We start from the raw sequence: 61,313 nt of genomic DNA, 5'->3' as shown, positions 1-61,313 counted from the left end.
GAAGAATCCTCTCTAATAATTTCCCTACCACTGACGTAAGGCTCACCGGCCTATAATTTCCTGGATCAATTCAGAATCCAAATCAAAAACAAATGTGTGTTTATTCTCAGACTGATTGATGTCTTCTACTTTATGCATTGTAATTTTTTTTTACAGATGTTAAAGGTTGTAAGGTGCAAAGTAGATTCAACATTCATATGGTTGAACTAATGTAATACTTACTGTAAGAAACAGTATTCTGGACTGATGAGAAAAATGAGAGAACAGTATTTACTTTCTGATAGATTGAGCCAACAGCAAATGTGAAGAAAAGCAAAGATGAAAAGTGCAAACACTGAAATTACAAATACTAGAAATATACAGCATTTATAAGGAAAAAACGACAGGTTAACAATTTGAATAAAGACCCTTCATCAGAACTTTCAGATGAATGGTCTCTACACAAAACATTAACATCCCTTTTTCCCTGCTGAGGTACTAATGGACCTGCTGTGTGATTCTAGCATTTTCTTTTTTCCATGAAGAAATATATTTATTTAAGTATTAGGAATTTTCTTTCACAACAGTGTCGCTGTGTCAGTCCAATGAAATAATTGCACCACTCAGTCAGAAAATTGCTGGCATTATTATTGTTTCCCCAAATAAAAATGATCCAGAATTGTTTTACATTTCAGACTACTACATTGATGCCAAGTGAGAGGAAAATATACATTATGGCTAATGCTACTGTCCCAGTTGGCCAGGCTTTCAATTACTGGGATGCTGTAACAAATAAAACTGAAAGCAGTGCTTGTTTTCTAAAATGTAATACATGTTTAAATTCTAAATAACTCTAAGGTCACTGGTTGTGAAATACAGTACACACCCTGGCCTACTACATATTCTCTGTGGAATTTCTGAACACATTTTCAAAAATGAAGTAAACTACAATACACAACATATTTAATTCTAGATAAATTTGTGAATTATCCCTGTTTTAAAAACTAACACTGTCACTAGAAATTGTTATGCACCACAATATATTGTGTAACAACACCATTGAGCTTTACAAGCACATATCTCCCTCCTTACACCCTTCAGCAAAACCTTTCTGACTGTTAAGCAGTAATATTAGTTCAACTCATCTCGTCTCCACAACTTGGGAGTGGTACACACAAATAAAAAGATATATTTATTTAGCACATTTCATAACCTCAGAACATCGCCAAGTACTTTACAGCCAACAAGGTACTTTTGAAGTGTAGTCACTCTTGTAATGTAGGAAATGTAGCAGGCAAATTGTGCACAGCAGGGTCCCACAAACAACAAAGTGATAATGGCCAGATAATTTGTTTCAATGATGTTGGTTGAGGGATCAATATTGGTCAGGACTAAACTCTGAATTGTAACAGATCTTTATTTTTAAAATCATAATTAAAATTTTTGTTCCAACCCACCCCCATAAATTGAAAAATGATGAATGAACTCCCTCCATTCACAGGCATCATGGACCAAATGGCTTCCTTCTGCACTGATTCTATGATGGCGGCCGTAGTACAGTATTAGTCCGAAGAAGAGGAGGCTGTACCCAAAATACTGATCTACTCATGCTTTGTATAGACCTTTCTTTGTAAATATGTGTCAGGTGTAATACTGGGTGAGAGGTACAGTATTACTACAGCTCTTCAAATTTCACTCACCTTCACTCTACAAACTGACAGCATGGTTACCTTCACAGTATCCAGCATTTATTTGTTTGCTCCTTGGTCAGCTAAAAACGAACAGTACTTATCATGAGTGATCTCAGTAACCTGGTGTGATGCTAATTTCAAATGTAATTTTGAAATGCCTTGCATCTTTTGTTTTGTATCCATTTGAATGTGTTCTATTGCAGCATCTCACAACATCATGTTAAGTAGGTGCTTTCATTTTTGTTTAACTTCTTTTGCTTTTTAGTTTCACTGTATATCTTTGTTGATGCATACTGAAGATGAGGAAGAACGTTTTCTCTTAACATTTCTGGTTGGAATCTGATTTGTACAGGATGAGACTATTTCTATTTAGCTCCTTACTGTTGGTGCAAGTTTTTCTCCCTTTAATACACAATAAATATGCTAAAACAAACAAAAACACCTCTAATTATGGATATGCACACTTTCCATGATAAGCATCAGCTACACAAACTTTCTTGCAAAAATGCTGACTATAGTATGGCTTCCAAAACTACTGTTTGTTCTTTAAGTCAGCAGAGTGTTCAGTGAGTAGTCTTTAAATATTTCCAAAATACAACTGAAAATTGACATTTTTCCCAATAGCTGTAGCAAAGTATTTTCTGAAGCTTTTCTTTCAGTAATTACGAAAACAATACTCAAATTGGTATCAAATGTGATTTTTAGATTGCTTTTAAAACTTAGTCCTTGGGGTTTGCAGCATTTAATCAGAAAGGCCATAGTTTATTATTTTTAGTAATGGTATCCACCATAGTGACCCTGTTGATGATATCCATCTTGGTAACCATGGTAACTGTATCCATATTCATCCTCTGGACAACGCATACCCAAGGATTGTTGAATGGCCATTTCTTGTCGTCGAAGCTGCATAGAGTCAACAAGGTCATAAACGATGGCCATATTCCACATGGGAGTAGGATACCATGACTTGACATTTCCATCCTTCCCAACCAGCAACATTGAAAAATACTCTGGGCTCACTTGGAAATAATTCCGTAAGTCTTCTACCAAGGACTGGGAGAGCTCTTCGCGATCAACAGTTGCGGTTCCTGTCAATGTAGCAAACAAAGCCAACAAACTTGTTTTACCAAACATACGTTTAAAAAAAAATTCTTCATTTTAAACACATTTTCCGTGAAACTGCCAGTTATAACTATATCCTTCCTTAAAATACCTAATTAATTATTAAACCACCATATTTTACTGAAGATTAAGTTGGTTAACTTAAGTTAGACTGGCAAATCCAAAGATTATTTGACTAAAAGAGAAATTTAGTACCTCACGTAAGTAACTACTATAAAATGCTCATTTATACTGCACTAGGAATAGACTGCTTCGGCCTTTAAGTGATTTTCATATAATTTATTTTGTATAGCAATAGAAATACTGTATTGTCATGCAGGCCCCCACCTGCCAAGAATGAGGCACATTGGTTTTGTCATATGAACATAGATTTTGAACTTTTGCTGGAGGGAGGAAATGACTTGTTTAATAGATCAGCCGTGGCTGGAAAAAACATTTGCATAATAACAGACGGTGCTTGTGTAGACAAAGGACCATTCCCTGACACATTCAACCTATAATGGATGTTGATCACTGGACAGTCAAGGGGTGGGGAAGCACATTCCGGGGCCTGCTTGGGTGATGCAATCCACAGGGGCCAGGACTGGTTGGACCAGCTGGTCACATGACTAACTAGCTGTTCCAGGGTTTTTTGAACTAGCCACAGAGAGTTTGAACTCAGAAAGACTTTTTACTCCTAGACTGAGAAGATCTCTCCTGTCTGCTCCTAACTTTTTGTCATAAGCCTCTGAATCCACTGAAGACACATGAACCCCAAGAAAAAAAACTGGGCCGCAACGAAAAGCAAGATCTACCTACAATCAAGGACTCTACAGTGAACTCGAAGAACCACAACAAAAACTCTTCAGATATTGCCTCAAACTTTTCCACTTTATTTTTCTTCTGGTCTTTTCTGTCTCTATTTGCATGTGTGTATTGCATATACATGCTAGCGTGGGCACGTCATGTATCCGTAGGCATCAACCGAATTAGAGTTTAAGTTCAAATTTAATAAATTTCAACTTTTCTTCTTTAAACCTAAGAAAATCCATTTGTGCTGGTTTCTTTGCCTTATAATTGGAAAGCAGTGAACAAGGTTTCACCAAGGGGGAGCTAAAAGCACGGTGTGTTTAAAATTAAACCCTGTTACGGTAAGACCAGGTGAAGGCTGAGAGGGACCCCTAGACACCTTTCTCACTGGGTTGTAACAAATATTTGGGGGCTACCATCCTGGATTTTACCCACAGACAAATGAGAGAAATTGGAAGTGGGAAGCCAAATTGTTCCCAATCAAAAAAGAGCAAGATTTCAATACAGGTTTTCTTGTGGTTGTGTGTGATTGAATACTAACATGTCTACGACTGAAGCTAGCAGCTCTCCAAGCCAGGGTGAAGTAACTTGGGATAAGTTAAAAGTGCTGTCTATAGAGAAGTTGAGAAAAATGGCTGAGCAGTGTGGGATCACTGTACGTGGCAAGGCTAGGAAGTCTGAACTCCTAAGACTAGTGACCAACCATTTTTCCCTTGAATCTGAAGAAGTAGAAACAGGGTTAGAAGTAGATCCCGACAGGGTATTGCTAGCAAATCTACAATTGGAACAGAGGAACATGAATTACAGGAGAGGGAGGAAGAGAGAGCCTTCCAGAAGGAATGTGAAGGGAAAGAAAGAGAGGAGAGAGAGAGAAAGACAGGAGAAGGAACAAGAGAGAGAGGAAGAATATTCCAGAAAGAATGCGAAGAAAGAGAGCTGAAGCGGCTTGAGTTATCTGGGGTGGGGGGTGAGGTACAGAGCTACCCCAGTGAAAGCATGGCCAATATTTTTATTTTTAACTTTTTTATTTAGAGATACAGCACTGAAACAGGCCCTTCGGCCCACCGAGTCTGTGCTGACCATCAACCACCCATTTATACTAATCCTACACTAATTACATATTCCTACCACACCCCCAACTGTCCCTATATTTCCCTACCACCTACCTATACTAGGGGCAATTTATAATGGCCAATTTACCTATCAACCTGCAAGTCTTTGGCATGTGGGAGGAAACCAGAGCACCTGGAGGAAACCCACGCAGACACAGGGAGAACTTGCAAACTCCACACAGGCAGTACCCAGAATTGAACCCGGGTCGCTGGAGTTGTGAGGCTGCGGTGCTACCCACTGCGCTACTGTGTTCACCCAATATGCAGGAGTGTAATTCAGGGCTGGGTACAGAATTGTTAAAACTAGCTCAACTAATTCCAAAATTCCACGGGAAAGATGTAAGAACATTTTTTGTGTACTTTGAGAAATTGGCAAGGCTGCTAAAATGGCCAGCTGAGACCTGGCCTCTTTTATTAAAAGCAAGCTAACCAGAAAAGACCATGAGGTTTACTCCCTGTTGCCAGATGAGAGTTCATCAAATTACGAACTGACACAAAATGCTATCCTCGGGGCATATGAATTAGTACCCGAAGCCTATCACCAAAAGCTTAGAACCCTCAAGAAGCAAGCTAATCAAACCTATCTGGAGTTTGAAAGAAGTAAGCAGCTGGATTTTGACCAGTGGCCGAGGGCTTTAAAATACAGCTCAGCTATGAGAATCTCAGAGAAGTAATCCTGTTAGAGGAATTTACTACACTTTGCCACTCTCCATAAAGACCCATGTAGAGGAGCAGCGGGTTCAGAGAGGCTGGCAAGTGGCCATTCTGGCCGATGAGTTTGCTTTAATTTATAAGTCGGTCTCCCAGGGGAGAACCTTTCCTAGTCACCCCCACAAATCCAAAAAGGACAAAGGGTGGGAAGGTAATAGGAACCCAAGCAGTCCTGGGGGAGAAAGGAAAGCAGGAGACACAGCGGGCCCTCCTCCAGCCAAAATGGAAGCTGCTGTGAGCAAGAGTGAGACCCAGACACCTGTGTGCTTCCATTGTAATAAAAGCTGACTGCTGCAACCTAAAGGGAAAGCCGGTAGGGTTAATCAGGGCATATCCGTTCAGTGAAGAGGAAGCCTGATGGAAAGCATAACAGAACAAGCTGTAGCTTTAACTGCAGTAAGAGATCCTGGTCTACCGCTGCAAGTCCAGGAAAATTTAATAGGATTCCTGAGGATTATCAGGGTTTTGTGTCTGAAGGGAAAGTAACCCCATACCCCTCGAGTGGGGCAAGCAAGCCCATAGTAATTCTCAGGGACACAGCGGCTACTGGATCCCTTTTACTGGGAAAAGACCTGAACTTCCCCCAGAAAATGCAGTAAATACCAGAATGGTGCTGAATGGTACTGGAGGGCAGTGTATACCTGTACCTGTACACCGGGTGCACCTGGAGTGCAACCTAGTTTCGGGACCAGTGACCATTGTGATTGTCCCTAGTTTGCCTGTGGATGGGATTGACCTGCTCCTAGGTAATGATCTGGCAGGGGTGAAGGTGGTAGCCCTCGCAGTAGTGAAAGAAAGACTGCAGGAGGCCAGACAGACAGGGCAGTGGCAGGAGACGGACCCCTGCAGTTTCCCTGAATTTCTAGTGGATCAGACCATGATCAAACCAGCTCTCCCAGAGCAAACTACATTGGCACTGCAGGCAGAAGACCAGGTCTGTCTGAGACTTTCGTTGGAAAGTTAGGAGACCCAGGGAATGAATTAAATGGATATTCCCTAGCTGAGGCTCAGTGAGCCGACCCAATATTGTGAGAGTTAGCATGGACTGCACCCTTTTAAGTGAAGCAGAGGGAGTTCCTGATTGCTACTATTTAAAGAATGAGGTACTGATGAGGAAATGGAGTTCTCCTCACAGACCTGAGGGCAAGGATTGGACAGTAGCTCACCAGTTAGTCGTGCCACAGAGGTACCGGGGAGAAAAATTAAGAAGGACCCACGAGGCTACAGTGGCTGTACATGCCAGTATATGAAAGACCAAAGCCCGCATACGATAGCAGTTTGACTGGCCAAAACTCCACAAAGAGTAACAGGGTAAACCCTGTTACGGTAAGACCAGATGAAGGCTGAGAGGGACCCCTAGACACCTTTCTCACCTGGCCGTAACAATATCAAAGATTCAAACGTTTAAAGATTCAATCTCTGCAGCCAAAACATATTATTGTATTTGAAGAGTAAAAATATTTACTTTTTTATTCACTCCATATGATGTGTCATAAAATAAAGTACATGCAGATGTCTAAGTTTGCTCTGCCAGTTTTGCCAAGACTGACGCTACGATTGAGAAGCCTGCCAAGCTTTGGCTTACACTTTTTTCCTTTTATTATGATACTTGGATGACATCTCTGCTACTATATTGTCATACTGGCAATACAGAGTATTGTTGAGAATATGAAGCCTTGTATCCTTTCCTAAGAAATCCTCTGTAAGCTTACCTGGTTATGCATACCCTCCAAGTTAGAAGTGACTGGCTGAACCATGGATTGCAGTATTATGAACCATAATGTTTCCTCCTTCCAGTATTTCATTACATGGGAAACAGAAGAAACCACATCTCTCATAGGACTTTTTGAGTTAAAATGTGCTACATTCTTGAGTTTTGTTTAATGCACAGAGCTGACAGTACTATAAGTACCAAAACAGAAGCCCAAACTTTGAAAGCTGCCACATCAGAAAAAAAATTCCTCATGGAGTTTCAAGAAAGTTTTTTTTTAAAAACAGATTTTTGTGGAGACAATAGATGCATTTATGTGAAATGTACATCTCCAAAGGGACTGGACACTTTTTAATTGACAAAACATGGAACTGTGGATGATGCTTTCGCAACAGTACTAAATGCATTTGGGCAAATCTCTGGGGGGAGTTTTATGCTCTGCCCTCTGTTGGGTTTTGGGGCAGAGAGAACATATTATCGGGTGGGATGGAACCTCACCACCTTCCTGCCTTCACCCAAATAAAGTCCGGAGCGGGAAGGCCCCACCATCAATTGAGGCCCTTATGTGGGCAATTAATGCCCAATTAAGGGCCTCATCCCGCTGCCACCAGAATTAGCCCAGCGACAGGTGGGCCTGTCGTTGCACGGGGAGCATGCCAAGCAAACCTGTGTGAGTTGCTTGCCGACTCCGGGAAGTGGCGGTGGGGGGTGGGGGGGGCGCCCGTTAAAAGGCAAAGTGCCTGAATGAGGGACCTGGCATTGGGAAGGGGGGGAACCCGCGGAGAGCCACCCCCTTGCTCTTTCTGCCCCTCCCTTGCAACCCCCACACCACAAGATTCTCCCACCATGACCTACCTGTGTCCTGGTTCCAGGGCCTTGGGTGAGTGCTCTCCCAGCAGCAGCCCATGCCTCCGCGGTGGCACTGTTACGTTAATGAGCTGCTGGCTTCTGATTGGTTGACAGCTCTCAGCAGCCAGGACTTCCGCCACTGGGGTCCTTGATCCTGGGGAAGGCCCGCCACTGTCCAATTACATGCCTAATTAGCACTTGATATGGTGCGCCTTCCCCAGAGGAAGCAAAGCGGTGCTCTCGCCAGCGCATTTGCCAGTGGTCGAGACCCCCATCACCAAGACAAAATCCCGGCCCCATTACTATTCCACCAAACATTTTCGATTTAGAAAACTTCAAAACTTGCAAACCACATAAAATCTTGATGGGGTTGGACAGTTAAAATAAAGCAGTAATATTTATCGAAAAGGGAAACCGATATGCAATACTCTTTCAGCAGAAAGATGACATTTCCAGATCAGTACTGTTTACTTAATTTCTTTGTGTGTAAGGTTTCTTATTTTTCACATGAATCAATTTTAACTTTGGTCCTTAAACATAGAACCTATATATTCCCACACATTTTACAATTTTTCCCTTGGATTTTCTGCATTGTGTACCATTTCTTACAGGTGCATAGGAAGGTGACCCAGTCCTGGGCATCAGTCAATATTACACTTCCACCACCTACTAGGAAAAGAGTGAGAGCAGTGAGAGTTGACAGTCTGACACTAAATAGCCTACCTGTGAAACATGGCTGATTTCTGTACACCATGACCCCCAGGTAGCTTGGCAAAGACTTGGATTCATGACCATAAATCTCCATATGGTAATTTCCATGTCCTACCATTCCACTGGTACAGCTTGTCACTAGGATAACTAGCTCATCATGCTGTTGATGTACACAATTGTTACAAGTTTCAGTTCTATCTTAACTGTTCTCGTGGGTGCAGTGATGCTAGCCACTCAAATAAGTGGTCCACGTTTCTTATGTTCAGGAATGTGCCCACACTGCCAATATCTGAATGCGAAACAACATAACCCAGGAAGACCCCCTTGTGATCTGAACTGGGTATTGTCTTTAACATATGCTCTAATATATGCTTCTCCAAACTTTTTGAAGATGAACTGAAAAACTTTGAGAGAGCAGATCTGGTACAAATTGTCAAGTTGCTTAATTTTACACACACAAAGTGAATACACAGCATTCATCAAATCTCACCTTGATTCAACCAACTACAGAATCATTCCTAAGAAGAATAGTCCTATTAACAGACTCACTTAACTTTTGCCAGGTCTGATTCTGACTGATTTATATCCCAGTTGCACATCAGTTGCCCGCCCACATCCACTAACCACTCCCCCCCATTCCTCCCTTGCCCAACCAAGCTATGCTAGTGCAGTTATCATATTGGCATCTATACATTATCTAGGTATGTCCTATTCACAAAAAGACAAATTTTGCAATGAGAAAATACTTATTATACAGTTCTTGGCCTTGTATACTATTTTTATACTGTTTTTGGCTTGTATATTTATTTTGAAATGTGGATTTTAAATAATGTATATTCAGCATGGTCTTAAGTTTACATTGGTAATCACAATGCATAAATTAATTCCCATAAGAATTACAATAATCCCATATTTGACATGAAGAAAACAAATATGAAGTTATTCAAGATGCAATGAATTCACTAAGGGCAAATAAAGCGAGGGAATACATGATAAACAGGAGGATATTGAAAGGGGTAGAAGAAGTGTATGGCCACAGGTCCCTAAAGGTGGCAGGAAACATAGAAAATAGGAGCAGGAGTAGGCCAATCGGCCCTTCGAGCCTGCTCTGCCATTCATTATGATCATGGCTGATCATTCAACTCAGTAACCTGTTCCCGCTTTCCCCCCATATCCTTTGATCCCTTTCGCCCCAAGAGCTATATCTAACTCCTTCTTGAAAACATACAATATTTTGGCCTCAACTGCTTTCTGTGGTAGAAAATTCCACAGGCTCACCACTCTCTGGGTGAAGAAATTTCTCCTCATCTCAGTCCTGAAATGTTTACCCCATATCCTTAGACTATGACCCCTGGTTCTGGACTCCCTCACCATCAGGAACATCCTTCCTGAATCTACCCTGTCAAGTCCTGTTAGAATTTTATAAGTTTCTATGAGATCCCCCCTCACTCTTCTGAACTCCAGCAAATATAATCCTAACCGACTCAATCTCTCCTCATACGTTAGTCCCGCCATCCCAGGAATCAGTCTGGTAAACCTTTGCTGCACTCTCTCTATAGCAAGTTTTGTGTCTAATCCCACCCACTCACTTAACATTTCCAGCAGTATGTGGAGGAACCAGCTACTGAAACAGAACTTATAGTCACTTTCTTGTCAAGTAATTTATGAGATAAAAACAAAATGAAAAGTTTTACCTGCATAAGTATTGGATACACTACTTAAAACTGCTTATGATTCAACTGGATTTATTATAGTTTTTTTTAAAAAAAGGAAACCTAAAAGAATCATCTGTCTGGTAGACTTTTGCGAAAGGAAGGTTAAAGGTCACTGCTATAAAGCTTATTAAAAACTAGCAATGAGAATAAAAGAGATCATGTAATATTGCAAAGCTTCTCACTTCTTAAGCTGCCCCTCTGGGCACAGCCATTATTTACTTATAAAATAGTGCATGTTTATACTGGAACATGTTGGCTGTCATCACCAGATACAGTTTCAGCTCTCACAGCAGCATAAGTATTTTTAAATATATCTGATGATATGAAAGTACTCTTACCGTTAATTGGATAGAGTTCCAAAACTCCTCCAACATCAATACCCAAGCCCATCAACTTCAGAACAGCCAAATGACGTAAACCTTAAAAGAGAGATTTATTCTCATGTTAATCTTATGGAATAATATGTAGACCACAACTAATTGGGTAAATTCTAGAAAGAAACATGAAGCTATGGTATTATGTTTCTACAATATTTCTCTTTCCATTTTAAGTTCATAAGTTCCAAATAAGCCATGAGCTCAGTAAACTCAGGTCAGTTTGGGAGCAGAAGTGCAGGAAAATAAATCACTAACAAAATAAGAAAGGTAAATGAAATATATGCAGAAATTCAAACACTTGTAAATATAAAAGGCCAGAAATAAGGATGCTACATCACATATTTCCCAACTTAAACAGGTTGAGTTACAGCAGAAACCATGAGATCAACACTATTACTTTTCAATTGGACACAAAGTGAATATTCACTTCTCAGCTGGATACAGAGGCCTAGGAATTGGTTCAGGCAGTCTACCAATGCAAACTGGGCACAGGAATCTCCCCGATATTGGGCCTTGGGCCTTATTTACATCAGAACAGTGAGCTGCAGACAATTGTTGTGCTACTCTAGGTATCTCGCTAGCAAAGAACATATGGATTTCTGGTCACTGTGTTGCTGGCAGCTTCCCTGAGCTAGGTTTTGCAAAAGCCAAGGTCAATCAGGAGGGAGGGAGTGCCCTGGGTGGAGGCGAGGTGGTGGCGACTGGGAGAGAGTGAAGGCAACAATCAGTAGGGGTACCAATCAGTGGCTGGCAGCATCCGGTGTTTTTCAAATGGAGGCGGGGCGAGGACTCCTGCACCTCATGGCTCCATGTTCAGGTATATATTTTTTGGAAACTTACCTTTGTGGTGGTGGCCTGAAGTGGTCTGTTTTAGGACTGTTGGTTAGGCTGCAAGTAGTTCTGCATCCAAAGTATAGCAATTTGCTAAAGGGGCCATAAAACAGGCATTAACACACTTATTTGCAAAAAGCCTAACATGCATTTCAGGTGCAGGCCCTGGACACTGCTTTTGATGCCTTTACAAATATGGTGGGCAGCACACTTCCAGTTCAGAATGTGCGTGCACACCATTCACCATACACTGGCGCCCACTGTATGGTGGGTAGGGCGAGCAGAGCACATTGGATGTCTAGACCAGAGTTTTCCAACACAGGGCAGCTTGTGGCAGAATTTCAAAGTCACTGTACTCAGTTTTATAGCTTGTGATTGTATCTTTAAAAGTGTACAGTTTAAATACAATTTCTCGCCATAAATCACAGCCTGGAATCAATCAGTGACAGAAGGAAAATGAATTTCTGACTGCAAGTCTGACCTTAAGCTCCCAGTCACTTGTCACTTTAATTTTCCATCCAACTCGTACTCTAACCTCTCTCGGTCCTTGGCCTTCTACCTTGTTCCAATGAAGCTCAAGCAAGTTCAAGGAACAGCAGGTCAACTTTCTACCAGGCACTTTGCAGTCCTTTGATCAGATCTTCAGGGGAGGAAGCAGGTTGGTGCTTGGAGTGGGGATCCCCTATCAGTGTACTGCCAGCGGGGTGGTATGCATACTTGGTATTGACCTAGCTTTTTCTTCCACCAAATCTCCTGGGCACTGGAACATGCTCTGCTTTGCCAGGTTTCCGTGCTTCCCTCTTCACTTGGCTACACTAACTACTCACACATTCGCTGGGTCTCGCATGTTTCTCTTATTTTGCTCCTTTTGTTTTATGCTGTTATCACTTCTGCCATTCAACCATTTCCTGTTCTTCACCTAATCATTTTACAGGGCATTCTGTTTTCCCGTGTATGTGAACCTCCCATTTCCCCTTTTACTTTGCTCTGTTCCTTCATAAAAACTGTAATACCTTGAAGTTCTGATGAAGGGTTATACCTGAATTTTTCCTTTCTCCATAGGTGCTGCCTGACCTATTGTGTGCTTGCAGCATTTCACTCATTATTAACAATTATTATTTAAATGGAGCACCAAGAATTTTTCCTATCCTATATTGTATTTTTTTTATTCCCTCCTGTCCTGAAGGCACAGGCTCATATTGAGATATGATTCCACACGCACCAACTGCCCTCCTATACATTGCCGAAGTGACCATTACTCATGTGCAAACTTAGACAATGACATTGGGTTTTGCCTGATTGGCCACCTTAACACTGGTGGAAGATTGGCGAAAATCCTGTTTTCTGGTGTATCTGAGGTTTCCACCGATCTTCCCCTGAGGTTACGGCAGCCAATTGGGAGAACCCCAAAGGAAATTCATAGCCTGAGTGCCAGCGACCTATTGGATCATGCAGGAAGCTATGAGGGGCAGCCCTATTAATCAACAAACTCATGGCTTCCTGATCACCTTGGCCATGGGTAGAGGCAGCACTGGAGAAAGTGTTGGAGTGGAACTCAACAGCAGTGACTGCAACTTGCAGTAACTGATGGAATGACTCATAGGAGCACATGTGATTTCCAACTGGCTGATTTATATTATCTACATCAAGATATGAATAGTCCCACTCTACATTTTTCTTCAGTGCTACCTTGTTTATCCCCAAGCACAAGTGCAGGGAGGTTTACCAGTAAATATGACCAAAGGAAACAGTTCAGCCATTAGAAAACCATCTGTGAGTTTGCTTTTTAGATGCAAAATACAGGAAGACATTAATAAATTTGCAGAATGGATATGTAATTGGTGAATGGATTTTAACATAAATAAGTGCAAGGTAGTATATTTTTGTAGGAAGAATAAGGTGGCCATATATTCCTTGGAAAATAAGAGTCTAAATAGGGGTAGAGAAACAGAAGGATCTGGGGGTTCAGATACACAAATCACCAAAAGTAGCGATGTAGGTTAATAAGGCTGTGAAAAAGCAAACCAAGTACTGGGGTTCATTTCTAAAGGAATAGAATTGAAAAGTAGAGAAGCTATTTTAAACTTGTATAGAACCTTGGTTCGATTACACTTGGAGTACTGTGCACAATCCTGGTCTCCACATTGTAAAAAGGATATGGAAGCATTGAAGAAAATGCAAAAAAGATTTACTGGAATGATACCAGAATTTGAGAGGTCATACCTATCAGGAAAGATTGAACAGGCTGGGCCTCTTTTCTAATTGATCTAATAGAAGTCTTTAAGGTTATGAAAGAAGTTGATAGGGTAGACATAGAGAAGATGTTTCCACTTGTGGGGGAGACCAGAACTAGGGTACCAGTATGGGGATTAAACATCGACTTAAATTGCTCTTATTCAGTTCATTTTCGGATGATCCCAGTTAATTACAATAGGATTAACTGTATTTGCTTTCTCTCATTCTGAATAAAACAAATCATGGTTAAGTAGGAAAATCCTTAGAAAGTTAACAGCAATGCCTTCCTAATGGCTCTCCTCTGAGATGTGCGGGTAGGTATTTTGGTCGGTAAAGGTGCTGCATCTCACCCAGGTTGCAAGCTTGTGAATTTAAGGCGTAAAGCTGATGTTGATAGGCCCACTCTTCATCAGTGGGGGTAGAAATAATAAATAAACGTCTCCGCCAACGGAATCTGAAGGAAAGAAACAAAGCAAATGAAAACAATTCCAGCCAGATGTCCTGAGGTTGCTCAGTATCTCCTGTCATCACCAGGGAGGGATAGAAATGCTGTGCTTGCTACACAAGTATTTTAAGGAAGTAACCTAGAGAACAGCAGAAAGGAAAACAAGTCATATATAAATGGAACTGGTGCCTTTTGCCAGCTATTCAAATAAGGGAAAATCCTGGAGAGAGATTTAAGTCAACCGAATTCCTTTTTGCTCGACTGGGCTGTGGAGGGATTAAAGGGATGTTTTCTGATTGAAGATTTCTATCACATAGAACTTTGCTTTTAATCATGATCTAACCACTTGTGCATTTTTTAAACCAACCAATGCTTGGCACAGAAATATGTATCTTAACCTAGTCTTTGATTATTCTTAATGAAAAAACAAACTGGGTTTGCACACTGGCTTTCACATCAGCAACCTAGGTTTATATCCAACCCAGACTGACGGGATGAAAATTTCCTCAGACTGCTGGGGGAAAGAGATTGTCAACAATCTTAATTTAGCTATTATTGGTAAGGATCTACCACACAAAACTGCAATATCAAATAACAATTTCACTCAGAGACCATAGGCTGGCTGGTGTGGAAAATGGAAAGTTGTTATATTGGTCCTCTAGGGATTAAGCTGTGTTGTTGGGATAGAAGAGGTTACTTTATTTCTTTCCGAATACTAATAAACTACATAGGGTTAGGGTTAGGTTAGATGTCCCAATTCCGCCACCTCCAGCATGATGCCACCACCAAACACATCTTCCCCTCCCCTCCCTGTCAGCATTCCGAAGGGATCGTTCCCTTCGCGACACCCTGGACCACTCCACCATCACCCTAATACCTAGTCCCCTTCCCACGGCACCTTCCCATGCAATCACAGGAGTTGTAAAACCTGCCCTTTTACCTCCTCTCTCCTCACTATCCAAGACCCCAAACACTCCTTTCAGGTGAAGCAGCGATTTACTTGTACTTCTTTCAATTTAGTATACTGTATTTGCTGCTCACAATGCGGTCTCCTCTACATTGGGAAGACCAAATGCAGACTGGGTGACCGCTTGGCAGAACACCTTCGCTCAGTCCGAAAATATGACCCGAGCTTCCTGTCACTTGCCATTTCAACACATCCCTCTGCTCTCATGCCCACATCTCTGTCCAGGGCTTGCTGCAGTGTACCAGTGAACATCAACGCAAGCTCGAGGAACAGCATCTCATTTACCGATTAGGCACACTACAACCTACCAGACTGAACATTGGGTTCAATAATTTCAGAGCATGACTGGCCCCACTTTTATATTTTTTTCTTTATTTTCTTTTTATTTTATTTTAGTTTGTTTCATCATTCATTTTTTACCATGTGCCTGTCCACTAATTTTTTCATGTTTGTGCTTTTGGCCAGGGCTGTTCATTATTCTGTCATTTAACACCCTCTCTGCACTAAGGCTTTGTCTTTCACCACACCATTAACTCACCCTTTTCCTTTGCTGCATGACCTTCTGGTCAGTTATTCGCTGTGACCCCCTGTTGTTATCTTTTGTTATCTTTTGCCCCACCCCCACTTTACTTGCTTAAAACCTATTACATTTCTAACCTTTGCCAGTTCTGATGAAAGGTCATTGACCTGAAATGTTAACTATGCTTCTCTCTCCACAGATCCTGCCAGACCTGCTGAGTATTTCCAGCATTTTTGTTTTTATTTCAGATTTCTAGCATCTGCAGTATTTTGCTTTTATTTTATGCATACGACAGATGTCAGATTGACCATTCATGTGAGAACGTGACTGAATATAGAAGTTCCGAGAAGAAGTGAAGAAGGAAATAGGAGGGGCAAAGAGAGAATATGAGAGGAGACTGCTGGCTAACATAAAAGGGAATTCAAAAGTCTTCTATAGGCATATAAATAGTAAAAGAGTAGTAATAGGAAGGGTGGGGCCGATTGGGGACCAAAAAAAGGGGATCTACACATGAAGGCAGAGAGCATGGCTGAGGTACTAAATCAGTACTTTACATTTGTCTTTACTAAGGAAGAAGATACTGCAAAGTCATGGTGAAAGAGGAGGTAGTTGAGATCTGGATGGCTAAAAATTGCTAAAGATGAGGTATTGGAAAGGCTGACTATAAAGTTGATGGGTCACCAGGACCAGATGGTGATGCATCCAAAAACATTGAGGGAACTAAGTGAAACTTGCAGAGGTTCTGGCCATAATCTTCCAATCCTCCTTAGATACAGGAGTGGTGCCAGAGGACTGGAGAACTGCAAATATTACACCTTTGTTTAAAAAAGGGTCTAAGGATAAACCCAGCAACTATAGGCCAGTCAGTTTAACTCCGGTGATGGGATAGCTTTTAGAAACAATAATCCGGGACAAAATTAACAGACACTTGGACAAATATGAATTAATAAGGAAAGCCAGCATGGATTTGTTAAAGACAAATCATGTTTAACTCACTTGATTGAGTTTTTTGATGAGGTAATAGAGAGGGTTGATGAGGATAATGCAGTTGATGTGGTGTCTATGGACTTCCAAAATGCGTTTGATAAAGTGCCACATAATAGGCTGGCCAGAAAAGTTGAAGACCATGGAGTAAAAGGGATAGTGGCAGCATGGATACGAAGTAGCCTGAGTGACAGGGAACTGGGAGTAGTGGGTGTATGTTTTTTCCGGACTGGAGGAAAGATACCGTGGGATTCCTAGGGGCAGGTACTAGGACCTCTGCTTTTCTTGATATATATCAATGACCTAGACTTGGTTGTACAGAGCATAATTTCAAAATTTGAAGATGACACAAAACTTGGAAGTATTGTGAGGAGGTTGATGATAGACTTCAAGTGGACATAGAATGGCTGGTGAAATGGGTAGATAGGAGGCAGATGCAATTTAATGCAGAGAAGTGTGAAGTGATACATTTTGTTATGAAGTACAAGGAGGGGCAATATAAAATAAAGGGAACAGAGGGACCTGGGGGTATATAAGCACTAATCATCGAAAGTGGCAGGGCAGATTGAGAAAGTAGTTAAAAAGGCATAGGGGATCCTCGACTTTATAAATAGAGGCATAGAGTACAAAAGCAAGGTAGTTATGAGAACATTTATAAAACACTGTTTTGGCCTCAGCTGGAGTATTGTGTCCAATTCTGGGCACCAAACTTTAGGAAGGATGTGAAGGTTTAAGAGATGGTGCGGAAAAGATTTATGAGAATGGTTCCAGGGATGAGGGACTTCAGTTATGTGGCTAGATTGGAGAAGTTGGGATAAAAACAAGAAATGCTGGAATCACTCAGCAGGTCTGGCAGCATCTGTGGAAAGAGAAGCAGAGTTAACGTTTCGGGTCAGTGACCCTTCTTCGGTCACTGACCTGAAACGTTAACTCTGCTTCTCTTTCCACAGATGCTGCCAGACCTGCTGAGTGATTCCAGCATTTCTTGTTTTTATTTCAGATTTCCAGCATCTGCAGTATTTTGCTTTTATTGGAGAAGTTGGGGTTGTTCTCCTTAGAGAAGGTTGAGAGGAGATTTGATAGAGGTGTTCAAAATTATGATGGGTCCGGACAGAGTAGATAGAGAGAACTTTTTCCCCATTGGCAGAGGGTTGAGAACCAGAGGACACTAATTTAAGGTGATTGACAAAAGAACCAATAGCGATATAAGGAAAAACTTTTTTACACAGCGAGTGGTTAGGATCTGAAATGCACTACCTGAAAGGGTGGTGGAAGCAGATTCATATGTGGCTTTCAAAAGGAATTGGATAAGCACCTGAAGAGAAAAAAAAATGCAGGGCTACGGGGAAAGGATGAGGTAGTAGAATTAGCTGAGTTGCTTTTGCAGAGAGCCAGCACATATATGTCGGGCTGAATGGCTTGCTTCTGTGCTGTAACCATTCTGTGCTTTTATGGTGCTTATCAACCCAGCTGACTAACGCTGTGGAAAACTCTAAAGATCAGTCATATGGCTCAGCTACATGTCAATATTCTTTGCTCTTTGAGTTGGAATTGAATCATTACATATCTAGTGAGTTAGCCAAGCTTAGTTATATGAATCCAGTATGAGAGGGTAAGCAACAAGAGAGAGATCACAGTTCATCAAAAGTAACTATACTGTTAGCAACAGAGGAGTGTAATAACATCATTCATAATCAGGCTCTGGTTGGATATTGACAGAAATATGTTTGAGTTTAGTCAGCGCTCTTTATGTTTTGTTACTATTTATATCACAATCCTTTGGTTCCTGTTCCTCTCACTTTTCATCCCAATCTTTTTGCCATGTTAAGAATATGCAAGTTTAAGATCATTATTGGAAATAGGTTCCTTCCATCCTATTACATCAACATTCTGCTGCCAGGAAAAGCTGAGACCAGAGTGACTGAGTAAAAACTTAAGAGTAAAAAGTTCTCAAACTTCCAAAGCGCCTTTCACAACCACTGGATGTTCCAAAGTGCTTTTCAGCCAATAAAGTACTTTTTGAAGTGTAGACACTGTTATAATGTAGGAAGCGAAGAAGCCAGTATGCACACAGCAAGCTCCCACAAACAGCAAGCTGATAATTACGAGATAATCTGACTTTGTATTGTTGGTTGAGGGATAAATATTGGCCACGGCAGCAGGGATAACACCCCTGCTCTTCTTCAAAATAGTGCCACAGGATCTTCCCTGTCCAGCCAAGAGGGGAGATAGCACCTCATTTTAACATCTCATCTGAAAGGCAGCACCTCCAATAGTGCAGCACTCCCTTAGTACTGAACTAGAGCACCAGCCTAGATTGTTGTGCTCAAGTCCTGGAGTGGGACTTGAACCCACAATCCTTTGACTCAGAGGTGATAGTGCCAGCAAGTGCGCCACAACTGACAGTCAAAGGACTGTATTTATGTCATTGTGATCAAATTATCTGGAACAAAATGCTGAATTCATTTCAACTTTAATCAGGGATTTAACTAATTAACTATACATCTTGGATAATTGTAAGCAAACATTTGTGAATATGACACATCATCATATATTCACTTAACTGATGTTGCCTGCAGAAAACTGAACACAGAATCACAGAACAAGAAGAAGAGTGGCACAGTGTGGAGAAAACACAATCAAATCAGCTTTCAATTCCTTTGTGGAGGATAAGGTCTCCAAAATATAATTTCCTACAGATTACAGAAAGGTACAACATACACGGGTTTATATTTCCATGGATGGAAGCTGATGTACTTAATCTAGAAAATCAGCAATCCACTGTACATACTGGATTCTTCCTCCCACTCATTGTCAAACAAGGCAAATTTCAGCCAAAAAGGAGCATGTTTCACGTAAGTAAATGCAGGTAGTCAATCTCTCTCACCTTGATTGATACGGAAATTGGGTGTCCGCATTTTACAGTAGTATGACTGGCACCCAACTTAAAAGTAAAAGAGGGACAACACTGTATAGAGATCAGGAGACAAATAATAGGGCAATATATAAAAGCATTTTAAAATGTGAATATAAGTAAATGTTTCAATTTTATTACTCTTTCGTTCTAAAACCATACATACCTGGACAAGAAATTTTCCAGTGATCTGGGTGTGTCTTCTTTCTTGCATGGTGTACCATCTCTCTTCTGTTTCTCCATCTCTTTGATTCTTGTTGTGAAGGTGTCAATCAAATTAAACACGGCTTGCATTGCGATTGGTACTTCATAGTATTGCTGTCAATACAGATATCCATGGTTACCTCTTCTGTCCTTTCTGTTTGCAGGATTCGATTATATATGAAAATAAAAAATAGTGGGATATTGCAACACAACATCCCGTACTATATTTTTCCAGGTTAAAGTTGTATTAAGTGAAGTCCTCATTCCACCTGCTTTACAACAACAACTTGCATTTATATAGCATATTTAGTATAATAAAACATTCCAAGGACCTTCAGAGGAGCATACCAGATAAAGACTGACTCTGAGCCAACAAGGAAGACAGTAAGAAATGTGACAAAAGGTTGGTCAAAGAGATAGGTTTTAAGAAGTATCTGAAACGAGGAAAGAGAGGTGGAGAGGCAGAAAGGTTTTAGGAGGTAATTCCAGAGCTTAGGGCCTAGATGGCTGAAGGCACAGCCACCAATGATGTGGTGAAAGGAGGGACAAGAGCTGAAAGAACGCAGAGCTCTTGGAAAGATGCCGAGCTGGAAGAGGTTACTGTGATAGGGAGGGACGAGACCATGGAGGGATTTGTTCTCGAGGTTGCCTCGATCACTGGGATGGTTGTACTAATGAAGCACAACTCAGATCTATAGAACTTTAAGGTGATCTGCCAGCATTGTGTTGTTAAACTTTAAAGAGAAAGCCTCCCAACTTGTACCCTTTCTAAAAAGCACCAGTTGCAATGCATTATGGACCTTAATATTCCTTTTTTCATTTTGTTATATATATTTTAAGGAACATTTTGTGTAAACAAGTATCAATGACATCATGAAGCTCCTAACGCCAGCTGCAGAACTCCGTGCCATGATGTACAGAATGACCTCACTGTTTAAGGCACTCAGTTAAGTACCTACAGGGTAGAAATTACTCATGGTGTGCAATCCAGACAGGAACAGCAGAATGTGTGTGCTACAACTAAGTGAACTTACACACTACAATCCTTGTAATATTTGGCATTTACATCAGTTATGTAGTTTAAGCAAGCTCCCATCTGCACAGCAGGTTCCAAGGGAGATCGCTCACACGTGAGCACAATGAGAGAACAAAAAGGCCTCTGCAGTCCTTTGAAGAGACTGCATTCTCAAGCACAAGACAAGGGAAAGGAATTACAGCTGCCAAATGCCTGGGAGATGGAAATTTCTTGCTCATGCATGCCCAGATTCACAGGAGCTATGCTTGAAGTCATACTAAATGGAGTAAAGAAAAGATCGCTACCTTCTTTAACATGGAAGGGTAAACGCCACAGAAATGGGTTCAAAAAGCCAGGCAGCACATATCAAATAGGGCAAATGTCAACAGCAACACCCAGAGAACCTGGCTGCAATGTAAGAGGTTGCCAGACCTGAGGAAAGCTCCCATGCCAAGGCTACTCAAAAATATCCTATTCCAAATAGCTGCCCTAAGTATGTGTGCCACAAAGTATTTCCTCACAACCTTCAAAGCATTAATATAGTCATAAAAACAGAAAATGTTGGAAATACTCAACAGATCAGGCAGCATCTGTGAAGAGAGAAGCATTTCAGGTCGATGACCTTTCATCAGAACACAGTCATAGTATAGTCATACAAGCATAAACCCCTTTGAATGCTTCCAGGAATTGCTACAGTGCAAGATACAATAAAAGCAAGAACTTCAATCTCAAACTGTATGAACATATCAAAAGAAAGGTAAAAAAAAATCAGGCCCTTAAATACTCGCCATGTCCATCACATAATGTAGCCTTGTGCACTACTCTCCCCAATTATTAACAGTGGTAACTCTTGGGGGAGGCAGAAAATGAGAATACAACTGGCTAATTTCATGAAGAACTAGGCAATCAAGCAAATCCCAAAAGACATTAATTACACATGACTAGAAATACTTCAACTTCCTCAGGACTATGCAGGGCCAAAATGACCATCTCTAACCATCAGGCTTGTCCTACAGTTTTATCTTTCTAACTTCTGAATAGTCCTGTTTGTCAAAATTTCACATTGGAAATCCTTCTGGCACAAGCCAACTGCACAATGGCCATTCTATCACAATCATACTTGACAAGCACTCGTTTATCATTGTATGTGTTCTTTAAACTTCCAACACCTCAAGACAACATTTTTGGACAAATTGGTGCATAACAAAAAGGGAATAAACCCAAACTGGAGGAAGATTCAGAAATTTCAATCCATGACAACCTTTGAAGAGTCCACACTGAACTTGATTGGATGTGCAAGTATTGAGAAAGTTGGGGAAGGAGTAGATGAAGCCAGAAGCCGCCTCATAAGTTCAGGGCTGGTACCAGCTGGCTCTTGTTATGCCTTCTTATCCTACTTACTTGAAGGGATATGTTCATCTGTAAAATCATTGGAATGTAAGCTCTGTTTGAAGGGACACTTTAGAACATATATGTTCATCTCTATTTCTAAGTCTGCCAGCACAGCAAGTGGACCTCAGCAAGTGAACTCCTCATTTTATCACTTACAGCTCAGTTACACACATGCCAAAGGATTTAGATAATGCGCTTAAGAAGGTAGCACCAAGTGAGTTGCAGTGCACTTCCGAAGAGGAGCACGTGTTTGTGGAAATGAGAAAACAAGAACCCGCTGACCAGAGGGCAAGCTCAGGTTTTACTTCAGCTGTAGTGCTTAGGGATTCAGATCTCATTGGACCTGCATATCAAAGGAAATTGCGTTAGATTATCTACAGGCATAGCTTAAAATACACTGTAGGGACGTCCACCAGCTGCATCTATGCAATTGTTTAGGAAGGCCTTTCTGCACTGTATGGCTTGTGTGGCAACTCCGGAGGCATGCAGAGTGGAGTCCTCAGTAGCACAGTCCAGTGGGAATACCTTTGTGGACTCCAGAAAAAAGAAGCTTTGACCTTTAATATTCAAGTGGCGCTTTTATTTGGCTTACGTGCTGAGGTAATCAGAAGGACCAAGCCATCAGGCGAGGCTTCACAGGCTTCATTACAGCCTTCAGGTCTGCTGTAAATCAGAAATGATGCTGAGGAAATACTCAGCAGCTTGTGCATGACTACAAGGCATTGATGAAGCTGTGCTCACTCAAGGTGGCACTGTATCCCACTGATCTAGCCCCGATGCTCAAGTGATATTAGGTCAGAAATTGGACAGGACCAACCAGCCACGGCAGTAGCAGAATCAGTTGGATGGCCATCTCAGAAACCAGCACAAAGAGATATAGTGTCTCCTGAATCTTTGGTGACTCCCACTGAAATCCTGTAGCCACCCAGCACACCAATCCTTCAAAAGGAGAATCACATAGAAGACAGAACAGCACAAAATACAGCAGCACTGTGGGAAAAGAGATTACTGTCAACAACAATTACACAGGTTAAACTGGTTGTATTTTAACTGTGTCCGGAGAATTTGTTTCTGATTTTGGGGAATTAGGAAGCAGTACAATGAAGAAGGAGCATTAATGTTACTTAAGAATGTGCAGAGGACGGTGTTGCAGAAGTTACCTCAAAACAAAAGAAAGATTATGGGCAGAATTTTCTGATCTTAATCCCTGCCTAAATGATGGGACCATTAGCGGGTCAGAAACACCGTTAACAGCTTTAGCTTTGCCGAGGTTCTTGAACTGAGCCACGGCATTAGCATCCCGCCTCCAAGTTCCTCGACCAATTAGAGAGGATAGGCAGAATGACGCGCTGGATTTGTCAAAGGGAGGATTTTGAATTAAAGAGACCCCAGCATGGGTTACAATGGCTCACCTGCACATGGATTTTTGAGGCTGCAACAACCACAGGAATGGAGAGGAGACCTGGGAAGGCTGCTCCTCAGGTCTCTCACTTTTACCTGGAGGTCCTGCTGGGGGAGCTGAGGGACTGCAGTGAGGTGATCTTTCACAAGGACAGGAGGAAGAGGACAACCTCTCCAACCAAATAAGCATGAATGGAAGTAGCTGAGGAAGTCAGCAGCAAGAATGTGCTCCCTCCAACCGGGAGACAGTGCATCGAGGATCCAGGACCTCAGGAGGCATGGCAGGTGAGTGGCATAGCAATTTCAGATGCCAAGCCCCAAACTCTAACTTTCCCAGCATTCTGCTGTATAACATGGGTCAGAGTAACACACCTTGCAGCAGCACTCATTTCTCTCTCTCCAGGCACCACACATCCCCATCTGTGCAGCAGTCACACTCACCCTTAGCCTACTGTCGCCTCGCACCCAGGCCACATAGACATCCTCCACAAATGCAACCTTGTAAAGTTGCAGAGACCCGGGGTTGTGGCCCTCCATTGATAGCCACCTTGATGGCCACTGGCAATGCATGCTCATGTGGTCCACTGGGAAAACAGGCTTTTTCCAGGAGGCTGCAGATATCTGCAACCTGCTGTGAAAGCTTGAGCCTCCTGAGGCACTGGTGCTCACACAGGTTGAGAGAACATGCCTGTGGACCCTGTGTTGGGGGGCTCACCTCCTTCCAGCTTGATCTCTGTGTCCAGCCCCTCTGCCATGTGGAGCAGCATGTGGCTGAGGAGGACAGCTGGTGCTGGTGTTGCTCCTGCTGGTGCTGTTGGTGCTGCAGCTCCTCTTGTTGCTCATCAGAGGTGCAAGGTAGAGCTACATAAGCTGTTCCTATGTCGTAGTGAAGGCTGACAGCAGGGAAGTACAGCTGAAGGTGAATGAAGTGGTGAAGTTCAAGACAAGTGAAGTGACTTCCCAGAAGTTAGCAATCATCTGTCAAGCAGTGATAGCACTCTCTGAGAGAAGTGCTATGAACTGTATCCTATCACCTGGCCGTGGCTGCAGCTCTTCAGTTTCACTGATCAAAGCCTTCCCCGCCTGTCAGTTTTACCGAAGAAGCTCTTCTTGCTGAGCACTCACTTTGGTGACTCTGGCGAGCTACTGACAGACCAAAATAGAGGGTTAAAATGGTACTTACCTACCTATTATCATACTTAAATGGCTTAGCCAGCAGCTGAAAGGGTGGGTTCACCTCTTGCCATCAATTCCGCCTACGTGAAACCCGGAAGAGAGTAGGATGATGTCATGATCTGGATCGGATATCATTTTTTGGTATTAAAAGCTAGTCTCAGTAATTGTGACCCCAAAACTACCGGATTGTCGTAAAAAAGAAAACATCAGGTTCACTAATGTCCTATTGGGAACGAAATCTGCCATCCTTACCCAGTCTGGGCTGCATGTGACTCCAGACCCACAGCAATGTGGTTGATTCTTAAGTAGGAAAACTAATGGGACTAAAGGCTGACAAGTCCCTTGGACCTGATGGCCTGTATTCTAGGGTCTTAAAAGAGGTGGATGCAGAGATATTGGATGAATTGGTTGTAATCTTCCAAATTTCCCTAGATTCTGGAAAGGTCCCAGCAGATTGGAAAACCGGAAATGTAACATACCTATTCAAGAAAGGAGGGAGACAGAAAGCAGGAAATTATAGGCCGGTTAGCCAAATACCTGTCATTCAGAAAATGCTAGAATCCATTATCAAGGAAGTAGTAGCAGGAGATTTAGAAAATCATAACATGGTCAGGCAAAGTCAACATGGTTTTATGAAAAGGAAATCATGTTTGACAAATTTATTGGAGTTCTTTAAGGATGTAACAAGCAGGGTGGATAAAGGGGAACCAGTAGATGAAGTATATTTGGATTTCCAAAAGGCATTCGATAAGGTGCCACATAAAAAGTTACTGCATGAGATAAGAGCTCATGGCGATGGGGCTATACATTAGCATGGATAGAGCAGTAGCTAACTAACAGGAACAGAGAATCAGGATAAATGGGTCATTTTCAGGTTGTCAAACTGTAACTAGTGGAGCACCACAGGGATCAGTGCTGGGGCCTCAGCTACTTATAATCTATATTAATGAATTGGATGAAGGGACCGACTGACTGTATTGTAGCCAAATTTGCGGACGATACAAAGATAGGTAGGGACGCAAGTTGTGAGGAGGACACACAGTGTCTGCAAAGAGAAATAGATAGGTTAAGTAAGTGGACAAAAATTTGGCAGATGGAGTAGAACGTGGCAAAATGTGCGGTTGTGCACTTTGGCGAGAAGAATAGAAAAGCAGAATATTATTTACATGGAGAGAGACTGCAGAATGCTGCGATACAGAAGGACCTGGATGTCCCTATACATGAACCACAAAAAGTTAGCATGCAGATACAGCAAGTAACTAGGAAGGCAAATGGAATCTTGGCATTTATCAAAAGGAGGATGGAGTATAAATGTAGGGAAGTCTTACTACAACTTTATAGGGCATTGTTGAGACCACACCTAGAGTACCGTGTCCAGTTTTGATCTCCTTACTTAAGGAGGGATATACTTGCATTGGAAGCACTTCAGAGGAGGTTCACTAGGCTGATTCCTGGGATGAGGGGTTTGTCTTATGAGGAAAGGTTGAGCAGATTGGGCCTATACTCACTGGAGTTTAGAAGAATGAGTGGTGATCATATTGAAACATATAAGATTCTGAGGGGGCTTTACAGAGTCGATGCTGAGAGGATGTTTCCCCTCATGGGGGAATCTAGAACTAGGAGGCACAGTCTCCAAATAAGGGGTCGCCCATTTAAGACAGAGATGAGGAGGAATTTCCTCTCTCAGAGGACTGTTAAGCTTTGGAATTTTCTACCCCAGAGAGCTGTGAGGCTGGGTCATTGAATATAGTCAAGGATAGGTTTAGTTTAGTTTAGAGATACAGCACTGAAACAGGCCTTTCGGCCCACCAAGTCTGTGCTGACCATTAACCACCCATTTATACTAATCCTACACTAATCCCATATTCCTACCACATCCCCACCTGTCCCTATATTTCCCTACCACCTACCTATACTAGGGGAAATTTATAATGGCCAATTTACCTATCAACCTGCAAGTCTTTGGCAGGTTAGACAGGTGTTTGATTTACAAGGGAGTCAAGGGATTTGGGGGGCAAGCAGGAAAGTGGAGTTAAGCCACAATCAGATCAGCATTGATCTTATTAAATAGCAGAGCAGGCTTGAGGGGCCGAATGGCCTACTCCTGCTACTAGTTATTATGTTCTTATTTCCATTAATATTGTTAATTGCATTCATAAGTATGTGCAAGCTGTGGGACAGGTAGATAGAAGGGAAGCAAATAAGGAAAAGACTCACAGTCCATCCATGCATTATAAACAGTTAAATCTGACCCTGAAAAGGTGACCAACTTAATTATTGAAGCCTGCTAACATATCAGAAGGTACAAGTCCCTGGTACTGGGAAATATCTGTGTTTAAAACTCTGTTGCTGATCAATAGCTTTACGTAATTACAAGAAAATCTTCCTGATTTCCTTGTCCCAGTTCGAACTTCATAAGAGATGGGTGATAGGTCTCACTCCAGCCTGTAGCATTTTTCAATTTTTCCTATCTGCTGTATTGTACCTACTGTATGAAGAACTAGGCATATGATGGCTCTATGGGAGTTGACGATACCTCATCTATGTGTTTCTTGGTACAAGATGCTGCTCCAAATCCAATATTATTTGGATGGTTAAGGGAGTGTTGGTCCATTTATTATTTTTGTATCCTTGGAGATGTAAATTAAACATCCTGGAATCAAATGGAATCTAGTGTGTCAATCTTTTGCCGCATTTAATTTCTTGTTTCTTGCTTCCCAGATTATAGCCTAAGCTACATGGTCTAACAGAGTGATCATTCTCCTATTATCCAAAAAGCTAAATAAAAGAGAGCACTTGTGTCATTTCCAGTAACCAGGTTGTCTGTTCAAGCCGTGGACAATGTTGCATTGCCAGATATTGTGCATATAAGATCACATTTTGGTTCATAGATTTTACAGGTCATCTGTCCTGAGTAGAAGAGAGACATCTGGAGGAGTGCCCAAATATATAACAATGCCTAGAATGATTTTTCTCAGCGTAGCATGGCTCTTTAAAGGGGCTGCTCAGACACTTAGTTGGAAGTCTCTTGGACAAATGCCTGGTGCAGTAATCTTCCAGGTCGTACTGGCATTTCTACAGCAATATCCTTTTGGCCAGTGTCTGCATCCTGCTCTTGCCTTGACTGTGAGTTGGTCTTTTCCATGGTTATCTTTTGCAGAGTTCTGCAGCATGCAGCAGATGGTAATGATCTTGGAGTCTCTGGAAGGGCTGTACCGTAGGATGCCCCTTGGTATGCCAAGACATCTGAAGCACTGCATCCGGATGCCAATGATATACTTCATATGATGCAGGTAGCTGATGTGCCTCTTTGTATCAACAAGGAAGGTTTCAACCCTGATTTCTAGTCTTGATTAGGACAGGAGCTACAGTGTTATAACTGGCCTCAATACCAGAGGACCTCTGGGGGGGAAAAGCTAGCCTAAGTACCTTGGGAGTGAAATTCCTATTGTAAGGAAAAACAGAGGATGCTTATTTTCTCCATAATTAAATCAAGTCACTGACAGATTTGAAAGTTGCATGTTCCTGTGATCTTATTAAAGGATCACCAATTATGGAAAGAAACAAACATTCGCCCTTATGTTGTTAGAAAAGGAGTTTCGGGTCCTGATCATGATTATGCCCTACTGATGTACCTGTGAGGTTTTTGGGTGACAGCAGGATCAGGTGTGGTTGATACCCACTGCAATAGAATAGCTGGCTGTTTAGGGTCACATGTGAAAAATACAAAATGGACAAGGTTCTGCAGGCTGCCAGTGGTACCACAACGCCACAAAATTCAACACCTCAAAGCAAAGGGGAGAGTACTGGAAAAGATAAAATTGGACGGCTCAAATGTTTTGTCAAATTACTTAGGCTTCTAATATGTTCAAACTGACAAACTGTTGAATGTAGAAAGATTACTTCAGCTGAACTGGTACCCCCATATTGATAATGTATTAAATGTTGTGCATAAAAAATCATTTTCACATACCTTGACTTTCATATCTAAATCAGTTAGCACCATGAAGAACTCGTTTTCAGTTATCCCATACTCCTTGCGAAGTTCAGTGATGAGGCCCTGATCCAGGTCACTGTGTCTTATATCTTTCACTGGCTTCTCATTATCTTAAGATAATAAAACATATTAATAGCTTCTTATATAAAAGCAAAATACTGCGGATGCTGGAAATCTGAAATAAAAACAAGAAATGCTGGAAGCACTCAGCAGGTCTGGCAGCATCTGTGGAAAGAGAAGCAGAGTTAACGTTTCGAAGAAGGGTCACTGACCCAAAACGTTAACTCTGCTTCTCTTTCCACAGATGCTGCCAGACCTGCGGAGTGCTTCCAGCATTTCTTGTTTTTATTATTAATACCTTCTTAAATAGGCAAATAACCAAACTTGTGTTCCTACATAAAAGAGGTAACTTACATTTTTTTTTAAACACCTGACATGAACAAACTACCCACTAGGAGAGAGTGGCTGATGAGTGACATTTTCAGTAATATTCTTTTTCACTAGATCTCACCTATATTGGAAGCACACCATTTTCTTTTGGGCCTCCTTATCTCGAGAGACAATGGATACGCGCCTGGAGGTGGTCAGTGGTTTGTGAAGCAGCGCCTGGAGTGGCTATAAAGGCCAATTCTGGAGTAACAGGCTCTTCCACAGGTGCTGCAGAGAAATTTGTTTGTTGGGGCTGTTGCACAGTTGGCTCTCCCCTTGCGCCTCTGTCTTTTTTCCTGCCAACTACTAAGTCTCTTCGACTCGCCACAATTTAGCCCTGTCTTTATGGCTGCCCGCCAGCTCTGGCGAATGCTGGCAACTGACTCCCACGACTTGTGATCAATGTCACACGATTTCATGTCGCGTTTGCAGACGTCTTTATAACGGAGACATGGACGGCCGGTGGGTCTGATACCAGTGGCGAGCTCGCTGTACAATGTGTCTTTGGGGATCCTGCCATCTTCCATGCGGCTCACATGGCCAAGCCATATCAAGCGCCGCTGACTCAGTAGTGTGTATAAGCTGGGGATGTTGGCCGCTTCAAGGACTTCTGTGTTGGAGATATAGTCCTGCCACCTGATGCCAAGTATTCTCCGAAGGCAGCGAAGATGGAATGAATTGAGACGTCGCTCTTGGCTGGCATACGTTGTCCAGGCCTCGCTGCCGTAGAGCAAGGTACTGAGGACACAGGCCTGATACACTCGGACTTTTGTGTTCCGTGTCAGTGCGCCATTTTCCCACACTCTCTTGGCCAGTCTGGACATAGCAGTGGAAGCCTTACCCACGCGCTTGTTGATTTCTGCATCTAGAGACAGGTTACTGGTGATAGTTGAGCCTAGGTAGGTGAACTCTTGAACCACTTCCAGAGCGTGGTCGCCAATATTGATGGATGGAGCATTTCTGACATCCTGCCCCATGATGTTCGTTTTCTTGAGGCTGATGGTTAGGCCAAATTCATTGCAGGCAGACGCAAACCTGTCGATGAGACTCTGCAGGCATTCTTCAGTGTGAGATGTTAAAGCAGCATCGTCAGCAAAGAGGAGTTCTCTGATAAGGACTTTCCGTACTTTGGACTTCGCTCTTAGACGGGCAAGGTTGAACAACCTGCCCCCTGATCTTGTGTGGAGGAAAATTCCTTCTTCAGAGGATTTGAACGCATGTGAAAGCAGCAGGGAGAAGAAAATCCCAAAAAGTGTGGGTGCGAGAACACAGCCCTGTTTCACACCACTCAGGATAGGAAAGGGCTCTGATGAGGAGCCACCATGTTGAATTGTGCCTTTCACATTGTCATGGAATGAGGTGATGATACTTAGTAGCTTTGGTGGACATCCGATCTTTTCTAGTAGTCTGAAGAGACCACGTCTGCTGACGAGGTCAAAGGCTTTGGTGAGATCAATGAAAGCAATGTAGAGGGGTATCTGCTGTTCACGGCATTTCTCCTGTATCTGACGAAGGGAGAACAGCATGTCAATAGTCGATCTCTCTGCACGAAAGCCACACTGTGCCTCAGGGTAGACGCGCTCGGCCAGCTTCTGGAGCCTGTTCAGAGCGACTCGAGCAAAGACTTTCCCCACTATGCTGAGCAGGGAGATTCCACGGTAGTTGTTGCAGTCACCGCGGTCACCTTTGTTTTTATAGAGGGTGATGATGTTGGCATCGCGCATGTCCTGGGGTACTGCTCCCTCGTCCCAGCACAGGCATAGCAGTTCATGTAGTGCTGAGAGTATAGCAGGCTTGGCACTCTTGATTATTTCAGGGGTAATGCTGTCCTTCCCAGGGGCTTTTCCGCTGGCTAGGGAATCAATGGCATCACTGAGTTCCGATTTGGTTGGCTGTATGTCCAGCTCATCCATGACTGGTAGAGGCTGGGCTGCATTGAGGGCAGTCTCAGTGACAGCATTCTCCCTGGAGTACAGTTCTAGGTAGTGCTCAACCCAGCGGTCCATCTGTTTGCGTTGGTCAGTGATTATGTCCCCCGATTTAGATTTGAGGGGGGTGATCTTCTTGATGGTTGGCCCAAGAGCTCTCTTCATGCCATCATACATTCCTCTGATGTTTCCGGTGTCTGAGGCCAGCTGAATATGACTGCATAGGTGTTGCCAGTAGTCGTTTGCGCAACGCCTAGCTGTTCTTTGTGCAGTACTTCTGGCTGCTTTAAGTGCTGCGGATGTTAAATCGCTGGGGGCTTTCTTGTAGTTCAAAAGTGCAATGCGCTTAGCGGCTATGACAGGTTCCAGCTCTTCATTATGAGATTGAAACCAGTCTGCATTTCTCTTCGCACTTTTGCCGTAGGTGGTCAAAGCTGACTCATAGATGGCGTCTCTGATGTGGGCCCACTTGGTCTCAGCATCCCCTGTGGGAGTGTTTTGAAGGGCTGTTACAAGTGAATTTAGAAATTTTTGTAACAGCTGTGGGTGAGAAATTCTGCTCGTGTTGATGCGCGGGTGGCCCTTCTGCTTGGAATGATGCAACTTCTTTGGTCTGAGTCTAACCTTGCTGCACACCAGGGAGTGGTCGGTGTCGCAGTCCGCACTGTGGAAGCTGCGTGTGATTTGAACACTGTTTAAGGCGGCTCGCCTTGTGACAATGAGGTCTAGCTGGTGCCAACGACGTGATCTTGGGTGCCTCCATGAAACCTGGTGACAGGGTTTAGTGTGAAAGAACGAGTTGGTGATGCAGAGGTTATGATAGGTACACAACTCAAGCAGTCTCTGCCCGTTCTCATTCATCCTTCCAACGCCATAGCGCCCAAGGCAGGAGGGCCATGAGTCATGGTCGGCCCCAACCCTGGCATTAAAGTCCCCCAGCAGGAATAGGTGTTCGGTGTTGGGGATGCTGCTAATGATGTTATGGAGTTGTTCATAGAACTGGTCTTTAGCTTCAGGTGGGGAGCAGAGTGTTGGAGCATAGATGCTGAGTAGGTGTACTGGACCAGAGGTGGTGAGCAGTCGGATGGACAGTATGCGTTCCGAGCCATTTGAGGGAGGCTCTATCATGCTGAGCAAGGAGTTTCTGATGGCGAAGCCCACTCCATGCTGTCTTGGTTCTTCAGGAACTCTGAACTTAGACTCTGTTAATAGCCTGATTGAGTAAAACACAGCAACTTGTGGCTGCTATTACATTATGGATACTGATAATTTAGGCCCTTTTGCTTGTTGTATTATGTGGAATAATTAAAAAGTAGCCATTTTAACAAGGAATGTGTCTACTCCAGGTTAGTCATTTTAAGACCTGTATTAGTTTGTGTTGTGCGCCCAAGTCCATTTGGACCTGTGCCAAAAATACCCAATCCCCTGCAAACCCTGGCAGAGAAGGTTCTCATCCCATCAATCTGGACTAATCTGAGGTTAGTTTCCAGAGCAGTTGCCCACTGCAGCACCCTATCCCACTGGGTTTCCATGCAACATCAAGATGTAATTCTGATGTTGCACTGTGCCTCTAAATGCAATACTGACTGTATCTGAGAAGATTTGTGTGCAGCAGTTACATTGGTTTCTCATATCACTTTGGAATGCAGTGAGGTTATTGCAGAAAAGCTCAAGGTATAGGGGGTAACATATTGGCATAGATAGAAGATTAGCTAGCTAACAGGAAACAGAGAGTAGGCATAAATGGGTCATTTTCTGGTTGGTAAGATGTAATGAGTGGTGTGCCACAGGGATCAGCACTGGGGCCTCAACTTTTTACAATTTATATAAATGACTTAGATGAAAAGACCAAATGTATGGTTGCTAAATTTGCTGATGACACAAAGATGGATAGGAAAGTAACTTGTGAAGAGGACATAAGGGATACAGATAGGTTAAGTGAGTGGGCAAAGACCTGGCAAATGGAGTATAATGTGGGAAAGTGTGAAATTGTCTACTTTGGCAGGAAGAATAAAAAAAGAAACATATTATCTAAATGGTGAGAGATTGCAGAGCTCTGAGGTGCAGAAGGATCTGGGTGTCCTCGTGCATGAATCGCAAAAGGTTAATGTGCAGGTACAGCACGTAATTAGGAAAGCTAATAGAATGTTATCATTTATCGCGAGGGGAATTTAATACAAAAGTAGGGAGGTTAAAAGTAGGGAGGTTATGCTTCAGCTATACAGGGCATTGGTGAGACCACATCTGGAGTACTGTGTACAATACTAGTCTCCTTATTTAAGGAAGGATTTAAATGCATTGGAGGCAGTACAGAGAAGGTTTACTAGACTAATACCTGGAATGGGCGGGCTGTCTTACAAGGAAAGATTGGATAGGCTAGGCTTGTATCCACCGGAATTTAAAAGAGTAAGAGGTGACTTGATTGAAACATATAAGATCCTGAGGGGTCTTGACAGGGTGGATGTGGAAAGGATGTTTCTCGTTGTGGGAGAATCTAGAACTAGGGGTCACTGTTTGGAAATAAGGGGTCGCCCATTTAAGACAGAGGTGAGGAGAAATTTTTTCTCTCAGAGGGTCGTGAGTCTTTGGAATTCTCTTCCTCAAAAAGAGGTGAAAGCAGAGTCTTTGAATATTTTTAAGGCAGAGGTAGATAGATTCTTGATAAGCCAGGGGGTGGAAGGTAATCGGGGGTAGGTGGAAATGTGGAATAATCAGTTCAGCCATGAATTTATTGAATGGCGGAGCAGGCTTGAAGGGCCGTGTGGCTTACTCCTGCTCCTAATTCGTATGTTCGTAAGAGAAGCAGGGCTCTGCGGTGCAAACCCAAACACACAGAACTTTTTACTTCCTGTTTCTAGCGCAAGAACAATTGACAGGACATTCAGCTTTCCTACAATCTGTAGAAAATTAGCAGCAGCTGAGGCTACCTGGACTATAAAAAAATGTTAAAGAGTAGCTCTGCATTTGGGGGAGTACGCAGAGTGAAAACTCCCATCACATTTCCGTCAAATGCGGCATGCACTTACATTTCTATACCTGTACTTGTCATGCTAGGTCCCCACCTGCCAAGAATGAGGCACATTAATTTTGTCATGAACATTGATTTTAAACTGTTACTGGAGCGAGGAAAGGACTTGTTAAACAGATCAGCCGTGGCTGGAAAATATATTTGCATATTAAGAGACAGTGCTTGGAAGGACAAAGGACCATTCTCTAACACATTCAACCCACAATGGACCTTGATCACCAGGTATTGTGTGTAAGAAGAGCATTCCAGAGACTGCTAAGGTGATACAGTCCAGGATTGGTTGGGCCAGCTGGTCATATGACTAACTGGCTGTTTCGGGGGTTTTTTTGAATTAGCCACAGAGAGTTTGAACTCAGTAAGATTGTTTGTTCCTGGACTAAGATTATCTCTCCTGTCTGCTCCCATCTCTTTCTCACAAGCCTCTGAATCTGCTGAAGACACATGAACCCCAAAAGAGAAAAGTCTCCAACAGCCAACAAGGTTTAAGAAGAATACTGGTACCTAACGAAAAGCAAGATCTACCTACAATCAAGGACTCTACAGTGAGCTTGAAGAACCGTAACAAAAACTCTTCAGATATTGCCTCACACTTTTCACTTTATTTTTTCTTCTGCTCTTTTCTGTCTCTATTTTGCATGTGTGTATCGCATATGCATGCTAGCACGTGCGCATCGTGTACCCATAGGTGTCAACCGAATTAGGGTTTAAGTTTAATAAATTTCTTTCTTCTTTAAACCTAAGAAAGCCTTGTTCTTTGCCTTATAATTGGAAAGCAGTGAACAAGGATTCACCAAGGGGGAGCTAAAAACATGGTGTGTTTAAAATTAAACCCTGTAACGGGAAGACCAGGTGAAGGCTGAGAGGGACCCCTAGACACCTGTCTCCCCTGGTCATGACATACTTAACAGAATTTATATCTCCAGTTTACACCAGAACAGGTCAAATCTAAGACTGCAAAACTGCTATTCAATTCAAAAAAGCGATGAGTTAAATATGGATTTCGGAGTCGTGATCAGAATGTTGTTCAGGTGATTATTTTTCATGTTCTTGCCTCCCCTCTGTTTTGATCTACTTTCTTGCCTTTCATTTTCAGTTCGGATAATGACGCTGTCAGCCAAACTTGTGTATTTCCAGAAATTTTTAATAGAAATTTCTAGTACTTGTTTCCGCCCTTCAATTCATTTGCTCCATCTTCAACTAGACCCTCCAAGTAGAAGTAGCAGCGAGTGTCAGATGTAGTACAACTGGAGCCAACACAGGGCTCTAGAAACCAATGCACACCACAATATCCTGACACACACTGCAACCTTTTAACAGCCTGAATATGATCCTGCACTCATTCTCTCAGTAAAAGCATTCCATATATATGTAGCCATGTGAAACAAGATACACACCATTGGCTCTCTTGTTTCTGCCATAATGTGGAGATTCACTAAAGGCTCACAGACAAGTATAACATAGTATGTATGACTCCAATTATGAGGGGCTGCTCCGACTTTTGGAGAAACCTGTGGCAAGCACAACCAATACAGGGCAACATAGGTCGTCACTCACAGCAGTGCCATAAAATTAACACTGGCAAAATAATGAACAACTTGCTGAAAGTCTCAGCCATGAATCAAAGGTATGAAGAAAACTGTCGACATTATTTCACATAGAGAGGGAAAAGAATGGATGAAATACTGACCCAGCTGGTAATGATCAATTTGAATCGTGCTGTTACTCAAAGGCCCCAAAATGGTGATAATTGAGATTTTTCTTAATGCCATTTCACAGACGTGCTCTAAATACTCATCTCGTTGCTGTTCGTACATGTTGCTTTTGTCATTTGGAGAGGTAATAAGCTATGAATAAGAAGGAGAAATTCATATTGGAAAAGTAAAATCAGTTGATGTTTCAATCTTTAGAAATGCTGTCATTTTGAAGTCAAATATCATTCTCATATATATATATATATATATATATTACTCCGCTGAAAATGCCAAACAACATTGCTTCCTAGCTGTAAAAATTCTCAAACCATATGCATAGTAACAACTTAACAGACTAGCTTGTGTTCTCGTATCATAATATTTGTGTCTTTCATCGAACTCTGAATAAGCTAAGTGAAGGTAATCAATGTGAGTTTCTAAGTCTGCAGATAGATATTCTGCCACTTTTGCATCAGTGGGAAGTGGTTTTGGGTCCTCGGCAGCAAAAGTGGTCCCATAACTCAGCAAACTACCCACTAAAACCCTGATGTATGAGAACTACACATTTTCATTTCACAATGAGTGCAGTATAGTTGCAGAATAAAACTGCAAGGAACAACTGCTTCGAAGGAAGGACAAAGACGAACATTTGCCAAATTGGTAACATGTACCATTGAAGGCAACACACCTGAATGGCCCAAATAAGTTCACTGTGTGAATGGCTGAATGTTGTTGAAGTTTAAGAAACAAAAAAACCTGCATCCAATATTTATGCCAGGCCCTTTGAAATCTGTCAATTTAAAGAAAACTATAAATTATAAATAAAAAGCATAAAGATGGAATTATTTTTAAATGCTGTGTGTTGCAGATCAATAGCTTTACTGATCTGAGTAGACAGTACTGCAGTCTCTATTTCATTTGTGACATGATGGTGCCCGAGTGTGAGTGAGAAAAACAGCAAAGTATTATTGTAGGACTAGTGCAAATTCAAATTTTAATCATAAAACTTGGCGGCTATAGTAGAAGAAAGAACTATAAAAAAATAAACCAGGACTGCAAGGCAATTTGAAACAGGCTATGGTAGATAAAGCATTGATATGGTCAGCAGAGGATCTGAAATTTACCATCCAGGAAAGCATTAGGATTGTTGACTCTGGAAGTGACAATGGCCTGGATGGGTATTTCAGCAGAAGATGGCAGACATAGGTACTGAGGCGGGGAATATAACAGAGGTGGAATTAAACAGTCTTTGTAACTTCAAATGGGAGGCTGAGATTGTGCTAAGTCTGGTTCAGCCTGAGGCCATGGCCAGAGAGAGGGTTGGAACTAGAGGATATGGAGTTGTGGTGGACTCTGAAGATGATGGCTTCGGTCTTCCCAATGCCTAGTTAAGGAAATTGTACATCACCCAAGAGTGGATGTTGAACAAACAGTCTGATAATGCAGAGGCAGTGAAGGGGTTGAGACAAGTGGTGGAGAAGTAGAGCTGGATATCAATAACATATAAATGCAAGTTGACCCTATGTCTATGGATGATGTTGCCAAAAGGCAGCATTTATATGAGGAAAAGGAGGAAGCTACAGATGGATTTTGGAGAACTCTAAAGCACTTACTGTGTTCCAACTAGATCTGGTGATCAACAGCTAAACCAGTTATAAAGCAGACACGCTTAAGATGGTGCCCCTTGTATTTGAGCTAGCAAGGTTGTGGGGTCATACCGGGGGAAAGAGCAGAATGGGAGACAGTTAAGGATTTTGTCAGAGCCAAGGCATCAAAGGTGGATTTGTGGTGGAAGGAGAGCCAAAGATTAGGCAATTGGGTGTTTGAAAGTGCAGTGGTTAGCAACTTAGGAAAGAGATTGTTTTTCTGGGGCAGGGGTAGAAAGAAGTGAGTGGGGATGTGAATCATGAAGGATACAAGGAAATGGTCAGAGATGTTCTTCTCAGTGATTGAAACCACGGGAGTACAAAAACCAGGGGAGAGTGCTAAATCAAGAGCATGGTCATGACAAAACACCCTATCTAAACAAGGCACAAGCAATATATCTGCATACAATATTTAAAAAATTGGGTCAGGTTGGACTAGTTCACTGAACTAATGTTGTTTCGATAGATGCTTGTATGTGGATACAGACTGCAGGAAACATTATTTTAGTTTACATGATGGGACTAAGACTAATTTCCTATTCCCTTCAATCCCAGACCAACCACAGGCATTTTTTCATTTGTTCATGGGTTGTGAGCATCGCTGGCCAGGCCAACATTTACTTTTCATCACTAATTGCCCTTGAGAAGGTGGTCGTGAGCTGCCTTCCCAAACTGCTGCAGTCCATGTGGTGTAGGTACACCTATAGTGCTGTTAGGGAGTTATAGAGACATAGAGTCATTTACGGCACAGAAGGAAGCCACTTGGCCCATCAAGTCCATGTCGGCTCTCTGCAGAGCTAGGTTTTTGACCCTGTGAAAGTGAAGAAAAGGCGAGGGAGGGGAACTTGCAGGTGGTGGTGCTCCCATGCATCTGCTACCCTTGTTCTTCTAGGTGGTAGAGTTGTGGTTTTGGAAGGTTTTGTCGAAGGAGGCACGGTGAGTTGCTGCAGTGCATCTTGTAGATGGTACACACTGCCGCCACTGTGCGTCAATGTTGGAGGAAGTGTATGCTGAAGGTGTTGGATGGGATGCTGATCAAGTGGGCTGCTTTGTCTTGGATGGTGTCATGTTTCTTAAGTGTTGTTAGAGCTGCACTCATCCAGGCAAGTGGAAAGTATTTCCTTATGAATGGTGGACAGGCTCTGGGGAGTCAGGTGGTGAGTTACTGCTCTTGTACCTTGACCTGCTCTTGTAGTCACAGCATTTATATGGCTGGTCCAATTCAGTTTCTAGTCAATGGCAACCCCCAGGATGTTGACAGTGGAGGATTCAATGATGGTAATGCCATTGAATGTCAAGGGCAGATGGTTAGATTCTCTCTTGTTGGAGATGGTCATTGCCTGGCACTTGCAAATGTTACTAATAGTAATAATGCTCTGAGTAACAACGAATAATTTGGCACAGTTCTAGCCTAAATATCTATTTCTATGACTCTTTGACTTTGTATCTATAAGTATGGCTGGAATTTTACGGTGGGCAGACAGGAGCCGGCCTCCGACATAAAAGTCGGTGGCAAAGCCGCTTCCGCCTCGCCTGTGAATCCGTTCTGTATTTTATGGGTCCCCAGGCTTTAATTGTTCCGAGGTGGGACTTCCACCCGCTTGAGGAAGTCCCGCCTCATTGACCTGCCGGCCAATTAGCGGGCCAGCAGCTTAGACCCAGCAGCGCCACCGGGAGCGGTGGCCGCTGCTGGGACTGAAGCCCAGCTGAAGCTATAAGAACACATGGAGCCGGGAGGAAAGGTAGGTTTTGGTTTCCTTACCAGGGGTAATCAGTCGGAGCAAGTGTGATCAGTTGGGGGGAAGGGATGCGTGTTGGGTGCTGGGGGTGGTTGGGGTAGCGGGGGTGGCCCTCCATTGGGCACCCTGTGCCCGATGAGCAGACCGCCCCCCACCCCCCCCCAGGGCGATCAGTAGCCGCCTGGTTTTACCAGACAGCTATTCCCGGCTCCAGGATGTAAAATCCGCATGAGGTGGACGAAGGCCCTTAAGTGGCCCTTAAGTGCCCAATTAAGGGCCTTGATTGGCCTGGGGCGGGCGGGCCATTTCCCCTCCCCCACCTGCCCTACGTAAAGGGCAGCGGACGCGGGAGAGGGTCGGGAAAGCTTCCCGGAGCCTCCCGCTCCATTTTACCCCACCCCCACTCCTCCCCACCCCCCCGCCACCATCCCGCTCATTGGGGTGGTGTATAATTCTGGCCTATATGTTACAACTGGGAATTTGGAAGGGAATTGAGGTGGGAGCCTGTCACTGTAAGCACTGCTTAAAGATAAATCAACATTCTAGTGCTGACAGAATTTCTTTCTAATCTTGTAATAATTAGAATACTGGAATATTAGGGAGTGGAAATGTAAACCAGTTCCATGACAAGTTATTAATACTTTATACATGTGGTTCATAACACAGCTATCTTCCATTTGTAGCAGTAAGGCCTTCATTTAGTTATATTAATTCAACATCAGCGGTATTCAGGTATTTAATACCAATCTCAGCAAAGAATGTTGCTGACACAAATACAGTGGCCTTATTAGCTTATTACTGGCAGCTGATGTCCCAGAGGCAGCTCAGCAGTTGTGGCTGGGGATGGGGGCGGGGGCTGGACAAGATCGGAGGCTCAGCCGCCTGCCTAGGTCTTTAGGAAAGTCTGGGGGCACAGACCCTCACAAATTAAATTCTCTGTTTAGTGGATTGCCATTGAACACCTCTGATTGTCTGATTTGTGTTGTGGGAACCAGTGAAATAAAAATGGTGACCCTGAAAACTCCCAGGCCTTCCAGCAAGCTACCAGGCCTCTGCTGCTAATTTCTATTGGGCCTTGTTAGATATAGAACCTTTATCAGCTCCAAACATGGTCCCCTGTATCAGGTGGTGTTGGGACCAGGACAGAGGGGCTTCCCAAACTGGGAGTTTCCTTGGCCCTGGTCTGGGGTCCACTGGGGAGCTGGACACTGAATGAAAAGAGTCATACTAGCGGAAGTGGAACACACCTGGGGAACTAGCGTTGGGTCTTGGCTTGGGCTTTCAAAGCCTAAGGTGGGCATGATTCAGAAATTGTCCTCTTTTACAGGGTGATAGGGATGGCCCAGGCAAAGGTTGCTGTGGTTGGGCTTGTTAGGCCCTATTCAATTGGAAGGGCTTTGCTACAATTCACAATCCCCTCCACTGCTATGCTAGGTGTTTGAGATGCACCTTTCAGGTGTGGACACCTACCAGGGATATTTCAAATAGAGAACCTCCTCCTGACTCCACATACACAGGTGGGGTCAACGGCTGAGCTGCTTATGGGTGGACCTGGTAATTATGTTGGACAACCTCTTCCCACAGGAATAATTGCCAAAAATATGACAAAGCAGCAGTTTCAACTGATATTCTTGGGCTACAAAACTGTTTTCCAAATGAAAACTTGTTATATGCGTTAATATGTAGAATGTGTTATGGCCATCAGTGAGATAGATATTTTCACTCACAAGATGACCAGGACCCAGTTACAACAATATTTGTGCATCTTATAAATTTTTGTTTAGTTTCATTCTTGAAGACATTTATATCATATAACTGACATTTCCTCTATTCATTCACAGCTGAGTTGTATGAAGTCCCTTTCTTCATAAGAAGCTTTTAAAAACCCAAATGATTTTTTCTGTTAACTTTCAAGTTTTTATTTATTTTTTTATTTTTATTTAGAGATACAGCACTGAAACAGGCCCTTCGGCCCACCAAGTCTGTGCTGACCATCAACCACCTATTTATACTAATCCTACACTAATTCCATGTTCCTACCACATCCCCACCTGTCCCTATATTTCCCTACCACCTACCTATACTAGGGGCAATATATAGTGGCCAATTTACCTATCGACCTGCAAGTCTTTGGCACGTGGGAGGAAACCGGAGCACCCGGAGGAAACCCACACAAACACAGGGAGAACTTGCAAACTCCACACAGGCAGTACCCGGAATTGAACCCAGGTCGCTGGAGCTGTGAGGCTGCGGTGCTAACCACTGCGCCAACAAGTGAGAACTTGTTTAATATCAGTTATAGTAACAATTGTGTAAGCCTCCTATAATAATGAATGGACCAGCTATTGGCAATTCTTTAAACAGTTCATGAGCTTTCACTTCTTAAAGACTCAATGCCATAAAACTGACCTATATGAGATTTTCCTATGTAATAATGGGTCATTGGTGATGCCCTACACCATAACAAAAATTTTCCCTCACAACTTCATATGATGCTTTGCACAGAACATATGAGATAGATGTGGGAAGGCACAGATTGGAGCCCTAAGTGAAAGATGGTAAATCAGAATCGTGCCATTATTTCTTTTTGCTCTGTTTTTCATTGTGTCAGATTTTGTGCTCATCAAGATGAGGGATGTTATTGCTGGGAATGAACAGAACTGAAAGGCCATTGCCTAACCATGGTACTCTTGAGCACTTCACAGAGGCTGATTTCACAGACCGAGGCCTAGAATTTAATATTTACTGTAGGGTTAGAGAGGAGATATAAATTACACAATGGAGAAATTAATTCCCCCTCCCCCATCCAGTTTGGATATAAGGTTATGTGCTTCTGAATGGGTATTTTTCCACTAATTTTCTCTTCCTTATCTGCCAATTTACTCTTTCTTTTCTCCCAATTTTCTCTTTATTTTCTCCCCTCCAGTCCAGAATTGATTCATGGCACAAGTCTACAAGTATCTCTCCCAGCTGCCCATTCTTATAAGCCAATACAGTTAGTATTTGCAGGCCATTGGGAGCATCACAGCTGACCATATCTTGTGCTCATCTGACTTCTAAACAATTGCATTTTCTAGAAGAGGCTTTTGATAACAATCAAGAGAAGGTAGTCTGTCTGATTTTTCCCCATCCTAGTCCAGGGTGCTGAAGCCAGTTGCAGCACCCTAATATCATCCTAGCTAAGATTAACTAGTGAAAACCAGAGAGTAAATCTGTGAACTTTTGGTATGTATAACTCAGTACCAAATTGTGCCTGGCCTTTACACACTAAACTATTCGGGGAGCCGCTACTCTGATTATAACTGTATCCAGAGATATTTCAATTTCTGCATCAGGGATGCATTTCAGCCACATGTGGCTTACTCATACGACTGACCGCAACAATTTTCCTTTAAGTTCCTACCAATGACCCAATCTGCACCCAGATCTTGAGATCATAGTAACAAAGGTTTAATATCTCAGCAACAGACAGTGTAACAAGTGTAATTCGAAGTAAGTAAAACAGTTATACTTATTAAACTTAAAATTGTTTCACCTTGTGGGCATTGCAGCTTTAAATCTTACTGGGCTGAGCTTCCAAAGCTACTTCATAAAAATGAGCTGAATTGATGGAACAGATATCAGTTTACATATAAACCATGGAATTTGTTTGAGCATTTTTAAGGTATTGTCCTGAGAATTATAAAGTTAAAAAGCACTACTGCTGAAATTTAAAAAAAATATCTGTCCACCATTAGGGGTTCAAAGGTTAACCAGTTGGAACAACATCAGATTCAGTCCCTAACTGTTAGCAGCTGTGCTGCATGTGATGTAACATAAACAAACAATGCAAAGAATGCTTCTGAAATGTAACCTTTCAAAAATTAACCTGCTGATGCATCTGCATTGATCTTTTTTGACTATGAAAGACTTTGTGAATACAACAGGCACTGATGAAGTTCCAATATTAAATCTTTCTTTTCAGTAAGAGAACATGCCTTCTCTTTTTATTCCATTACGATCTCTTGGTAAATTTAACTTGTGTTCCGTAGCGCAGGCCATCAATTGACTGCAGCCAATTATAATTTTTGACATTCTTCTAGTGAATTACCAAATTATCAAGCTACAGAAGGTGTAATAATGACCTGTAGCTATGTCAACCACGTTGTTAACCCCATATTTTATGATTTATTGAATTATTAAATAGTAACAGATCTAAGGAGTACATTTTCTAAAAGAGGGAAAAATAATATATTCCAAAGTGTTGTTCATTTTTTACATTTTCTGAGTTGTTGGGAGGCACACAAGGTTGGGCTGAACTGCACGAAGACAGGCCCAGTTGCCGACATCATGGAATAGTCTAACAGGGAGGGAGGTTCTATTTCATATGCCCCCCACCCCATAATGTAGAAAAAAAGTCAAACTACATTTTGATGAGTTATTATTTATCTACAAAAATATGGGAAAGTATTTTGAATAAAAAGTACTCCCTTGACTAGATTTTCTCCTTTTTTGGCATGCTAAACAATCAGAAACCAAAGAACATGAGAGAACGGGTTAACTGATGGGATTTCTTTCAACTTAATTTCTACAGATTCATATTCCCTAAATATTCTATGTTCATATGAACACTCTATTGGTGTGTGCAGCCTTACAATAAACATTATGTTTTAGTGACCAGCTTTGGTTCTGAGCTTGCCAAACACTGACAGCGTGTGCTGAAATTTGTCACTACTCTGAACAAATGCCATTGTGTCACTTTCATGTAATGTCATTGTGATAAAAACAATACGTGGCTGCTCTTCCTTGCCCATAGCAAAGATAGTGCCTCTTTAATAGTTTGGAGCACTTACTATTAGACGTCGTCTATTTTCAAAGTAGCTGAGAATTGATGCCAATGACTTTGGCGTTCCTGGAAACTTCCTAGGCTGCTTGAAGACCCCTTTCTTGGTTGTCTTCTTGGGTTTTTTATTATGACTGGCTTCCTTTACAGGTTTAGTTTTCAGCACAGATTTGGTTTTCTTCCCTGTTTTTTCATTCTTCACAGGCTTCTTCTTCTTTTCACTCTTGACTAGTTTGCCATGTTTTTTCTGCTCCTTCCCTCTTTTCCGAGGTACACGTTGCACTTCAACCTCCTGCCCAGTGTTTGCAGATGAGGCTTTCTCAGGGTCATATTTATTCTCATATTCATTTGTCAGGATTTTATTATTTCTAGTTTTTGATTTTGGCGGCTTGACTTTTGTAGGTTTGCGTTGGGTTGGCATCACTGGTGGACCCTTCCGGCGAAATTTCCCCTCTTTTTTGTCTGTACGGTTGTACTTATGCCTACTTGTCTGTTCTTTTGTGTAATCTGGACTGGCTGTTGTGGTTTCTGGAGTAGGCACTGGAGGATAGAAGCGGTCAGTTTTTGAGGACTTACTTGTATGAGATTTGCTGAAATCAGTGGTGCTCACAACCCGATGCCTATCTCTATATGTGCCACCCCTTGCCGCTGGGGCATGGGCCTCAGTTGTTGGTCTTGTTGGAGTTTCAACAGTGACTGCTGGTTTGGGAAATCTTGGTGAAGATGGTGAAAATATTACATGAGATCTTGTAAAGTGTGAGGTGCCAGCTTGTCTGTCAGTAGCAGCTGTAGAGGGCATTGTTGTGGTGACAGCTGTGATAGTAGTTGTGGTGGGGGATGTGGTAGTTGGTGTTGTGGTGCTGGCAGTTGTTGTAGTTGGCACCAAGGTTGCCCTAATTATTCTAGAGCCTCCATGTGTGTTCAGTGATATTCTAATAGGCTTCCTCCTAATGGTAATCTTTTTCTCTAATACTTTTTCTTTTCTAGTCTCCTTTGGACCTGGCACTTCAATATTCTCACTCTTTGGTGTAGGCCTGGGCTGCTCTTCCTTCTTCTTCTCTTCCTCATTGGGTCCAACTACCTGCCCTTCTACACCAGCCTGTTTACATTTCTGCACAAACCCTTTCTGCCTCAGCCTCTCGATTTTCCTAACTGGGGTCTGATCAATCACTTCGTACATTGCCTCCAGTCTCACTGGGTAAGGGTACGTCTCTTCCATCTGGAGATTTTTCCTCAGCAGGACCATGCTAAATTTACCTTTCTCCAGCTTTAGGAAGTCCAACAACTTGAGAACGGTCTTTGCATCCAGAGGTTCCTCCAAGATTTTCCCCTCGTTGGTGATCTTCCTGACTTTGCCGCCCACCTCTCCTTCTTGGTCGAATAGCACCAGCTGGTAGATGTGCCTCTCGGCGAGCTCGCAGTAGACATCGTCCTTCAGGAGGCTGAGCATCAGCCTGTAATAACCATCCGAGGCGTGCGGGGCTGAGATGACCCAGAGCCGCTGCTTGCCCGCCAACCCGGCCAGCAGGCTGGGGATCCCAGAAGCGGGGACACGAACCGTTCGGCTTCGTGCTGCTCTACTCGTGTCTCTGAGCATCCCTGAGCGAGACCTTGGGGCGGGGATCCTGCTTCTCTGCCGGAGTTTCAGCGAGCGGCTTGGGGGCGACCTGCTGTCGACTCGCTGCGCTGTATTGCTGCCGCTGATAGGGGTCAGCGGGCGGGAGGTTCTCCCTGGCTCCTGGGCTCCGCTTGCTGACCCATTGAGCAGCCTCAGCTGTCCTCTTCTCCCCAGGCTTAGCATTTCCGAGGGCTTTCCGCAGTCACACAGCAGCCAAAGCAGCACCAACAAGACAAGGGACAACAACCCTGTCCCCTTCATATTCTTACACTTGTTTTGCCTTTTGCTTTGTACAACTCACAAATTAACACAAAAACCCTGCACCAATATCGACTGTTGGGACGAAGCCTGAGCCAAAAGTTAGTGTGAGATGACCAAGCCTCTGCAATGTGAGATCCGATCAGCTTCTCTTCCAGACAGCACGGTGGACCCTGTTTAAAGACAAAACAAGGAGGTTGTCACCCTGTGGCCGATCTCCAAGGGACACTGCTCCAAATGCCGCTCTCTCTCACTGCTATTCCCGGATAAAGCTGCACATGTTCTTCCGAGGATTACTCCAATTCTTTCAAACAAAATACAAGTTCAAGGAATGTGGGGAGTTCAACCATTTCACCAGCACTCAGCAGCCCGAGGGTTATTCCTATCTCTGTCGCGATGTGAAAACCCCTTCGGTCTGGTTGTGTCTATGAACAGTCAGATTTCGGACAGTTCTGTTCATTTCTCTCCCCAACAGTCTGTTCTGTGCCAGATCGCCATGGTCAGCTTGTATTAATTTCTCTCCGGCGTTTCCGGAGGGCAAGAGTTTCAAAGAAAAAGGAGGAAAAAAATGCCCTCTCGTTTTGTTCAGCGATCCTCAGGAGAGGCTGAATCGATGGAATGGGGAGGGACAGGAGGATCCCAGGGAGGAAACCAGAGTGAAATTCCTCCTTTTCTTTTCTCTGGATCTGAGGCTGATCAGAGGGGGATGGGAAGGAGGAAGGGAGGCTCCACTGAGGACAGCCGCCACTCACAATGCACAAGATCACCCACTCAAACTACAGGCTTCACTAAATTACCAGTTCGGCTCAACACCGCCTCCCTCCCCTTCCACAGAGAAGGCTGCAGCTTCCAGGCTGCAAACACGGCAACACAGACAAAAGTAAAGCATTATTAGGATTATCCTTCCACCCAACCGGACAGCACCTGACACACCACCCGGCCCAGCAACACCTGCTGGGATTCATAGAATCTGAAGTTTAAAATATAATGAATTCGTCAGCGTTTGAAATACTTGTCTTATTTCTCTTACTGTCTATCTTTGCAGTGAGCTACTTTAATCTTAAACTGATGCTCATGTGATATGCTTATTTCTTTCTGAGCATCATTTCACTTCCTTTGCTTTCATTGTTCACTTGTTCCTTCTTCAGCGGACGTAACCAAGCCTCAGTCTGTTGATTAGATGGCAAAATACTCCAGCTTCAGTACGGTGTAGCTATTAGATACCGCTAGTTTTCACAATATCTCCAACAGGTCCTTTTTACATGAATTAATCTTCGTGCTAATGTTTTCCAGCTAACTTTTTCTGCATCACCAACACAGAAATATGTTCCCTTTCGCACTGTAAAGGGTCTTTGATTGGTCTCTGATCTGCTGCGGAGCTGATAACAGGCTGATCCCCTAGTCATATAATAAAAGCAAAATACTGCGGATGCTGGAAATCTGAAATAAAAATAAGAAATGCTGGAACCACTCAGCAGGCCTGGCAGCATCTGTGAAAAGAGAAGCAGAGTTAACGTTTCAGGTCAGTGACCCTTCATGGGAACTGACAAATATTAGAAAAGTCACAGGTTATAAGCAAGCGAGGTGGGGGTGGGGCAAGAGATAACAAAGGAGGTCTAGATTGGACCAGGCCACACAGCTGACCAAAAGGTCAGGAGCAAAGGCAAACAATATGTTAATGGTGTGTTGAAAGACAAAGAATTAGTACAGATTAGGTGTTAATACACTGAATATTGAACAGCAGCAAGTGCAAACCTGAAAAAAAAGTGGGTAAGCAAACTGAACAAACTAAAATGAAATGAAATAAATGCAAAAAAAAATTGTAAAAAATGTAAAAAAGAATGTAAAAAAAGGAAGAAAAAATAACTAAAAATGAAAGTAAAATGGGGGGCTGCCATGCTCTGAAATTATTGAACTCAATGTTCAGTCCGGCAGGCTGTAGTGTGCCTAATCGGTAGATGATATGCTGTTCCTCGAGCTTGCGCTGATGTTCACTGGAACACTGCAGCAATCCCAGGACAGAGATGTGAGCATGAGAGCAGGGGGGAGTGTTGAAATGGCAAGCAACCGGAAGCTCAGGGTCCTGCTTGCGGACTGAGCGGAGATGTTCCGCAAAGCGGTCACCCAGTCTGCGCTTGGTCTCCCCAATGTAGAGGAGACCACACTGTGAGCAGCGAATACAGTATACTACATTGAAAGAAGTATAAGTAAATCGCTGCTTCACCTGAAAGATTAGATTAGATTAGATTAGAGATACAGCACTGAAACAGGCCCTTTGGCCCACCGAGTCTGTGCCGACCATCAACCACCCAGTTATACTAATCCTACACTAATCCCATATTCCTACCCAACATCCCCACCTGACCCTATATTTCCCTACCACCTACCTATACTAGTGACAATTTATAAAGGCCAATTTACCTACCAACCTGCAAGTCTTTTGGCTTGTGGGAGGAAACCGGAACACCCGGAGAAAACCCACGCAGACACAGGGAGAACTTGCAAACTCCACACAGGCAGTACCCAGAATCGAACCCGGGTCCCTGGAGCTGTGAGGCGGCAGTGCTAACCACTGCGCCACTGTGCCGCCCTACTGCGCCACTGTGCCGCAGGAGTGTTTGCGGCCTGGGATAGTGAGGAGAGAGGAGGTAAATGGGCAGGTATTACACCTCCTGCGATTGCAGGGGAAGGTGCCATGGGACGGGGACGAGGTGGTGGGGGTAATGGAGGAGTGGACCAGGGTGTCGCGGAGGGAACGATCCCTTCGGAATGCTGACAGGGGAAGGGAGGGGAAGATGCGACTGGTAGTGGCATCACGCTGGAGGTGGCGGAAATGGCGGAGGATGATCCTTTGGATATGGAGGCTGATGGGGTGAAAAGTGAGGACAAGGGGAACCCTGTCACGGTTCTGGGAGGGAGGGGAAGGGGTGAGGGTAGAGGTGCGGGGAATGGGCCAGACACGGTTGAGGGCCATGTCAAACACAGTGGGGGGAAAACCTCGGTTGAGGAAAAAGGAGGTCATATCAGAAGCACCATCATGGAAGGTAGCATCATCAGAGCAGATGCGTCGGAGACGGAGAAACTGGGAGAATGGAATGGAGTCCTCACAGGAGGTAGGGTGTGAAGAAGTGTAGTCGAGGTAGCTGTGGGAGTCGGTGGGCTTATAATGGATATTAGTAGACAACCTATCCTCAGAGATGGAGACAGAGAAGTCGAGGAAGGGAAGGGAAGTGTCAGAGATGGACCATGTAAAGGTGAGAGAAGGGTGGAAATTGGAAGCAAAGTTGATAAAGTTTTCAAGTTTGGGGCGGGAGCAGGAAACGGCACCAATACAGTCATCAATGTACCGGAAAAAGAGTTGGGGGAGGGGGCCTGAGTAGGACTGGAACAAAGAATGCTCGACATATCCCACAAAAAGACAGGCATAACTAGGACCCATGCGGGTACCCATAGCGACACCTTTTACTTGAAGGAAGTGCGTGGAGTTGAAGGAGAAGTTGTTCAATGTGAGAACAAGTTCAGCCAGGCGGAGGAGGGTGGTGGTGGATGGGGACTGGTTGGGCCTCTGTTCCAGGAAGAAGCGGAGAGCCCTCAAACCTTCCTGGTGGGGGATGGAGGTGTAGAGCGATTGGACGTCCATGGTGAAGAGGAGGCGGTTGGGACCAGGAAACTGGAAATTGTCAAAATGACGTAGGGCATCAGAAGAGTCACGAATGTAGGTGGGAAGAGACTGGACCAGCGGAGAAAAGATAGAGTCTAGATAGGAAGAAATAAGTTCAGTGGGGCAGGAGCAGGCTGACACAATGGGTCTGCCGGGACAGTCCCGTTTGTGGATTTTGGGAAGGAGGTGGAAGCGGGCTGTCCGGGGTTGTGGGACTATGAGGTTGGAAGCTGTAGAGGGAAGATCTCCAGAGGAGATGAGGTCAGTGACAGTCCTTTGGACGGTGGCTTGATGTTCGGTGGTGGGGTCATGGTCCAGAGGGAGGTAGGAAGAAGTGTCCGTGAGTTGGCGTTGAGCTTCTGCAAGGTAGAGGTTGGTACGCCATACGACAACAGCACCACCCTTGTCTGCAGGTTTGATGACCATGTCGGGGTTAAACCTGAGAGAACGGAGTGCCTCAAGTTCAGAGGGGGACAGGTTAGAGTGAGTGAGGGGGGCAGAGAAATTGAGATGACCAATGTCTCGCCGACAGTTTTCAATAAAGAGATCAAGAGCGGGTAAGAGGCCAGGGGGAGGGGTCCAGGTAGAGGGAGAATGCTGGAGGCGGGTAAGTGGGTCTGCTGGTCGGGGGGAGGACTCCTGGTCAAAGAAGTGAGCCTGGAGGCGGAGGCGACGGAAGAAGAGCTCAACGTCATGCCGAGCGCGAAATCCATTGAGGTGGGGGCGTAAGGGGATAAAACTGTGGCCTTTGCTGAGTACAGAACGCTCAGCATCAGAGAGGGGGAGGTCAGAGGGTATAGTGAATACACGGCAAGGGGTCAGATCAGAAGGGGTGGGGTCAGAGGGAAGTGAAGCGGAAGAAGGATCTGGAGGAGCATTCGTCCCCATCAGCTGCTGGAGCTTGCGTTCCTTAACACCTGAAAGGAAGAAAAAAAGTTTTTTGTTAATGCGTCGGATGAGACGAAAGATGAAATGAAACTGTGGAGTAGAACAGCTTTGAGATAAGGTGAGGCGGTGCTGCTGGAGAGAGAGGTCCAGTATGTGCATGTGGCTGCGCATAGCACTGAGTGTGGATCTCAGGATGCGGCGAGAGTAGCAGTCCGAGGAACGTTGTATTTCTCAGAGATACCTGTGATCCTGGGTGCAGGATGGGTGAAACTGCAGTTGGAATCCACGTGGAATAAGTCGGAGCCGGAGACAGTCTAGTCAACTATATCATTCACTTGCTGACTCACCTACAGCCTTATTTTGGTAATGGCGACGAATTAATTTCAGTGATATACTTTTGTGTAGAATGGACCAATCATCAATAGTATATGCATAGGGACATAGACTGTGCTGAAGCAGAGCATCTCGTAGCCCACCCTGTTAGATTCATTCGTGCATGTTTAGGTTTTAAAGTAAAAAAATGCACCCTTGGTTTGTTAGTATTTCCCTTAATAATAAATCGAGAACTGGAACTCAGAGAGTTAACACAAGCAAGAAAACAGTATTAGAAAAAAATAATGGCAGTGAAGACTGACAAGTTCACAGGAACCGATGATTTGCACCCTAGACTCTTAAAATAGGTCATTTCCACCTTTAATAATATCCTGTGGTGGCGGTAACTCATCGGACTTCCCTTCCGAGGCCTTCTGCCACCATTTTACCACCTCTCCCACCTTCCAGCCCCTCTCCAGCCCAATGTATATATATGCAAATTGGAAGTAAATGGTTAGTGGTGACCCACAAGGATCTGTGCTGGGGCCTCAATTATTCACTATATTAATGACTTAGATAAAACAAAGACAGCTGTGTATCCAAGTTTGCCAATGACTCAAATATTGGTCGCATGATAAGTAGTGTAGACAGGAGCATTAAATTACAAAGAGGCATTGATAAGTTAAGTGAGTGGTCAAAACTGGCAGATGAATTTCAATGCAAATAAGTGTGAGGCCACTCATTTTGGAGCAAAAAAAGGATAGATCCAAGTATTATTTAATAGAAGAGCTAGCAACAGTGGTGGTCCAAAGAGATTTATAGGTCCATGTACACAGATAGACAGGAGCCAGGTACAAGCAATAATCAAAAACGCTACTGAAATGTTATCATTTATAACTAGAGGGCTAGAATATAATGGAGAAGAGGTTACACAGAGCCTTAGTTACGCAGCATTTGGAGTACTGTGTACAGTTCTGGGCACCACACCTTAGAAAAGATAAATTGATCTTGCAAAGAGTGAAGTGCAGATTCACCAGAATGTTACCAGGGCTCCAAGGGTTAGATAATGAAGAGAGATTACATAATTTAGGCTTGTATTGGCTGGCATAAGGAAGGTTAGGGAATGATTTGATTGAGTTTTTTTAGGATTTTGAAAGGAATTGATAGGGTAGATAGAGGGAAACTTTTTCTGCTTACGGGGGAGTCTAGGACAAAGGGGCATAACATTAAAATCAGCGACAGGTCATTCAGGAGAGAAGTTAGGACATACTTCTTTATGCAAAAGGTGGCAGAAATGTGACAGTCTCTTCCATAAAAAAATCAGTCGATGCTAGCTCAATCAATAATTTTAAATTGGAGTATTAAGGGACATGGAGCCAAGGTGGGTGGATACAATTAAGATCCATCAGCTATGATCTCATTGAATGGCAGAATAGGCTCTAGGGGCTGAATGGCCTACTCCTGTTCTTGTGTTTCTATAAAACATTTTTCCCACGAAGTTTCTGCAAGTGCTAGCTGATGATGGCACAGGGTGGGCAACAGAGCATCTAGGACTTTGGTCAACAATGGGACAAACAGTGTATTTTCAGAACCAACAGAGGAAGGACTGAGCAAGAGGGTAAATTCAATGTCAAATCAGGTACAGAAAGAGAAATAAAGAGAGGGACATAAAGATTGTATTGAGAGAGAGAGAGAGAGAGAAAAGAGAGAGAAAGGAAAAGGAAGAAAAAATATAAAATTTGATATTTAAAAAATTTCCTAAAGCGATTCACAACCTGAAGGAATGAAACTCCATACTTATAATTGTATATTTTCTTGGCAAGATGGGTTGATGAACAGTCATTAATTATCATGCTGTTAAAGGGGATACTTACATAATTCATGACTAGACTTAAATTTCTGTCGTGGGTTTAATAGGATGTGAATGTGCAAATGCAGCAATTCATTAAAATCATGTTTGAAATGCTGCTTTCACAAAGCTAATGGCAGAGTGAACCAAATAGGCCAGCAACGTGGTGATTCACAATTCACAGACGTCTAGTCCTCACTGCAAGTTGCTGGCCAATTTGCACATTAATAGCAGTGTGCATTGTTCAGATGACATATTTTCAGCAAAATCTGGCTGATTGATGCATATTAAAATGAAAACATCCTCTGTCATATGGAAATAGATAAACTTTTCTCAGATTGTGACAATTTTCAGTCTTATCAAATTCCATGCTATTTTACTGTCTGCCTGTCCCCCCTTCCATTCCACCATTGGTAGCATAGCCTTCAGACATCACATTCCTACACTCTGGAATCCTCCTTCTAAACCTCTTCTTATCTTTAAAAGCCCTTTTAAATCTATTTCTTTGCCAAACCTCTGGTCAACCCCCATCCATCCCTGCGCCAAATTCTTCTACTCCTGCTCAGTCACCTTTCCAACTCAAATCATGCCTGCAGCCTCTGTGAAGCAGCTTAGAATATTTTGTTACATTAAAGGAACTAAAGAAGTGTGAATTGTTGTTCTTGTTGAATTTATTTAAACCAGAAGGGAATACATGATTCTAGTTAAACCAGATTTTAATGTCTTCTCTACGTGTTGCCATCTCATTTAACATTGCATTTTGTAACTGTCAATTCATGTCCCATCTTGTGCTAAACATTCTCAGTCAATGCTTGTTACTTCCAGTGACTGACTTTTGAATATCAATGGAAAATGATGCATTGACTTGGCTTGTTGCCCTTTAAAGAGTGCCAACTGAGGGCACCAACCATGCCATAGGTAAATGCAACAGCACAAGGGATAAACTTCAGCAACTATAAAGGAATTACGATATGGAAATAGGCCATTGACCAATCCATATTGATGTTTATCATTTACACAAGCAGTGGTCCTAATCATTTATGCACACCTCTTCCCATCCCCCTTCATACCCCTTTTTTCCATCACCGACTTAACATATTCTTTAAAGTTGACATGGGGATCTTCAATCACTAACTTTAGTAGTTTCATTCCACCGCCTTTCTTCCGCTTTCTGTCCTTGATCTCTTACATTTGCATCTTATAACTATATTCCTTTGTTCTATAACCCACAATCACTGGAAATAGCCGGTTTCCATTCCCTCTATCAAATGACCCTTAATATCTTCTGTTCTAATACTAACAATCAATCATTCTTCATATTTGTATTTATTTACAGCTCGCAGAATACTAGTGAATCTGTCCTGCACCCTCAAATCTCTCAAAAAAGGGTGTTAAGATAAGTCCAGCAGCTATAGGCCAGTCAGTTTAACTTCGGTGGTGGGAAAAATTCTAGAAAAAATAATTTGGGACAAAATCAATGGTGACATGGACAAATGCGAGTTAATTAAGGAAAGCCAGCATGGATTTCTTAAGGGAAAATCATGTTTAACTAACTTGCTGGAGTTTTTTGAAGAGGTAACAAAGAGGGTTGATGAGGGCAATGCAGTTGATGTGGTGTACATGGACTTTCAAAAGACGTTTGATACAGTGCCACATAACAGACTTGTGAGCAAACTTCTAGCTCATGGAATAAAAGGGATGGTAGCAACATGGATACGAAATTGGCTGAGTGACAGGAAACAAAGAGTAGTGGTTAATGGATGTTTTTCAGGCTGGAGGAAGGTTTGTAGTGGAGTTCCCCAGGGATCAGTGTTGGGACCCTAGCTTTTCCTGATATATATTAATGACCTAGACCTTGGTGTACATGGCACAATTTCAAAGTTTGCAGATGATAAGAAACTTGGAAGCATTGTGAATTGTGAGGAGGATGGTGTAGAGCTTCAAAAGAACATAGACAAGTTGGTGAAATGGGCAGGCAGGTAGCAGATGAAGTTCAATGTGAGAAATGTGAAGTGATTCATTTTGGTAGGAAGAACATGGAGAGACAATATAAAATAGAGGGTACAATTCTAAAGGGGGTGCAGGAGCAGAGGGACCTAGATGTATATGTGCATAAGTTATTGAAGGTGGCAGGACAGGTTGAGAGAGCGGTTAATAAAGCATACAGTATCCTTGGCTTTGGTAATAGGGGCATCGAGTACAAGAGCAAGGAGGTTGTGTTGAACTTGTATAAGACACTAATTCGGCCTCAGCTGGAGTATTGCGTCCAATTCTGGGCGCCACACTTGAGGAAAGACATGAGGGCAATGGAGAGAGTCCAGAAAAGATTCATGAGAATGGTTCCAGGGATGAGGAATTTCAGTTATGAAGAAAGATTGGAGAAGTTAGGACTGTTTAGCTTGGAGAAGAGAAGGCTGAGAGGTCATCTCAATTTCTCTGCCCCCCTCACTCACTCTAACCTGTCCCCCTCTGAACTTGAGGCACTCTGTTCTCTCAGGTCTAACCCCGACATGGTCATCAAACCTGCAGACAAGGGTGGTGCTGTTGTTGTATGGCGTACCGACCTCTACCTTGCAGAAGCTCAATGCCAACTCACGGACACTTCTTCCTACCTCCCTCTGGACCATGACTCCACCACCGAACATCAAGCCACTGTCCAAAGGACTGTCACTGACCTCATCTCCTCTGGAGATCTTCCGTCTACAGCTTCCAACCTCATAGTCCCGCAACCCTGGACAACCCGCTTCTACCTCCTTCCCAAAATCCACAAACGGGACTGTCCCAGCAGAGCCATTGTGTCAGCCTGCTCCTGCCCCACTGAACTTATTTCTTCCTAGCTTGACTCTATCTTTTCTCTGCTGGTCCAGTCTCTTCCCACCTACATCCATGACTCTTCTAATGCCCTACGTCATTTTGACAATTTCCAGTTTCCTGGTCCCAACTGCCTCCTCTTCACCATGGACGTCCAATCGCTCTACACCTCCATCCCCCACCAGGATGGTTTGAGGGCTCTCCGCTTCTTCCTTGAACAGAGGCCCAACCAGTCCCCATCAACCACCGCCCTCCTCCGCCTGGCTGAACTTGTTCTCACATTGAACAACTTCTCCTTCAACTCCACTCACTTCCTTCAAGTAAAAGGTGTTGCTATGGGTACCTGCATGGGTCCTAGTTATGCCTGTCTTTTTGTAGGATATGTCGAGCATTCTTTGTTCCAGTCCTACTCAGGCCCCCTCCCCCAACTCTTTTTCCGGTACATTGATGACTGTATTGGTGCCATTTCCTGCTCCCGCCCCGAACTGGAAAACTTTATCAACTTTGCTTCCAATTTCCACCCTTCTCGCACCTTTACATGGTCCATCTCTGACACTTCCCTTCATTTCCTCGACTTATCTGTCTCCATCTCTGAGGATAGGTTGTCTACTAATATCCATTATAAGCCCACCGACTCCCACAGCTACCTCGACTACACTTCTTCACACCCTACCTCCTGTGAGGACTCCATTCCATTCTCCCAGTTTCTCCGTCTCCGACGCATCTGCTCTGATGATGCTACCTTCCATGACGGTGCTTCTGATATGACCTCCTTTTTCCTCAACCGAGGATTCCCCCCCCACTGTTGTTGACAGGGCCCTCAACCGTGTCCGGCCCATTTCCCGCACCTCTACCCTCACCCCTTTCCCTCCCTCCCAGAACCGTGATAGGGTTCCCCTTGTCCTCACTTTTCACCCCATCAGCCTCCATATCCAAAGGATCATCCTCCGCCATTTCCACCATCTCCAGCACGATGCCACTACCAGTTGCATCTTCCCCTCCCTTCCCCTGTCAGCATTCCGAAGGGATCGTTCCCTCCGCGACACCCTGGTCCACTCCTCCATTACCCCCACCACCTCATCCCCGTCCCATGGCACCTTCCCCTGCAATCGCAGGAGGTGTAATACCTGCCAATTTACCTCCTCTCCTCACTATCCCAGGCCGCAAACACTCCTTTCAGGTGAAGCAGCGATTTACTTATACTTCTTTCAATGTAGTATACTGTATCCGCTGCTCACAATGTGGTCTCCTCTACATTGGGGAGACCAAACGCAGACTGGGTGACCGCTTTGCAGAGCACCTCCGCTCAGTCCGCAAGCAGGACCCTGAGCTTCCGGTTGCTTGCCATTTCAACACTCCCCCCTGCTCTCATGCTCACATCTCTATCCTGGGCTTGCTGCAGTGTTCCAGTGAGCATCAACGCAAGCTCAAGGAACAGCATCTCATTTACCGATTAGGCACACTACAGCCTGCCGGACTGAACATTGAGTTCAATAATTTCAGAGCATGACGGGCACCCCATTTTACTTTTATTTTCAGTTATTTTTTCTATTTTACATTTTTTTTTGTTTATTTCAATTCATCTTAGTTTGTTCAGTTTGCTTACCCACTGTTTTTTTTCATGTTTGTACTTGCTGCTGTTCAATCTTCAGTCTGTTAACACTTTATCTGTACTAATGCTTTGTCTTTCAACACACCATTAACATATTGTTCGCCTTTGTTCCATGACCTTTTGGTCAGCTATGTGGCCTTGTCCAATCTACACCTTTTCCATTGTTTTCTCTTGCCCCATCCCTGCCTCACTTGCTTATAACCTTTGACATTTCTAATATTTGCTAGTTCCGAAGAAGGGTCACTGACCTGAAACGTTAATTCTGCTTCTCTTTCCACAGATGCTGCCAGACCTGCTGAGTGGTTCCAGCATTTCTTGTTTTTATTTCAGATTTCCAGCATCTGCAGTATTTTGATTTTATTATATAAGGCTGAGAGGTTATTTGATAGATTATGATTAGATTAGATTAGAGATACAGCACTGAAACAGGCCCTTCGGCCCACCGAATCTGTGCCGACCATCAACCACCCATTTATACTAATCCTACACTAATCCCATATTCCTACCAAACATCCCCACCTGTCCCTGTATTTCCCTACCACCTACCTATACTAGTGACAATTTATAATGGCCAATTTACCTACCAACCTGCAAGTCTTTTTTTGGCTTGTGGGAGGAACCCGGAGCACCCGGAGAAAACCCACGCAGACACAGGGAGAACTTGCAAACTCCACACAGGCAGTACCCGGAATCGAACCCGGGTCCCTGGAGCTGTGAGGCTGCGGTGCTAACCACTGCGCCACTGTGCCGCCCCAAATCATGAGGGGTCTGGACAGAGTAGATAGGGCGAAACTGTTCCCACTTGTGAAAGGATCGAGAATGAGAGGGCACAGATTTAAAGTATTTGGTAAGAGAGGCAAAGGTGACATGAGGAAAACCTTTTTCATGCAGCGAGTGGTTAAGGTCTGGAATGCACTACCTGAGAACGTGGTGGAGACAGGCTCAATTGAAGCATTCAAAAGGGAATTAGACAGTTATATGAAAAGGAAGAATGTGCAGTGTTATGGGGAGAAGGCAGGGGAATGGAACTGAGGGAATTGCTTTTTCAGAGAGCCAGTGCAGACATGATGGGCTGAATGGCCTCCTTCTGCACTGTAACGATTCTGTGATTCTGTGATTCCTATAGTGGGGAGCCCAAAATTGCACACGGTACTCTGACTGTGGTCTTACTAAGGATTCATATAGATTAACCAATACATCTTGACTTTAATATTCTATGCCTCTTGCCATCAGCACTTTTCTTTTCCAAGTTGCCTTATCTACTTGAGGCATTGCTTTTAATGTTATATGAACCCGAATCCCAATTCCGTCTGTTCTTCAACATTGTCCAGCCTTGTTCCATTCAAAGTAAATCTTTTTTTTAACCAAACTGCACTGCCTCACGTTTACTGACATTGAACACCATCTACCACATTTTTGCCACCATTGCCTCAATATCTCCTTGCAGTTTGTTTTTTCCCTCAGAGTTGTTTGCTGTACTCCTATTTCAGTGATATCTGCAATTTTGAACATCACTCCAGTCATATATTCAAATCATTGATGTACAGTGCACAAATTCAGGCACAGAACAGGGCCACAAAGTACCAATTTCACAGCATTTCTTGTTTTTATTACCAACTTCACAGTGCTGCCTCCAAATTGGTTAGGAAAATATTTCAGGCACTCTTGCTGGAGCTGAGCAAAACAAATTATGAGCTGAAAATATCCCAAAGCACTTAACAGCCAATGAAGTACTGATTTTGGACTAACAATGATACTTGTTACTTTTATTGACCTCAAAGTTACATGTCTATATATAAAATATTGATGATTACTCCTTGTCTGGATCAAGGCTGGCCTGGCAACAGATCAAGAGATCCCACATGGGCAGTATAGTCTTCTCATGATAGATATACAGAACACTACTGGATCTCTTATGATAATGCCAATGATGAATTGCAGGATGCAGTTTTGTAATAAAAATGCAATTATACAACAAAACACAATAGGAGTGGATTTCCATGGGGAGACTATAAGGAATGGCTGTCTAATGACTTTTTAAAATCTTAAGAAATTAATTGAATAATATAAAAATAGCTCTTTTTCTCTTATTCTCCCTTATTAAGAAAGATTCTAAAGCAGTCTTGCAGACTTGACACAGACACAGGACAGCATAGGCTGTTATCTCTGCCAAGGTCATGACTCCAGCACAAACCCTGGTGCGCAACATTCCTAAGCCTGACAAGATGGGATCCCATGCCCTACATCTAAACAAATTGTCTGAGTGAGGTTAACAAGATGTCCTAGCATCCTAGCAAGAGATGAATAGAAGGGTGACCTCATGGGCCATGGGCTGGGATTTGGGAAGATGAGACACCCATCAGCCCCCTAGAAATAAGGTATATAAAGAAGTGTGTGAGGGAAATGATACATCAGAGCGAAGAGAGCTTTCTGAGGTGAATTCATGCTGGCTCCAGCCTAATGCCTCGATTAGCTCAAGAAGACTGAGAAGAGAAGAGACTGTCACTGCCACTACCACTTCATTTCACGTCATCCGTCCTTTCTGTTGCGTTTCTCTTTCTTTAACACAAACACACCAACTACACGAGGAGGATTGGTAACTAAAATAAGTGGGTTCTTTATTTGAAGATATGAAACCATGTACAACAATAATGAAGAGGTTAACTAATACATCTGATCTCTCTTACAGCTCCTAACTTCTGCTTGATGATTACATGAGTATATACATCATATCCTGTCTAATGATAGACAGCAGTTTTAGACACACCCCTTAAAGGTATACCATAACATTCCCCTTTTTGCTAAGTTAAAATTGTATCCTTAAACAATCAAAACTATTTACATTATATCAAGAGAAAACTGTTGTGTTTCAATGTATCATTATACAAAGTGATAAACTTATAAGTCTCTGAAGCGTAATGTTGGTTTACTGTTTTGCCCAAACTTGGTTACTGTGAGGTTGGTTTGATATCACTGTATGTTCTGACAACTCTGGTAGTCCCTAGGAGTGTTGTGTTTGGATCTGTCTTCGATCATGTTTAACTTGCGATTGGACTACTTGATGTTTCTCAGTCTGGTCGATCCCTGATTTGGCATTGATTTCTTCACAGTGTCATGCCATTAGGTGATTGTACTGTCATGCTAGACCCCCACCTGCCAAGAATAAGGCATATTAATTTCGTCATATGGACATTAAATTTCAAATTGTTGCTGAAGTGAAGAAAGGACTTGTTAAAAAATCACCAGACCCTTGGCTGGAAAAACATTTTTGCATACCAACAGCCAGTGCTTGGAAGGACAAAGGGGCTATTCCCTGTCCAATTTAACCCACAATGGACTTTGAGCATCAGGTATTGTGTGTAAGAAGAGACATTCCAGGGACGGCTAAGACCAGAGAATCCACAAACAGACATGGTCAGACCAGCAAGTCACATGACTAACCTGCTTGGCAACCTGAGTTTTTCTGAATTGCACAAACAGTTTGAACATCGAGTGCTTATTTGCTCCTGGACTGAAAAGACCTCTCCTGGCTGGCTCGCCACAGCCTCTCCTGTCTGCTCCCATCTCTTTCTCATGGAACTCCAAATCCACTGAAGACACATGAACCCAAGAGAGAAAAGTCACCTACAGCAAACAAGGTTTAATAAGAATACTGGGCCCCAACGAAAAGCAAGATCTACCTACAATCAAGGACTCTACAGTGAGCTCGAAGAACCGTAACAAAAACTCTTCAGATATTGCCTCAAGCTTTTCCACTTTATTTTTCTTCTGCACTTTTCTGTCTCTATCTGCATGTGTGTATCGTGTATGCATGCTAGTGTGGGCGTGTCCTGTATCCATAGGCATTAACCGAATTAAAGTTTAAGTTTAATAAATTTCAACCTTTCTTCTTTAAACCTAAGAAAACCTGTTTGTGCTGGTTTCTTTGCTTTATAATTGGAAAGCAGTGAACAAGGATTCACCAAGGGGAAGCTAAAAACATGGTGTTTTAAAAAAATTAAACACTGTTATGGTAAGACAAGGTGAAGGCTGAGAAGAAACCCTAGACCCCTTTCTCACCTGGTTGTAACAGTACTTATACTTTTTGCCCAATGTCTTGTAATCGAAGGAATTGCTTCTTCAGGGTGCTGATTTGCTGTGTTTGTGCTCTCAGTTCTGAGATGGTGTCCAGGG

General features: G+C 43.2%; 1 protein-coding gene across 1 annotated transcript; it reads right to left on the bottom strand.

The window, feature by feature from the left end:
• Window positions 1-605: 605 nt before the first annotated feature.
• Window positions 606-46,769, bottom strand: ccdc80 (coiled-coil domain containing 80). The gene is made up of 7 exons (XM_068040676.1): window positions 44,142-46,769; window positions 35,921-36,077; window positions 28,825-28,958; window positions 19,830-19,981; window positions 14,184-14,287; window positions 10,729-10,809; window positions 606-2,758 (listed from the first exon to the last, which is right to left on the bottom strand). Exons 1-7 carry the CDS (start codon window positions 46,008-46,010, stop codon window positions 2,442-2,444), a joined length of 2,814 nt encoding a protein of 937 aa, XP_067896777.1. The 5' UTR covers window positions 46,011-46,769; the 3' UTR covers window positions 606-2,441.
• Window positions 46,770-61,313: the final 14,544 nt, after the last annotated feature.

This window comes from Heterodontus francisci, chromosome 10 (assembly GCF_036365525.1).
Source record: "Heterodontus francisci isolate sHetFra1 chromosome 10, sHetFra1.hap1, whole genome shotgun sequence".
In the NCBI taxonomy this organism is placed as follows: Eukaryota; Metazoa; Chordata; class Chondrichthyes; order Heterodontiformes; family Heterodontidae; genus Heterodontus; species Heterodontus francisci.
The sequence above is the reverse complement of the archived record's forward strand: the minus strand, read 5'-3'. Positions and strand labels throughout refer to the sequence as shown.

What these genes read in the sequence shown, in the direction of transcription:
- ccdc80 (XM_068040676.1), bottom strand. Translation starts at nt 46,010, where the DNA reads ATGAAGGGGACAGGGTTGTTGTCCCTTGTCTTGTTGGTGCTGCTTTGG. An exon ending in AAAATAGACGACGTCTAATA is followed by an intron (nt 36,078 to 44,141) that starts GTAAGTGCTCCA and finishes TCTTATTCATAG; the next exon opens with CTTATTACCTCTCCAAATGA. An exon ending in AATTGATCATTACCAGCTGG is followed by an intron (nt 28,959 to 35,920) that starts GTCAGTATTTCA and finishes TATTATCTTAAG; the next exon opens with ATAATGAGAAGCCAGTGAAA.